Source organism: Urtica dioica, chromosome 8 (assembly GCF_054948205.1).
Source record: "Urtica dioica subsp. dioica isolate 48M chromosome 8, U.dioica_male_clone48M_v1_H2, whole genome shotgun sequence".
NCBI lineage: Eukaryota > Viridiplantae > Streptophyta > Magnoliopsida > Rosales > Urticaceae > Urtica > Urtica dioica.
In genome coordinates this window covers 30093982-30165049 of record NC_142763.1, presented here as the reverse complement: position 1 = coordinate 30165049, position 71068 = coordinate 30093982, and the positions used below count along the sequence as shown (strand labels likewise).

The following is a 71068-nucleotide window of genomic DNA, read 5'->3' as shown; positions in this document are numbered from 1 at the left end:
AGAGAATTAATGAGAGGCTGAGGATTCTGCAGAACATCGTCCCAAATGGAACAAAGGTAATAATTTAGTGAAATATAAGGGAGTTATTTATTTCATACCCAAAAAAAAAAATCCGGAAAATGGTTTAAATAAATCACTAACTTCTAAGGAACATGATTCAGGTTGATATTAGCACAATGCTTGAAGAAGCTGTTCAGTATGTGAAGTTCTTACAGATCCAAATTAAGGTATGATTATTTTGAAAGAGCATTAGTACAACCCATTTCATTTCATACTTAAATTTGATCTTGACCGATAATTTATTCTCATTATCTTTCGTACCATATATACTTCTAAAATTAATCAATAATCTTGTTTGATTTTTTATTGTAGCTCTTGAGCTCCGATGATCTGTGGATGTACGCTCCAATTGCATACAACGGGAAAGATCTTGGACTTGATCATCAGTTGAAGCTTAGCTTGGCAAAACAATCATAAATAATTAAGAACATTGGTGCTTTGATTTCTGTTTTATGTGTTATTTATTTTTCAAACTGAGAAGAGAATAAATTTCACTGTTAAAAGTACCGTCGGAAATCAATTCTTTAAGTATATGATCAGATCGTAGTTTTGAATGGTGAGAGAAATAATGTCTTTTGCAATATCCGGCATTGATGTATCAATTCATGTATTCTCTTTTTCTTTTCTTTTTTTTTACATCACATTAAACCCTGTTATTATCATGTTGCAATAAAATATGATTCTTACGTATATAAATACATGCATACATACACAGAAATATAAATTTATATAAATATTTATCCAGCAATAGTAGCTGATTCTGCTTATTTTATTTATTTTGCTTCGTGTTTTAAATCCGAATTATTATGAATTTAATAACTTCCACGTTTGTACCGACTTCGCTCAACGTGCGTTCATGGCAACTTATAAGGCTCCATTCCCTTTTGACCATGACACCATTCACAGCAATAAATATATATATATATATATATATATGTGTGTGTGTGTGTGTGTGTAATTATATATTTTATATATGTATTCATACATACACACACACGCTGGCGCGTGGACCTGTGTTATAAGAATGTTCTAGATCGTATCATATATTTGTGTTCCATCATGTTTAAATTGTTTCTCTATACTTATCTATTCGATCTCCTATTCTAATATTTATTAGGAAGAAAGGGTGAAGTAGAATCAGCAGGTTAATTAATTCATGTAAAGACTCTTCGTGAGACGCTCTCGACCTAAGAGAAAAGACTCTTCGTGAGACTTCTGCCGTTACCATGAGTGACGAAGACGGTGGTCTTGATGAGATCACTAAACGCACCAGCTTACTTGAGATGGAAGACGATGATGACGATTGGGACAGGGAGGAGATCTCGGCGGCGTCATTCGCGGATGAAGGACTCCTCGGCAGACTAGTAACTAAGAAACCATTACGTAGGCAAGCTCTGGGGGCCCTCCTAGAGGGGCTGTGGAACTTGTCTAAGGGATGGAGACTTAAGTTACTAGAGACCAATGACACAGGGGTATTCTTTCACCTGTGGTGTAAGAATAAAGGAGAGTGTTTGGCAGTGGCTCATAGGGAGCTATGGTTCTACGGCCAAGGCCTTATCATTGTCAGGTGTTGGCCTCATTCAGGGGAATGGAAAGCTGTCAGTATGGATGAGATTAGCCTTTGGGTGAGGGCAGTCGGTTTACCCCCGGAGATGATGACGATGCACAATGCCAAGAAGGTCGCGAGTTCGGCAGGGCTCGTTGTGGAAGTAAAGATGGATAATCCGAAGGAGGCGATGTTCAAGAATTACTTTAGATTCAAGGTCTCTATCCCACTTGATGGTAAGCTATGCCTAGGACGGTTCGTACCATATGGAGGTAAAAAGACGTGGGTCGAATTTCAATATGAAAGACTCCCACCAGTGTGCTTCAGGTGTGGGGAGTTGGCTCACGAGGCGAAGGCTTGCCAGAATCCGGTCCTTATGATCCGAAGAGAGGATGGGGAGGAGGTACAAGCCATTGGAACATGGCTGAAAGCGGATATGAAGAAGGGGGGATGTTTCCTATCCCCGGTGGTGGTGAAGCCGGCCAAGGGCGGAGCAGAGTTGGAAGACAGAGCGACGGCCTCGAGGAGCGCGAGAGGGATTCATGGCGGTTCGGGTCCCAATGCTACTCATCACCCGCACGTAACTCAAGAGTCGGCGCCTTGGAGGGAAAAAGCAATTGGTTCGAAATCCGTGAAGGAGTTTCCAAGTTGCGAGGAGACAAGTAATAATGAGGTATCTGCTAATCATGCTAAGGCTGATGGGCCCAGAGTATCCCAGGCCCAATTTAGTTGTGGGATAGGACCTCAAGCAGAGAAGACCAACCAAGCTAAGTCTACATTCACGTTTGGGCTAAGTCGGTCCAACCCAAATGCGGGCCCAGAAGATAGTGTTGTATCAGACTTAGCACATACTTTGAAGGACGCGTTCAGAAAGCAGGAAAAGAAAAAAGCCAACAGAAGAAAAACCTCTGCGCGCACTTCCCAGGGTAGAAAGGGAACAAAGAAGAATGAGGTTAAAACACTTAGAGAGGCCGGAAGCCTATCAACGAAGAAGAGGGCAAGACTGTCTGCCGAGGAATATAGGGAAGCTGCTAGTAATCCCACCTCCACTCTGGTGGTCGAGCCAAATGTGGAGGCCAGTAATACAGGTAACTCGGCCCCGTCCCCCCACGCCATGGAGTCTTCTGTGCAATCGGATAATGACATGGCCGTCAGTGAAGTCAAATCGGCGAACCTTCAGGAGGAAGGTCGTCGGGAGCAATGATTTGCATAATCTGGAACGTCTAAGGGGCTGGGAATCCTTGGACGTTGGGGGCTCTCCGCACCCATGTGCGTAGGTACTCGGTGGACTTTGTCTTTCTTTCTGAGACTGAGCTCTTAAGGTCTCAGGTAGACAGGATGAAGTTGTCCCTGGGTTTTAGTCATGGTTTCGCGGTGGATAGAGTTGGGTTGAGTGGGGAACTTGCTCTCCTCTGGAAGGATTCTTGCAACATTACAGTGACAGGTTTTTCTCGGGGCCATATAGATGCGAGAATCACAGAAGGGGATGGTCGAAGTTGGCGTTTTGTTGGATTCTACGGGAACCCGGACGCGTTCATGAGATACCACTCGTGGGAGCTGTTAAGGCGGTTAAATCAAGCAAGTTCGGAACCATGGGTCTGCGGAGGAGATTTTAATGAGATCCTCCAGGCCCATGAGAAAGAATGAGGGGAGGAGCGAGCTAGTAGGCAAATGGAAGATTTTCAGAGAGTCGTCGACGACTGCGACTTTCGGGACCTGGGATTTGATGGGTTTCCGTTCACGTGGCAAAGGAAGATAAAGTGTGGTTTGATTCGAGTAAGGCTAGACCGGGTCTTAGCCAATGGGGGTTGGGAGGATCGGTGGCCGGAGGCGAAGGTGAAACAATTGCAACGTTGGGGGTCGGACCATAGACCTTTGATCCTGTATACCGAAGGGAATAAGTCTGATGAGAAGGGGAATAGACGCGGGAACTTTAGATTTGAAGACTCGTGGTGCGAAGAAGTGGTGTGTAGACAGATTATTGAAGAAGCTTGGAACTCGAATGGGCGCGAGCAACAACCTCTGGGTGAAAAACTAAATAAATGCAGGAAAGATCTCAGTAGATGGGGGCGTGGGAAGCTAGTGGAACTAAGGTCAGCAGTGGAAAGGCAACGCTTAGTTCTTTACGGCTTGACGGAGAGTCTGGTTGAAGCTCCGGTCACCATAAAAAGAGAAGAAGATTAACTGAATGCCCTTTTGGAGAAGGAGGAGAGGTACTGGTGCCAGAGAAGTCGTGCTCTTTGGCTACGAGAAGGCGACAGGAATACGAAGTACTTCTATAGGAAAGCAACACAAAGAAGAAAAAAGAACACAATCTGTGGCTTAGAGGCAGAGGATGGGAGTTGGAGGACGGATGTGAAGTGCGTATCCAGGATCGTCACGAGGTATTTTTCTGAGATCTTCTCGTCCGCCGAGCCTTCGCCGGAATCCATTGCTGTGGTTACAAATTGTATCCCGGGGAGAATTACGGCGGATATTAATGAGAGACTTCTGGAGCCTTTTACTGAAGACGAAATTAAAACTGCGGTCTTTACCATGGACCCACTGAAAGCGCCAGGAGAAGAGTTTTCCGGTGAAATTTTACCAGCAATTCTGGGGGATTGTTGGGGAGGAGGTAACACAGTTATGCCTGAAGGTCCTTAACTCGGATCAGGAACCGCGGGACATTAACAGGACGACTATTGTGCTAATTCCGAAGGTTTCTAGACCAAGAAATATTCGTGAATTTAGACCAATAAGCCTATGTAATGTTATGTACAAAATTATTACGCGTTGCCTCTCTGAGCGGTTGAAGATAGCCATGTCGGTCGCCATTTCAGCTAACCAGAATGCGTTTGTAAAGGGCAGGCAGATTGGTGACAACATAGTAGTTGGGTTTAAAGGAATCCATACCATTAAGCGGAATCGGTTTGGGAATGGGGGCTCAGCAACGTTAAAACTTGATATGGCAAAAGCCTATGACTGGGTTGAACGGTGCTACTTGGAGGCGGTGATGCTAAAGCTTGGCTTCGACGTGAGGTGGGTTGGAAAGATTATGCGGTGCGTAAAGACGGTTCGGTTCTCCATTAATCTAAATGGCAATTTGGTGGGACCGGTGTCTCCGCAACAGGGACTCAGGCAAGGAGATCCATTGTCACCTTTTTTGTTCCTCTTTTGCTCGTAAGGCCTTTCCGGTCTGTTGAGTAAGGCAGAGGAATTGGGGGAGATTGAAGGCATAAGATTTGGAAACCCAGGTATCCATGTGTCCCACCTTCTTTTCGCAGATGACAGCATGCTCTTTGTTAAGGCGAATGAGAGCAACATGGAGGCGGTCAGAAGGTGTCTGGGGCTCTATGAGCAGGCGGCCAGACAAAAGGTGAACTTTGATAAATCAGTGATATGTTTCGGTCAACAAATAGAGGAAATGGAACAACAGAGGATAGCTGATGTTTTGGGAGTTAAGGTGACGGATAACCTTGATAAATACCTCGGTCTACCAACTTTCTCAGGAAAGAGTTGTTCTCGTTCGTGCTCGAGAAGGTTTGGAATAAGATCACGGGATGGAAGGGGGGTTTGTTTTCGCAGGTGGGGAAAACAATTCTCCTCAAGGCTATTGTGCAAGCCATTCCGAGTCATGCGATGAGTTGCTTTCGGCTCCCAAAAGGGCTTATTGATCAGCTACATAAGATGATGAACGCTTTCTGGTGGGGAAGTACGAAAGAGAAGAGACGAATACACTGGGGAGCATTGGGGAAAGTTGTGCAAACACAAGGCGAAAGAGGGCTTGGGATTCTGAGACCTGGAGGATTTCAATCAGGCAATATTGGCGAAGAAAGCTTGGAATATTATTCGACAACCAGATAGTTTTGTGAATAAAATTCTAAAGCTAAGCTATTTCCCGGACTCCCACTTCATCGATGTTGAAGAAATCTCTATGAGCTCGCAGATTTGGAGAGGCATTTTATGTGGAAGAGAATTGATACTCAAGGGATCGAGATGGCTGATCGGGGATGGCGAGAGTGTGGACATTATTGGCGACAAGTGGATCCCGAGACCGAGAACCTTCAGCCTCATCAACCCGCCGCCACTCCCAGCCGGCATGAAGGTGGCGGAGATCAAAAGGCCGAATAGAGAGTGGGACTACTCCCTGATCCGTGCAATGTTTGATCCGGGGGACGCAGAACTAATCCTCGCACTACCGACCAGCAGCCTAAACCCAGCAGATAGGCTAATGTGGCAATACACGAAAGACGGAGAGTACAGCGTGAAGAGTGGATACTGGGTAGCTCAAGACTGGAAGGAGGAGGCAAGTTCTTCGGACACAAGCGCTGAGGCTGGCTGGTGGAAGGGTTTATGGAAGCTAAATGTCCCACCTAAGGTAAAACTGTTTGTTTGGAAACTGTGTCATAATTGGATCCCGACGAACAGCAACCTAGAACGTAGAAAGGTTGTATGCAATAATCGCTGCCCAAGATGTGGCCGGGAAGCAGAAACGAGTTTCCATGCATTGTGGGAATGCAAGGATGTCCAAAAAATATGGAAGCTCGCGGGGGTAAAGAGAGGGATGCAGATTTGGGAAGCAAATGACATCACTGGAGGGCTAGCAAGACTCGCTCGAGACATGAAGAAAGAGGAGCTGGAGTGGTTCCTTATGCTATCCTGGCGGGTGTGGAACAATAGGAACGATGTCGTGATGAAGGGTGTGAGGTGGTCGGCAGCAAGGCTAGTGGAGGGATGCGCTAGTTACCTGACGGACTTCGCCAACTGTAATAAATCGAAGCGAGGACAGGGGCTGGAGAAAGCCGGGACAAAGAAGTGGCCTCCTCCGCCTGGGAACGTCGTGGCGGTCTCAGTAGACGCTGCTCTTGACATGGCTACGTTGAGGTGTGGAACGGGTATGGTGCTGAGACGTAGCGATGGCAGCCTGGTGGCTTCAGCGATTAAAGCCATCCCACAGATGGTACGACCCTCGGAAGCAGAGGCGAGCGCAATCCTTCATGGGATCCGGTTGGCGGCTCAACTTGGCTATGGAGATGTTATCATTCAGTCCGACTGTCAACAAGTAATTACGCTTATTAATAGCTAGAAGACACAGGTGAACGAGATTTGGCACCTCAGAGAGTTGTTTAGGAGGTGCAAGTTTGCTCATATCCGGAGGGAATGTAATACCCCAGCCCATTATTTGGCTAAGTTCTCGTCAAAGTTTGACTCGTTTGAAGTATGGGTTTGTAATGGGCCGCCTTGGCTGAATTCTTTGATTGAGGCTGGTTTGCCTAGTTAATGAAGAAGTTCTGGTTTGTTTTAAAAAAAAAAAAAAAAAAAGAATCAGCAGGTTAATTTGTCTACCGTTAATTTATCTCTCATCGATACTTTAATTCAAACATTACCTTCCCTGCATCTTTTTAGTTTATATAGTTTCTATGAAATTATAACTGATCTTCCTTAATTAAATATTTATTTCAATTACTTAGAAAAAAAAAAAAAAAAAGACATGTTAAACAGTTGATCCACCATATCTTCACCCACGGAGCTACGCACACAAGGTCCATACCCAAGGGCGGAGCTAGCTAAGAGATTGGGGGAATAAGGTACATATTTCTCCCCCGACTTTTGAAAATTAATAGTAATACCTCAAATTTTTATATATTTTTTAATCTAAAATTATATGCTTTTCATTAAATATATTTTATTCTTTACCCACATAAAATTTAGAATTTTTTTTTAATCAAATTTTGACAGACTTCAAATTTTGGCTCTACAACTGTCAATACTGAACCTTTCTTCATCACCATATCTTGACTCTGCTCCAAAATTATAGGGACTTATTGGAGTAAAATATGTAGTGTCAAAAAATCACAGCTCAACGAGCAGTACTGCAGTAAAGTGTCAAAAAGTTAGTCGTTGGTCCAAAAGTCTAAGCTGATGTTCATATTTATTATACAATCGGTCATATTTTAATAACAAAACTCTATCTATGGTTCCTAGTTTAGTCTAGTGGCAATTTCACACAAATTTCTTAGTGAGGTCTAAACGCACCAGACCCAAAAATAAAAATAAAAGATAAACGCAAAACAAAACACATACCCAATGGAGGTTATGCAATTTTTCTAGGCCTCCAAACTAATGGTATACATAGTGGACGTAAGAAGAAAAAGAAGGCTTCAAAATAGCTAGAGCTGGGCATCCGAAACTGGTCTACTCTAGACTAGATGTATACAATGGCTCTGTATACTCGCTTGGTTAGTTGATGTTAAATCTGCAATGAACATTACCTTCACATGGCAAAAACCATGAACCTCGAGAAACATTAATAATGAAAGACTTATTCTTTGAACAATGAAATTAAGTTACTTCATATCCTAAAGGGAAGAAAAATGATAACGCTGCACTAGAACTAAGGGGCGGGGCTAAAAGCTACACAATGGAGCTGAAAACTCGTGTTGTATCATATGGCCAATCTAAAACTACCCTTATGTTCCTGAATAAGCAGTGGACATTTCCAAATATGGGCATTAATTTATTATCCAACATATGTTACACAGACATCTATAAGATCACAACTCAAAATTCTGTGACTAGATGGAAGGGGAGGTATTTTTCAAGGTTACACACCGTGGTGTTGATGATCACATGAATGTTTACAATTCCAACCCTGTCTCTCTCCTCTCTCTTTCTCTTCCTCATGTGTGGTTCTCACTGACGTGGTTTGGGACTTCCGACTGGCTGTCCAGAGGCATATACTGTGCCATTATAGCTCTGATTTCCGAGTCCATATACGACTGCAAAACCCAATGTTAACAAAGTCACCATCGATTTTGCTTCTAACACCTCCATTTTGATAACTAATTGCAATCTTAGTAGATTCAGATTGTTGATTAAGCACTCTAATACTGTTTATATCTCCATGCCCTTATTATTGTTTCTTCTCCAGTATCTAAAATAAATAAAATAAAAATTAAAAAACATTACCCTCAGTCTGTATTTGTACACAAGGTATGCTCCCCCAGCAGCCATGCCCAAGCCTATCAAAATGATCCAAATAGCAGTCCACGCAGATCGTGTCTCGCCAGAAGTTTTACCTGATAATCGCAGATATGAGATCAAAATAAATATAATACTGCACAGGTCCTCTCTCTCTCTCTCTCTCTCTCTCTCTCTCTCTCTCTCTCTCTCTCTCTCTCTCTCTATATATATATATATATATATATATATATATTATTTTTACAACCGTGGGTATCCGGGCATCGTCCGACTAATGCCCATGACGACCAGACAATTTAACCAGGAGACCATCCCAGTGGCCCCAAATTTTTTAAGTTTATGGGGGATTGTACCTGTGAGACCATGCAGGTATCCACACACACATACACATACATGTATACACACACACACACACACACACTTATATACGTGTATATGTATATATACGTGTATATATTATCTTACGGAGTCAAGATAGGGAAACTCACTTATACAGGTGTCGTGGTCCCTCATGTAGAGTAGATCCCCACCGCAAGTACACTCGTAGCTTCCCCAAGTATTTTTGCAGTTGCATGACGAGCACTGACACGCCTTTCTCTCTTTGCATTCATCAATATCTGCATCAAATTCGACAGCTCCATGTTACAGGGGGTAATTTCTCTATGACCCTTTTATTACCTTTTTTTTAAGGGTTTGAGATATAGCCCACCTTTAGTTAATTTCTTGTAAATAGCCAAGTAAACTTATTAACAGATTAATAAAAGACTTATTTAACACAGTCAAACATATATTTTAGGTAGTTAATAGGCTACCACATATGCAAGTTGGCTATTTACAAAGTATTTACCAAAGGTTGGCTAATTTACAATTCCTATAGTTTAGGTGGCTTATGTAGCCAATTTTTTGTTTTTTTAATATATCAAATTATGCAGTTATGCACATTCCGGAATATTTGGGCTTACCAGTACAAGTTTTGACACCGTCGCCTTTAAATCCAGGGGGACACGTGCATTTTACCTCCCCGTTGTCCTGTTGTGCAGATGAAGAAGAGAGTGAGGTAAACAGTCCCTTGGATGATATTTTATTTAAATTTTAGAATTAAAAAAAGACGAAAAGATCACATACAGTGCAAGCAGAATAAGCATGCCCATTCCGAGCCTCGTGCCAACACCCACCATTGTTTATCTTGCACCTCCCTGGTCCACTTGCTGAGAAATATAATCGAGCATCAATATATCTATCTTTCCATTACAAGTTCAAAAATGGCTAGTCATTTTTACTTTTACCTTCACATGTGGTATAACCATCGCCTTTAAACTGAACGCCATCCAGTAGGGGACATTCACATACCCTCCCTCGGAATGTATCCTGAATGAAATGATAAATAGTCATATGAAAGAAAAAGATTAACGAAAAGAAAATACCCACATGATATGACCAATATATATATATATATATATATAAAATGTACCTTGCAAGCGGTGATATTTGCTTCTTTATCTTTCCAGCAGCCACCATTGTTCTCCAAGCACTCATTTGTCTCCACATCTGCCAAAATTTATAATACCAAAAATATAAGGATTTTGGTTGATAACAAAAAAAGTCGTCGCGCGCATACAAAAAAATGGGCGAAAATAAATAGAGAAAGTTGGATGATAAATTTTTATCAAACATTTTTAGTTGAGACACCTACCACCACTTAAACAAACAGCTGGTTCAGTTGTTTCCTCAAAACCAGAACAGATGGCCTTCAAAACAGCACCTTTCTCCAACTTTCCTGCAAGAACGTACATACACATGCTCTATGAGACCAGATTCTCAACATAACAGAAACACTAAGACAATATGATCGCCGAATGTGAAGTTGCCAACCTCGGTATTGACGATTATTCACAACAAGAGTAGGCAATATGGTCACATCACCTCTTGTTCCTTTCCCAACCTACACAAAGAGCATATATAATTTTTAAATCTGGAGAGCACAGTATAATGAAAAAAGAAAGGTTCATTCGAAGTCGAAAAACTGAATAATACTTGGGCATCTTGCTCTTCTTTAAGAAGAGGATGTTCAGAGTCTGCATTAGGGTCTCCCATACATTTCTCTATGCTTCTAGCATCAAGCCCTGTGGACATCACAATTAAAAAAAAAATTAATAATCAATCAAGTGACACTTAAAAACTTATAGATAACGCTATGAAGGATCATGTACCAAGAGACTTGATGACACTATTAGCACAGTCCTTGTTGTACTTTTTCTCCTTCATGGGACATCTAATTTGGAAATCAGTGACATAGTCCCACCAGACCCAAGGCTTTTTCGTCTCATTGGCCACTTTGAAAACGCAAAGTTGCCTCAGGTTTTCGACGACCACGTCTTTTCCGTCGTAACCCGAGCTGAAATCCTGTTCGGGATCCGGGGCGCAGTATCTCCCGTGATTTATGCACTGAGACTTACACTGTTTGCTCAGCGTAAAAGCCTCAGGGCAATACCACGTTATGTAATGAGGAGTGAATAGGGTATAACCACCTTTCTCGAGGATCTGAGCCGCGCCCTTGAAATCCTTGACGAATTCCATCAGCATATCGCATTTGACCCCACATTCGTCGTTGCTGTTTGTCCACAGCTCGTACTCAACGCGGTCGTCTGGGTGTGGCACGGCTTCCCTCCAGTCAAGATTCACGTTGACCATATCCCCGGCACTGATTGACCTCTTTAGTATTTCTCCGAAACTCTTCTCAATGAGTGCCGACGGGATGGTTATATTCTCGATGTACTTGGCGCTTGAACCGTCCTCTCCTGGAGAGTCCATTGTTATAAGAGCTTCTTCCATGTCATCGGCGACAAGAACCGCAGATGCTCCGGCCTTCTGGGCGTTCCAAACCTTCAAGGCAAAGAAGCAATCTGGAGAGCAACAGAAAAATCGAAGAAACAGTTTAGTACACGGTCTCAAATTATTGTTATGCAAAGGACAATCTAAATCGACATTAAAGACAACAATAGCATTTTAAATAACTTTTCCAGAAGTAAAACTAAGTTAGATCATTTGGGTTATTCGAATTTAGAGCTAAAGGTATGTGAAGTTTGAAAGCGTCATCTGGGCATCTGAGGGCACATATAGGCATACTAGTTTAATGGATTAAATCATAACTTGGTACAACAGAAAATTTAAAATCTTGTCGGAAGTTTCGAAAGATATAGAATCAATCATAAAAACTCACAAACAGAAACTTCAACCGTAAGTGATATGCCTTTAACAATAAAATATATATATATATATATAACACACACACACACATACAGAAAACAGTGAAAAGGCAAAGGAGCTTAACAAATCCTAGCTGGAAAACATGCAAATTAATCCAGCCAACGCATCTGATATGTATCTACTAGGTGATAAAAATCTCAATGCCTAAAACGATATCAGAAGGTACTAGATTCAAATTTCCTTTTCCGTCTCATAGCTGCCAAATTAAACCATACTTAACTTGGTTAAACCCCACCAAAAAGAGCCCAGGAAATGAGTAGTAGAAAAGGAAATGGGATATGTAAAACGGGCAACTATAGTAACTCAAGAACTTGAAGTATGCTTCAAGTGTAGTTCCAACCTTTAACCGCACAGCAACGACAGAAAAAATGGAGTACCAAACCGTAAAATTAGATCAACACACCATAACTAAATAAATAAATACTAAGTTAACTACGACGAAAAAAAAAAAAAAAAAAAAAACCCCAAATCTCAAAGCACACAATCAGAAGCTATCGACAGCAATAAACACACTCAATGAAACGCTAACCAGACCCCGAAAGCAAACACTGAATCAAAACCAGCAATCCACGCGACGCAAACAAACCGACTCGAATCTCAACGAGAAAGAAAATAGAAATTGACCTCCGCGATCGAGCAAGACGAAAGTGGGAAGAGCTCCGGCGCGAGACTGGAAGGAGATCCCGGAATCGGAGAACTCCTTGCATCCCTTCTGATTGTCTTTAGGGTACACCACGTTCCCCGCCATACTCCCTCCGTACTGCGGGATTCCGAAGTTTCCGATCGCGCTGTCGTGAGGCCCTCTAATCTTGTCCGGTGACGTCACTCTCAGGTTGTTCTTCTCCACCACGAACCTCGCCTCCGTCGACGCCAGAACCGCCGCGACGACCACCAGCACCGCCGCGGAGGAGATCGACCACCCCCGAACTTCCATCGACGGAGCTCTCAGTGTTAGAGAGAGGTTGAGAAATGGTCTTCTCTGCAATTCGACTGAATCGGATTTCAGAGAAGAAGAGGATAAAGAAGAAAGAGGAAATTGATTGTTTCTCAGTGGAAGTAAACAATCTATCTATGAAGAGTTAAGACGAAGACGAAGACGAGAGATAGATTTATTCAATTTTTATTTATTAAATTTAGTCCAAGTACTTGAGAAATAAGTTAAAAGTTAAAACAAACCAGAGAAATGAAAATGGAAAGAAAAACAAAAATCATTTATCAAAAATTAAAAAATTAAAAAAAATCATATCTGAAAAATGGAAAATTATTATGGCAACAATATTGTTTTATATAATATAAAAATAGAAAATCCTTTCAATATCGACGTCGTATAAATTTACATACTTGTCCGGAGAATCGCTCTGTAGTAGTCCCTGTTGTGCAGTGGCAATATGGTAACTTGATGTAATCAACCGATTAGAATTTTAGAATACGGAACTCTTCATCAGGGCATCAACGTGTTTCGCGATTTATTATTTAATTCATCTTAATCTTGTCTTGTAGATTACTTAATTTAAGAGTCTGTTCACCCTCACTGTTATCTTATTTCTTGTTGGATGATATTTTATATTTAATCTCATTTTATATTTTTTTTTTCTTTCAGGTTAAGTCTATATGGCTCATTTATTGTCTCTATCGTTTTTCTTATGCCTTAATTAATACTTTCTTTTAAGACAGGCACATACTAAACTTATATATAATGCAATTTTCTTGACCGGACTAAGCATATCGAGATCGATCGTAACTTTATCAGTGAAAAAGATAGAACCAAAGACTATTGAAATGAAATATATTTCGACCCGACATCAAGTGGTAGATATTCTTACCAAGTCTCTCTTTAGAGCTAGTTTCTCCGAGTTGTGTAACAAGTTTGATTTCCTCATTATTTACAATCAAACTTGAGGGGGATTGTTGAAGTTCAACTCGTCTTCCCAGCTCAACTCCTCTCCACATTGTCGTTCCAGCCAATTAGTCCAAGATGTCGCGACCTCGGAATCACCGTTGTCGTTGTGACTATAATATCGAAAGTTGTGTATATTTATTATTATGTTTTTCCGATGTAGTTAGTTGAGAATGTTCTCATTTAATTACTCTCTTTTTTCTGTAACTCTATAAATACTTGTAGAATCATGTTGGAAAATCCATGGGAAACCATCAAACTTGAAGTCAGCTCGGGATACCAAAGATTCGAACTCAAACGGAAATTTGGTATCCACCTTATCCGCTGCATTGACTTCCACCTTAGGTGTCTCCCTATTCAACAATGACCAACTCGCAATACTCCAAAAACTCATCCAACAAGCTCAGCTTGGAGGAGAAAGCTCGGGAACACTTTTCCATCTAGGTAACTCTCCTCGATCTCTCCATGTAAGTTCAAAAAATTCATCAGCATGGATTGTCGACTCAGGGGCCTTGGACCACATGACTGGTAATCGAAATTTGTTCACCGAATATTCTATGTGTGATGGAAACATATCAGTCATCATTGCCAATGGATCCAAATCCAAAGTCGTTGGCATCGGATCTGTGCTCAATTTAGATTTTTTAAAGCTGGACTAGTTGTTTCCTCAATTACGCTGCAATTTACTGTATGTGCACAAACTTAACAAGGATTCTTGGTGTCGAGTTGTTTTTTATGAAAGTTCATATGTATTTCATGACCATGATTTGAGGAGATAGATTGGTAATGCCGAGCTGAGTGTCGAACTCTACATCCTCAAGCCCAATGCATCCAATGTGACCCACCTATGTCAAATAGCCCAATCTTCATCTCCACACAAAGAAATCATGCTGAACCACCTTAGATTAATGCATCCAAGTTTTATGCATCTCAAAAGAATGTTCCATTCTCTATTTCGCTAAACATACTTGTAGCTCGTATTACTCTAATTCATACAAACCATCTCGTCTGTTTGCTACAATATACAGTGATATATGGGGAACCTCAAAAATTCCGAACATTGTTGGAGCTTGGTGGTTTGTGCTCTTTGTTGACGACCGTATGAGACTAAGTTGGATATATATGATGAACCACAAGTCAAAATCAGCCGAGCTATTCAAATCCTTCAACAAAACCATTCAAACTCAGTTTGACACCTCCATTCAGATCGTTCATAATGAAAATGCCCGAGATTATTTCAACTCAGAGCTCGGTTCCTTTTTCAAACCCAAGGCGTAGTTCATTCAATCTCATGTGCTCATACTCCTAAAAAATGGGGCAGCTGAGTGAAAAAACCGACATCTTCGCGAGATTGTTCGAGCTATCATGTTCTCCTTAAATATTTCATCCCATTTCTAAGGAGAAGCAGTTCTCACATCCACCTACCTCATAATTTGAATGCCATATCGGGTCCTTAACTTTAGAATTTCAGCTAGTGTCCCCCTTGAAAAATAAATTCAAACATGACTCATTTCCAAACTCCTTCCAAAAGTGTTCGGTTGCTCCGCATTTATCCACACATACAATCAAGGAAAACTCGAGCGCCAATCAATGAAGTGTATCTTCCTTGATTACTCGGCAGCTTAAAAAAGATATAAGTGTTATGAACCCGTAACCAAAAAATTCATAGTATCTATGGATGTTACTTTCCACGAGCTAAGTCCTTATTTTCCCAGTTACGGTCATCAGGGGGAGAGCTATATGACTTGCCGAATTGGCTGATCATTAATCCGAACTTTAGTTCGATCTCAGCTCTGAGCTCCGACCTAGTTATCCAAACACTGATCCCGTTCCCAGCCTTCCAAAACCCTTCTAATCTCCTTATGAGCTCGGAACACTCAGACTCTAACTAAGATGTCCCTTATAGTTCAAACCTCACCCAGAGTCAAGCTTCAGCTTGCATCCATGAAGGCTCTCTATCTTGGACACCAAAAACAGCGAACGAGGTAATAGTGCTTCTCCTTCTGACTTACCTATTGCCTTAAGGAAACCTACTCGGTCATGTGGTCCATATAGGATCGAAGATTATGTGTACTACAGAAATCTCTCAGCGAGCTATCAAGCCTATGTGACGAGAACAAAGGAAGTCGTGCCCAACTTCATCAAAGAAGCTCTCCATATTCCAGCTTGATAAGTTGTAACTCATGCAAAAATCCAAACTCTCGAATAGAACGATATCTGGAGATCATTGAGCTGCCACCGGGAAAGCAAACTGTCGGATGCAAATGGTTGTTCACCATCAAACATAATCTGGATGGCATAGTGGAGAGGTTCAAAGCTCGTCTTGTCGCTAAAAGGCACACTCAGGCTTATGGCATTGATTATCAAGAAACATTCGCACCGATCCCAAAAATAAGCACCATCAGAGTCTTTATCTCTCTAGCTGCCAACTTAGATTGGCCTATGCTCCTGCTTGATGTGAAGAATGCTTTCTTGAATGGAGCACTAGAAGAAGAAGAAGTCTACATGCAAATTTCACCGGGCTTCGAAAAGCGATCAGAATGTCACTAAAGTCTGCAAACTCAAGAAGTCCTTATACGGATTGAAACAATCACCACTTGCTTGGTTTGGTAAGTTTACTCACGTCTCAAGCAATACAACTACTCGAAAATTAAAGCAGATCATACAATATTCTCAAAAGTCTCAGCCTAAGACAACCATTCCATCCTAAGAGTATATGTTGATGACATAGTCGTAACTGGAGACGATCTCAAGGAAAAAGCGAGATTAAAGCAGATCCTGTCATCTGGATTTGAAGTCAAGGATTTTGGAAACATGCAATATTTTCTCGGCATTGAGGTCACCTGGTCTGAGAAAGCCATCTTTATATCTCAGCAGAAATACACTATGGACCTTCTCAAAGAAACGAGCAGGCTCGATTGCAAGCCAGCCGACACTTTTATGAATCCAAACGTAAAGCTCGCAACTCGCTAAAATAAAGTCGCCACCGACAAAGAAAGATTCAAGCAACTCATGGGACAGCTCATCTATCTCACCCATACCAAACCTGACATCGAATTCTCAATGAGCATGGTCAGCAGAAGTCCACATGGAAGCCGTCATGAGAATTCTCAAATATCTCAAATTTGCCCAAAGAACAGTTCTATGATTCAAGAAAAGAAGTAGCCGAGGAATTAAAGTCTTCACAGACGTAGTCTGGGTAGGGTCTGTATCAGATCAAAAATCTACATCCGGCATGTGTACCTATATGTGGGATAATCTCGTCACCTGACAAAGCAAGAAACAAACCGTGGTTGCTTGAAATAGTGGAGAAGCCGAACTCAAGTCATTAGCAAATAGAGTGTGCGAAGGATTGTGGTTGAAGCAGATGTTGGACGACCTCAAGATCAAGCTCGAATGTCCTATTAAGTTTCCATGTGACAACCAAGCTACTCTAAGCATTGTAAAGAATCCAAAGCATCATGACCAGACTAAGCATATCGAGATCGATCGTCACTTTATCAGTGAAAAGGTAGAGCCAAAGACTATTGAAATGGAGTACATTCCGACCCGACATCAAGTGACATATATTCTTACCAAGTCTCTCCATCGAGCTAGTTTGTCCGAGCTGTGTAACAATCTTGATCTTCTACCATCAACCTTGAGGGGAAATGTTGAAGTTTAGCTCGTCTTCCCAGCTAAACTCATCTTCAACTCGTTTTCCCAGCCAATTAGTCCAGGCTAGCGTGACCTCAGAATTACCACTGTCATTGGGACTATAATATCGAAAGTTGTGTATATTTATTACTTTATTTTTTCCGATATAATTAGTTGTGAATGTTATCATTTAAGTCCTCTCATTCATAATAATAAGCTGAATAAATTTTCAGAATCTCTGTGATTCTACAATATTAATATTTTGATGATAGGTACTTGTCATTTTGGTGATGATAGTTCAGTTAAACACTTAACTCATTACGTATAAAACTCTAAATTGTCAATACTAGCTTCTTTTTTTTTTTTTTAATCAAGCCATTACTAGTTCTTTTTTTCTTAATCAAGCCATTACTAGTTAAATATAGCGTATTAATATGAGCTTATAACATATATATATGTATACATATTAACTTCAATATATAATTTACAAACGAAATCCATTTAATATTTAAATAAATTTCAAAGTGTGACAATAATGATTAATCGGTTAAACCTTTGATTATTGTAGACAATTAATGATTAACTGTTCAAAATTGTTAAAGATTTAACTGGTTAATCGTAGTTGTTTTAGAATAACTTAACTACTGAATTATTGGTTAACCACAATTAACCATAAAAATCAATTAAAATTAATTAGTTGGTTCATTTAACCAAAAAAAAAGTTAAATTATAAAGAATTAATGACATTTTTGGCCCCTCGTCTTTGACCTCTTTAACACCTTGGTCCCTGATTAAAAAAACTTACAGTCTTGGCCCATTATGATCAGCCAATTTTCATATTTGGTACTTCTGTTAATTTTTCTGTCAAAATTGACGGATACTCATCACGTGCAAGTCACGTGTGCGAATTATGGAGGGTAAGACATTTCAATATTGACTTTTTTTTATTTTTTTTTCAAGTTTGATTGAATTAATTTGGGAAATTATTAATTTGGAATTTTGAATATCCAATAAATTAATCCAATATTTTCATTTATGTTCATACTCTCTCTCTCTCTCTCTCTCTCTCTCTCTCTCTCTCTCTCTCTCTCTCTCTCTCTCTTCGGGCGTCCTTGGCGAGGGATTCCTGTAGATCGATGCCCAGAGCAGATCTCGCCGGCGACATTAGATTTGGAAGGAGATCACGAGCTCTGTGGCGCGCGACGCCTCCAGATGAGGGCTCTGCCAGACCCGCCGTCCTCCTGTCCCCATCACGCGGCTCCAAGAAGCGAGGAGGCCTCAACCGACCTCCTCTACGCGAGCTGAGGAAAGACGATCTCGGGCTGGGAGAGAGCAAGTCTTCGCCGTACAAGTCTTCGTCGTCTCTCCTCAGTTGGTACGCGCGACGATGGCGGGTTGAGATCGAAGGCCGAGACCAGGTCGATCTCGAGGTGAGGGAGGTCTGTGTCGAGGCCTCCACGACGCCCTCTGCGTGGTGCGATGCCTGGTCAGCAAGCGGTTCCTATTCGCCGGAGGCGAGGCCCCCGAGAACGTTGGCCGAGAACGCTGGGCTCAACCCCATTGCCATTGTCACGGAGCTCAGGAACAGGTAGATCGATAACGAGAGAGAGTGGTTTGGAAGAGCATCTAAGCAATCTTCTGAAATCTCATATGGGTTTGTCTTGAATTGTGATTTTGTGTTAATTAGCCCTAGATCGCCACAATTGATGGTCAAGGTTGAGAGCGAAGCCCTAGAAATCCCCAAAAGCTGGTCCTTCTTCTTCTTCTCACTGGTGGCGTAGAGCTCCAACCAGCTCGGCGGTGGTGAAAGAGTTGAGAGTGTGCTCGTCGACGATGAACACGAACTTGTCGTTCCACTTCGGGTTGGTGGATTTGGAGACGCAAGACCTGAACTTCTGGTTAGTGTTTATCGAAACGACGGTGTAGATGTTGACATCCCCGGCGGCGATTCCCTTTGGTGGGTTGAGATCGAAGGCCGAGATCAGGTCGATCTCGAGGCGAGGGAGGTCTGTGTCGAGACATGGGTCCGAAGCTGGCGGCGAGAACTGCTCTGATCGGAAGGCAGTGCTCTGTTTTCCAATTCACGATTGTGTACATTCTCTATTTGCAGAAGCTGAGAAAAGCAGTATAGATGGAGTACTCGACAGGAAGAGATTTTCTATTCTGTAATTTGTGTGTCCCTTGATGCTCTCTCTCTCTCTCTTTCCCGGTGTCTTTTTCTCGGCGGTGGTCCTTGGTGGCTCGCGGCGGCCGTTTTCCCTCAGCCACGGCGTGCGCTCGAGATGGGTTTCGGGTCTCGGTGACGCGCGTTCTGATACCGATGACGCTGAGGATCGACGACCCTGCCGAGGCGGCGAAGAGCTCGATTTGGGCCACGCTCGGGATTAGGAACGCAAATCCCGCGGCCATGTCGACGGAGAAGCAACGCGAGAGAGAGAAGAAGAAAGAAGAAGATATTTTTCTTTTTCTTAACTATTATTTTGTATTTATTTTTTTTAATTGTAATATGATTTATTTTTTTAATTTATTATTAAATTACGATTTTGTCCTCATTTAAAAAGCACGTGATAAGCACATGATCCATTTTTCATCTGTTTTGACGGTTTTTTTAACAGAAGGACTGAAAGTGAAAAAGTGACTATCATAATGGGCCAAGACTGTAAGTTTTTTTAATCAGGGACCAAGGTGTTAAAGAGGTCAAAGACGAGGGGCCAAAAATGTCATTAATTCAAATATAAATTAATTAATCGGATAATCTATGATATCCACTTTTATGTACGACTTGTGGATTGAATGATCAATCGCCATGTAGAAATGGTCACAAATCATAATCGTTTACTAACATTTATTCATCAAAATGTCATGTATCAGCATCTCAATCAATGATTTCCGAGTCTAACCCTCAGACCAAGCTTTCTTACCGTCGACTTTAATATAATTATATATATATATATATATATATATATATATATATATATCCTCTCTTTGAATATTTATGCATTGACTTTTTAATCATTTTTTCTCCAAGCATGAGTTGCTATTCTTCTCACACACAAAATGTTCGAAATTCTAAGAAATAGGATTTTATGCCTAACCAAAGACCAAAACATCGACCCTCAAAACCGATGACAAGTTGGTCTAGGGTTGAAAGCATGTTGTGATAAACAGAATATATATCATGCTAAAAATCGAACAATTTATTGACTCTTTAACAAAAAATCTTCAAAATTAAGTGAATGAACTAAATTGACCGAAGACCACCGATTGTGAAAAAAATGCTCGAGTTTGAAAAATGAATTTGTCTATTGAAAAAAAAGGGTTATTTTTATTGGCTAGCCGATCTTCAATAAATAATATAGATTTTCTTTATTTATTATTTTTTTCATTCATACATTTTATATACTTAATTGCATGAAACATATAAATTCATATTACAAAGAAATTTGTCAAGATCAAATAATGGAAATAAATCGTTATTTCGAAGGGATTGAATTCATGTCCTCACGTAAGAATAGACTTCACAGACAAGAAGTAGTGCCACGTAAGTTAAATGTTAGGGGGGTGATTTTCCTTATTTATTAATATTGAAGAAGCTTCGTTAGAAACTTATTGCACTACCTCTAAAATATATATATCTAAAATAGTACCGCAAGTTTTAGGTGAAAAAAAAAAAAAAAAATTGTTACTAGCATGGCATTACGAAAACGCCAAGATTAAAATGTGATTTTCCCTTTAGGAAATAACTTATTATCATAGGAAACTTTTTGTGCTCCTTTTTGAAATTTTTCTAGCTAATAATAACTAGTAGCGTATATAGTCTGGTAGCCAATAAAGTTCAAAGATGACGTGGTTTGTCCAATGATAGCTGGGCAGCTGGATTCTGTAACCTTTCTTAAATGTCACCTGCCTCACATTTATTATATATTTTTTAATTCAAACCTCACATTTATTATATATATAAATTAGATTTTAATCTTCTATCCAGTGATTTTTTGTTGGGATGAAAGTTTATGCAATAACTACCTTGATTAAAGAGAAACTCTACTATTTGCTTTGATTCGTACCAAACTCTACTACACGTGCATCTAATGAGAGAACACTCCAAAAAAGTTGGTAGGAAAAGAAAAGTATATTAATTCTAATTTTAATTTTAGTTACTATCAAAGTTTCATCCATGACTTTAGCAAAGAAAAAATATATATTTTTGTTTTTATCCTTGGGCATTAGAATTATATTGTACCGTTAATACATACTGGAAAAAAATTGTTTATGATAAGTTTTTTTTCTTTGCAAACTGGATGCAATGCAAGTATAAGAAAAATGTTAAAGCTCAAATTTGGTCAATCTTTTACCTTTATTATTATGTTGGGAAAACGAAAATGAATAAATATGCTGTGTTCAGAAAAAAAAAATATATAACAAGTAAATTTCGTATTGTCTCAGCTTTCTCTCTAGAGAGCTTGTCTGAGTGTGTGGCCGGTTGTCTTCCTCTACCCTGAGTATGGATGACTTGTGCGACAAATGGTCGGAGATGGGCATCGAAGAGGATGAGGACGGAGAGGTTTTGGTTTTTGAAGATGAAGATCTTGAGAGCGCGGTGGTGGACCTGTCCAACTGCCTCTTGGGGAGGCTGCTCCGAAGTAAAGGCTACAACTGCGGAGCACTCAAGACCGTCATGGCCAAAATCTGGAGAACGAACGGGACACTCGAGATCAGCGATCACGGGAAATGTGTTCTATGTTTCAGGTTTGAGAAGCCGGCTGACAAGAATCGGGTGTGGGACTTGGGGCCGTGGACGTTCGACAAGGCCCTTCTGGTCTTGAGTGATCCCGAGACCGAGAAGAACGACGGGGATGAATTCCGGTTCGTTGAGTTCTGGGTCCAACTCCATGGAATCCCCGCCAAGTACAGGTCGGCGAGAATGGGTGAGCTTATCGGAGGGAAAATTGGCAGGGTCTCAAAAGTCGATAAAACCAGGGAAGGTCGGGTATGCGGCGATTTTATCCGCGCCCGGGTCGCCATCGACATTGGGAAGCCGTTGATGAGGGGAGTGTTTATCAAATTGGGAGCCGATGAAGGGAAGACTTGGACTGCTTTCCGATATGAGAAGCTCGGCGACTTCTGCTTCGGTTGTGGCCGACTCGGTCACGGTGAACCGGAATGCCAAGATAGAATCAAGAACAACAACAAGGGAGATAAGGCCCTGTACGGGAGCTGGCTGCGAGGAGATCAACCTAACAAAACCAACCTGGACACCTGGACCTTCAAAGGCGTCACATCTCGGCGTGCGAAGGGTTGGGCCGGCCCGGACTCGGACTCCGGAGAGGCGCGTCGGAGAACCCACCGGCCACCAGGACTGCTTCAAAGGGAGCCAGCCGGGATCTGGGTGCGACTGAGCCGGCTAGGGTGGAGAGCGTCTCGGCGATGGAGATGGATGCGACTGAGCCGGCTAGGGCTTCGAGCAAGGCGACCGGATCTGGGCCTGCTACCCCGACGAACTGTGGCGCTGCGACCGGATCTGGGCCTGCTACCCCGACGAACTGTGGCGCTTCGAAGGAGGGTGGGGCGACGACGGCCGAGGCTGCTGAGGGTACTCCTGGGCCCGGGTCGACCCCGACTAGATCTAAGAAGAGGGGATCTGGTTCCCCGTCTGCCAGAGCCGGTCCGTCGCCTGGTGGTTCTCCACCGCCGGGCCCGACGAAGAAGAAGGTCGAGGCGCGTCGTCTCCACGCCCGGAACAAGGGCATCTCTTTGGGTTCCGGGATTCTTTGCCCGAAAGAGGCAAACAATACCTGCCCTAAACAAAAAGAGGAGGGTTTTGAGGAGGGTTTGGGGAAATCTGAAGCCAACGTCTCTTTGGAGGCTTTGGAGCAGGTGAGGCACTCTAGAAAAAAAGGAAAAGCTGATAACTCTGAAGACAATACGTTCTTTGGAGAAGGAGCCGGTGAGATGGAGGTTATTCAAGTGGACTCTGCAGGCACTGCGCCAAAACTGGGGCCCACGCACCCCTATGAGGTTGTTGACTCTGGGGGGGCTTCGAAAATCCTTATGGGCCGAGAGAAGATAAGCCCAATTTGAATAGGATTGCTGACTTGGGAAATGGCTTCACTTTTGGGCCAGCCCTTGTGATCCCGTGTGCTCTCCCTGGGCCCCAAATCATCCCGGATTTTGGCTCTGGTGGGCCCACTCCTCATTCGGTCCAGGGTCCATTGGGGCGGGCTACCACTAAGGCTGCTAGTGGGTCCTCGAAGACACGTCCCCCTGGATCCAAACCAGGCAAGATGAGCGGTACTATAGTGGCCGGAAAATTGGCGGTGACGAGCCTTGCGGTGACGGGAGAGAGCGAAGGCGGACCTGGTAAAAGGAAATCGAACGAGGGGATGAGGATTGGCAACGTCAAGAAAATGGCGCGCATGTTCGAAGCAGGTGGCGGAGAGATCAGCAAGGGGATTCTCCTCTCAGGGACCAGGTCGGGGCTCTCCTCCACTACCCAGATGAGCCAGGTTAGCTCCTCTTGCCCTAACACTCATGATCTAGGAGATAGAGACTTACTTTCTGCTACACATGACCTAGGATCGACAGACTTATTTTCTATTACTCGCACTTTGGAAGTTTCTAGTTCACTAGATTTGACCTTAGTTGGTTCTAATGAGAGAGCGGCGCCCCTCGAGAGTGAGGGCTGCCGAACGCGATGATAGGCGTTATTTGGAACGTCCAGGGGTTAGGTAACCCCGGGACGAGGTCAGCCCTCCTTGCTCACGTTCGTGATCATAGTCCTGATTTTATCTTTCTATCGGAGACTAGACTACGGCGAGAGGGGGCTGAAAGAGTGAGAGTGTTGCTGGGTTTTGATGGTTGTATTACGGTAGACTGTCTTGGTAGGAGTGGAGGCTTGATGTTACTTTGGAAAGAGCCTGTAAGATTCCTACTCGGGACGTTTTCGAGATATCACATTGAGGGAGATTTGGTTAACGAGTTTGGCGAGAGTTGGAGATTTGCGGGGATCTACGGAGATCCGGTGAGTGCCCAGAGGAGACATACTTGGGAGCTTCTTCGTCGCCTCCGGAGCTCTTTCTCGGGCCCTTGGTTAGTTGGGGGCGATATGAACGAAGTTGCCTCCAACTCGGAGATTAGAGGAGGCAGAAACAGAGGCCCCGGCCAGTTATCTGCTTTCAGAGAGATGATTTCGGACTGCGACATCCATGACTTGGGTTTTGAGGGAGACCCCTTCACCTGGCGCAGAGGAAATTTAGAGGAGCGCCTGGATAGATGCCTTGCGAGTCACGAGTGGAGCGATCTTTTCCCTGCGGCCACTGTGCGACACCTGAGGTTCTGGAGTTCGGACCATAGACCTCTCCTTCTGCTCACAGCGGGTTTCAGAGATCGCCGGCGGAACAGGAGACCGAGGCGTTTCTTCTTTGAGGAATCTTGGATTGGTGAGCCTGAGTGTGACGAGCGGATCCGTAGAGCTTGAGGGTCAAGCCAGAGCGGCGATCAGAGTCCGAGCTTAGCTGATGCGATCTGTCAGTGCAGACAGAGCCTCTCCCGCTGGGGCGGTGAAAGGAACAGAGAGAGCAGAGACAGGATTGAGAAGCATAAGAAGATCGTTGAGCTTGCGGGACGATCGGGCCCGGACTTCTGTATGGAGTCCTTCAGACGGGAAGAGAGACAGCTTGACGCCTTAGTTCAGAAGGAGGAGCTGTACTGGAGACAGAGGAGCAGAATGTCCTGGATGCGGTGCGGGGATAAGAACACGAAGCTTTTTCACCGCAAGGCTTCGGCTAGGAAGAAGAAGAATGCTATCAGAGGTCTGGAGGACGATCTCGGGGATTGGCACAGTGGAGACATTGAGATAGAGAGGATCGTCTCTGGTTACTTTGGTGACATTTTCTCCTCAGCGAGGCCTTCCTCGCAGAGAATCGAGTTAGTTTCAGCTGGCGTACAGCCTAGGATCTCGGAGGCTTTGAACGCCGAGTTGGAGCGCCCTTTTGAGCCAGGGGAGGTGAAAAAGGCGTTTTTTTCGATGGATGCTATTAAGGCCCCGGGTAGTGACGGTTTTCCCGTGATTTTCTACCAGAGATACTGGGACGTAGTAGGCGAGTCGGTCCTGAAGACCTGCCTTGGGATTATTAACGACGGGGACGAGGTGGCCACTATTAATGATACGGTGGTCACCCTTATTCCCAAAGTAGAGGACCCGAGACGGGTCAGTGATTTCAGACCGATTAGCCTGTGTAATGTGATCTATAAGATAGTGGCCGAGTGCTTGGTCAACCGTCTTAGGACTACTATGCACGATGCTATTTCTGAGTCCCAGAGCACTTTTGTTGGTGGTAGACTGATCTTCGATAATGTCATGGTTGGTTTCGAGGCTCTTCACACGATGAAGCGGAAACGCTTCGGAAATGGAAAGTGTGCGTCTCTCAAGCTCGATATGGCGAAGGCTTTCGACAGGGTAGAGTGGGCCTACCTGGAGTAGATGATGCTGAGACTGGGATACAGCACGCGGTGGGTGCACCTTATCATGAGATGCGTTACATCGGTCAGATTTGCTTTCAACATCAACGGCTCCATCCGTGGCAGTGTGACTCCCTTCAGAGGCCTCCGTCAGGGGGACCCTCTCTCTCCTTTCCTTTTCCTCTTCTGCTCTGAGGGTCTCTCGAGCCTCTTTCGAGCGAGTGAGGATTCTAGAGCGATTTCTGGAGTCCGGTTCCGAGATCTTCATGTGTCTCACCTTCTCTTCGCGGATGATAGCTTGGTTTTTTGCCGAGCGACTCCTGACGAGTGTGAGAGGGTTACTGACATTTTACGGACTTATTCTGAGGCCTCGGGCCAGATGGTGAACTTTCAAAAGTCCGATGTTTGTTTCGGTACGGAGGTCAGCGATGAGGAGGGTGAGGTTCTGGCTCAGATCCTAGGTGTCAGGAAGACGGACTGCCATAAGCGATACCTGGGTCTCCCCGCGTTCACTGGTCGGAGGAAGGCGGAGCTTTTTGGATTTGTGAGAGACCGCGGTTGGGCTAAGATTAAGGGTTGGAACGGCCTCTCTCTCTCGCAGGCTGGCAGAGAGGTCCTCATTAAATCCGTCCTTCAATCGATCCCCAGTTACGTGGCCTCGTGCCACAAGATCCCGCTGCGTTTGATTAGAGACATCCACTCGGCGATAGCCAGATTCTGGTGGGGGGGGGGGTGGAACGGCGACGAAGAAGATCCACTGGTGCAAGTGGGAGGACCTCACGCGACACAAGTCAGAGGGCGGGATGGGCTTCAGAGATCTGGAGAAGTCAAACCAGGCCATTTTGGCTAAGAGCGTCTGGAGGCTTCTAAGGAGACCGGATAGTCTGGTTGGACGAGTCTATAGACAGAGCTCTTCCCCGATGGTGATATTATGACGGCTCTCCCTGGCTCGTGTAGCTCCTCCATATGGCGCAGTCTTCTTTGGGGTCGTGAGATCATTCAGTCCGGTTCGAGATGGCGGATCGGGGACGGGGAGTCAGTGTTGGTCATGGGCGACAGTTGGGTTCCAAGGGACAGACCGGCCACCTGGATTGACCCCCCTTGGATTCCCCCCGATATGCGGGTAGCTGAGCTTATGAGAACCGACGGTAGCTGGGACGTTGATCTTATCACAGCGATGTTCGGTGATGATGACGCTGCGGCGATCCTGAGCATTCCGTGTGGGGGTGAGGGCTCTCCTGACGTGCGACGTTGGCATTACACTGAGAACGGAGAGTACTCCGTCAAGAGTGGCTTCCGTGTGGCGATGGAGAGAGCCAGTACTCCGGCCGCCAGCTCTTCAGACCTGACGGTGATGGAGAAGTGGTGGACGAAGTTCTGGCAGCTTAGAGTCCCTCCTAAGGTGAAACTCTTCTGTTGGCGAGTCTGTTTAGGCCAGATCCCGGCCAGAGCAGTCTTAGCTAAGAAGAGAATCACCTCTGACGACAGCTGCCCTGTCTGTCAGGAGGCGAGAGAGACTATTTTCCACACTTTTTGGGGTTGCAGGTGGAGCAGGAGAGTCTGGAAAGAGGTGGGCTTCGGCCACATTCTTCCGCCTTTCAGAGACGGCGATGCTTTCGACGCTATCCTCAGAGCGACGGAGACCCTTGAGGTTCGTTTCCATGAGCTTTTCATTACCATTATTTGGGAACTTTGGAACCACAGGAACAATGTCTTGGCCGGGAGATCAGCTTGGAGCCAGCCTCAGCTAGTCCAGTGGACGGTGAGCTTCCTCGAGGAGTACAGAGCGGCTACGGTTGGGGAGACTCCGACTCCGACGAGCACGAGGGTGACTATGACCCCCAGATGGACCCCCCTAGTGACGGGACCCTCTCGATTAACGTCGACGCGGCACTCGCTCGCGACCGTGGAGGCTTCGGTGTCGGTTGTATTGCCCGAAACCACACCGGAGAGGTGATCGCCTCGCAGACGCTTTTCCTGGCTAGGGGGTTCTCCCCCCAGCTTGCGGAAGCGTATGCAGTCCTCCAGGGCATAGAACTAGTTCGCAGCGTCGGTGGCAGGAGAGCGGAGATCCAGTCTGACTGCTTGGGGGTGGTGAGAATGATCGATGAGGGCGTGACGCCTGCGACAGAGCTTGGGACGATCCTGCACCGCATCTTCAGAGAGGTGATGGAGCTGGAGGTTTTTCGCATTTTGCATATCTCTCGTCTTTGCAACGTTGCTGCGCATAATCTAGCGCGCTACGCGGTTAACCATCACTCGTCCTCGACCTGGCTGGGTTTAGTCCCGCCTTGTTCGGAAGAGGCCATTAGGGCCGATGATCGCGAGTTGAGGTCCCGCGCGGCCTCCTAGGGCCCTGTTTTGTTTGAGTTTATTTCTGTTTTCTTTACCGCTTGGTTCTGTTTCACTCTTATCTTTGTAACCACGGTATTCCTCCGCCATACGTGAGGGCTTTTATGATATTCCGTGGCTCCGACCACGTTTCCTCAAAAAAAAAAGAAAAAAAAAATATATATATATATATATATATAGTGATTATTTTTGATATTTTTTGTCCGAATAAAATATAGCAAAAATTAAGAAATTTCACATGGGACGAGTAACGAGGTAGTCAGTTTATGTATATAGAAAGGCTTTGAAATTCAGAAACTCCAGTCATGCTAAAAAATTAAAATAGTAGAAGAAATCATCAGTATCGTAGATTCATCCAAAAAAAAAAAAAAAATTTAAAAGATTATTATGTAGTGACGTTGCTAATCTTTTGAGGCGGAATCAAAATATTCTTGTCAGATCATATCTTTATTTAAGAATTTAATCACTAAATATTTAAGTCAGATGAAACACGAGCAAGTAGGACTAGTTGAAGTAAATTCATAAAATAATTGTGTTCATGTGTCCCAAATCCAAAGAGAAACCCAATACACCTTGATCCTCATAAGCCTCAAAACGTTTCAGAAATCAGAACCACTAATCACTAAATCAGAACCACTAACCACCTATCTTAAATAATGGTCACCTTCTACGGGAAAATTGTAGAAATTGCGTTTCAAGAAAGCAATTGCAGAGTAAAAGTGTTCGGGGATATACAAAAGCAAAGAGAAACATCTAATTTATAAGAAATTCACAAGACACAATCTATTTATTCGAAGACACAATCTCAAACACCATAAGAATCTGAGTTTGACCAACACATGAACAACAAAAACTCATAATTATACAAGGTAAAGAGCCAAAAAAATGATATCCCCGCGCTTAAAAAAATGATTAAAGTAGTTCTCATTCATCATCATCAGCCATTCTTGCTATAGTTACACACAAAATTTAATGCAAATAAGTAAAATATTTATGCTGGTGAAAATGAAATCTCCATTTGTTATAACTACTTTTTTTTATACATCCACATATATATATTGCCAACATACACTTTAATTTTCGTTCTAAAAAAATGCTTCAGCTCTAGAGAAACAAGGAAAACACTTCACCTTATAAAACCTAACGACAGCATAATCAAGGAGAATGGACCATATTTCTTCAGAAAAAAAGTTTTCTCTATCTAATATTTTTAATTTTCATATAGTTTCCGTTTTTGTGTATTTGTTGGCAAACAAGAGCTTTCTTGTACTTTAAGTTACCTGGTCAAAGCTCCACATTTTCAATTCTTTTCCTAATTAATTTTTTTTTACACATGTACATGTAAACATGACCAAAAGAACATAGGACTAATCACTAAGGTAAGCACAATTTATTAAAAAAAAAAAAGTCTCTATACCTTTCCCAATTGACATGAGAGCTCATAATTGTTTAGTTGACTTCTTGGTCAACCATAGTCTTGGTCTCATCGAAACCGCCATGTCATCGCCCGAATCCAACCAATTGCTGAACTCCGAGATCCGACACATCATCTCTTCAACCGCGGGATCCGAACACTGCATCGACACTGATTCGGTTGATCTGTCCGACAATAGCTCGTCCAAGCAGGGGTGGACCCAGGTGGTGGGGTCAAGTGGCCTGGGCCCCCCCGGAAAAAAAAAATTCAAGCTTAAATTTTTTTTTTTTTTTTTTTTTTCCAGCCTAAACTGAATTTTGGCCTCCCCTCTTTCCAAGTTCTGGATCCGCCACTGCATCCAAGTACGTAGCCCAAGAACCATAGGTTTGACTCACGGGTGGTCAACGAAACAGTCAGCTCTAGAGAAGAAGTCTCGTTCTCCACTTCAGATTTCTGCTCTTCGAGTTCGTCACTTCCGTGGGACAACTCGTCACGGAAAGTGGACCGAGGCTAATGTGGCGCGTTGATCCACAATCTCGCAGCTCCATTTCTGAGCTTCAAAGAAGCTGTTATCCTCGTGCTTCTATGGCTGTTCCGATCAGCGGACCAAGAATCAGGCCGGTTTGTACCAAAGCTTGTTGGAGTTTGAAAATATATATATCAGCAGTCCATTCATGCGTGTTTTTCCGTTTCCTTTGTCAACTTGAGCTTGAAGAATTCGCAGAGAGTAATTCTTACGATTTTTCCGCAAGGTATTTTAGCAATGTTTGGGACACTGAAGCCTCTTTTGTAATGCCTCGACCGTTGTAAGCAAGGCTAAATATCTACTATTTTCCACTTCCTTCTTAGGAAAAAAAAAAGGCTAATATATTAGGGAAGGCACACAAATAAAAATAAGGGTATTTAAAACGTGGGGTTAAATTTTAAAAGAATGAATATAAGAGTATAAAAAAAAAAAAATGAAAAATATCAACAGCATCCCCTGTGTTTAATCGAAATGCGAGATTTATTCCTTCGATTTTTAAAAATATGAGACATTTCCCTTCAGTTTAATATAAATGATATATACCTCCCCTAAAAAAATGTTATATTACAAATTTCACCCTTTTCGTTTATTTTTTACAAAAAAATAATTTGAACTGCCCAAATTATCCTTAATAAAATAAATATTTATTTACTATTTTATTAAAAAAAAAAATCAAAATCTCTCTTTATAAAAAAAATCCTTAACTTTTTATAAAGAAATTTTTTAATTTAATTTTTTTATATATAGAATAGAAAATAAAAAAATATTTCATTAAGGGTATTTTGGGGAGTTCAAATTATTTTTTTGTAAAAAATAAAAAAAAATAGTGATATTTGTAATATAACATTTTTTAGAGGAGGTATATGTCATTTATATTAAACTGAAGAGATATGTTTGATATTTCTAGAAATCGAAGGGAAAATCTCGCATTTCGATTAAACACAGGGGATACTGTTGATATTTTTCCAAAAAAAATACCGCGTATTTATTTCCTAGTTACTCTAATAATATAATAATAACAACAATAAATGAATATTTTAAATATTCAGTTTGATATTAAGCCCTTTTCTAAAAAAAAAAAAATTACTTTAGTTTATTTGTATAATTAAACTTTCTTACCACTGATCACCCAGATTACAGTTCGAAAACATGTCTTAAAATAAATGACATAATTTTTTGCTCAAAATTTATAATAATGAGATGCTTTGATTCTGTTAAGAGGCTAAAGTAGTGTAATTTTGGATATTATTGTTAGCTCTAACAAGTTTTGATATATTCTTTGAATTTCGAAATTATTACCATTGAATTATTGTGCATCAGAACTATTGATTTCAATCACATACCGTTCATGTTTAGATTTTTGTTGCATTCAACACACCAACAAATACATGAAAAATTCCACAAAATTAATAATTTTTAATCAAATAATCATTTGTAGTTGTATAACCAAATAAGAAAAAAAAAAGTCCCACATGAATTGTTTATACTGAATTTACAACATAAGAAAACTATATAAATAAATGAATTTGATTTACTATCTCAATTGTGTTGGCCTATTTCTTAAGAATGGGCCACGCACAAATCAATTTTATGATATAATGACATGGTATATAGTCACTATTATAACTCTTGGCTCTACGGAAGATCTCCAATGGAGTCCTTGATCGAATGAATTTAATCCATCGGTAATCATTTTTTTTACCATCCAATATCTGCGACATAAAACCAGATTTCGTAAAAAAAAAAAAACTTGTTGTGAAGCTCTAAACTTTCGTTACGAAAATAAATTTAATAAACAACAAAAAGCAAGTCAAAATCACAAAATCCGACGATGAATTTATTTCTTAATTATTTAAGATCATTTTCAACATTATTCGTGTCTCAATCACTCGTAATTCAAGTTTTCACTTGTAATGATATTTTCTTGATTTAATGGTTTTTATGCACTTGAGAGTACATAATCAAAATAAATTAGAGAAATTGACGGATCTACTATTATTTTATAACACTTTTCCCATTTTCAAACAAAATACTAATTTGGACAAATCTATTAGCGGGCCCAATGTGCAATTATATATTTACCCTTAACTTAAATAATTCTAAACATTTTACTGTGCTCTCCACTTTACCTTCAAGTATTCGCTTAAAAACAAAAAATGAGCTTGAGTAGAATAGCCAATTAGAAACATAAAATTGTCAAAATAGCCAATGTCTGGTTTATTTTGCGAAATAGCCAATAAACCATATTAACCCACTTGATAAGACAAAAATACCCTTCGTTAAAATGAAGAGTTACCAAATATAAATTAATTAACAAAAATAAATAAATAAATGTAAAACATTACAATAAATTACTCTTCCATTAATAAATTGAAAAATTCTCTAAAAGTATTATGAGATCTTCACTGTCGATCTTTACCACCAATCTTCAACGCCGAGTCAACTTGCCATCTGTTTTGAGCCGCCAATTCTTTGAACGATGCCACTAATTCTCTCACAAATAAACCAAAATTAATACGAAGAGACCGAAATAAATTGACATAAAACGAATTACATATATATATATATATATATATATATATATATTAACACAAATAAACCAAATTTACCAAAAATAAAAAATAAATAAACACAAATGAACACAAATATACCGATCCGGCTGTGGAAGAACCTCCAAGACGGCCATGGCAGACTGGCTCGCTGAAACCAATGCCTTGATGGATGGATCCAGAACCTCCTCGACCGATCCTCGGCCTGGATTGTTCAATCTCCATGGTCTGCGAACATCGATTAGCTGTTATTAACATTTATTAGCCTAATTAACATTCATAAACGAAAATTAAACAAAGTTAAATGATTTTCCCCTTTTTTTTTACATGCCAACATCCGAGAAACACAATTTAATTAGGCTACATATGTAGCATCATTTTATCAAACAGTTAGAGAGCATGAACTATATATATATATATATATATATATATATATATATATATATATATATATATATATTTTAAATTGCAATCGATTTGAGAGATAAGACGACGACAATGTTTTACCTTTTAGAAAATGGAAGAGGATATTGCAGGAGATAGAACATTACAAAATGTTGGAATATTAGAGAGAAAAATGGACAATATTGAGTATTTATTGTCTATTAAGCTGCTGACTTTAGGCAAAGGTTTGGGTGGGTTTCACTCGACAGAATTTGATAATTCTTTCTTATTATTCTTCCTTGCGGAATGGGGTATAATATCGATTATAATTTTTCCAAAATCGGAGCTAGAATGAATGAGAAATTGATGTTTAAAGTATGCTCAAAGAACACATTTGATATGTGTAATTGAAGTGGAAATCAAGAGTCCCACATTGGTTGGGAATGAGTGTTGTGGTAGTGTTTATATACTCTCCTCTTTGTTTAGTGGTCATCCAAGTGCAAGAGAGGAGAGTGTGTGTGGGTTATCTCTTAACCCCTCGCGCACACACGCGCGCCGCCGCCGAGCCGAGCCGAGCCGATTCTATCTTTTTATTGAAATTTCCACTTCATAAATTTGTTAATTCCACAAATAACTTGTGTCGTTTTGAGCGGTTTTGAACAGAGCAACCATCGTGTCATTAGTGGCTGTTAATGGTGGTTAATTGTCATAATGGCCGGACGGTTTGTGTGAGGCTAAAGGATGTAACCTCTGAGATATTAGCCTATAAATAGAGGCTTGCTCATTTCATTCGAAGATAGTTTTTCCACTGCTTCTCTCAGCTCCTTCTCTCTCCCAGAAATTGTTCTTTCTTTTGTAGTCGGTGCTCAGCTCTGTTACAGGTTTTGTTCGCCGGAGAAGTCCGTTTGGTGCAAACCTCTTCTCGCTTCCGCCGTTGTATCCTGAGAGGTAAATTGCTCGTCGATTCCGGCACCCACGGGGAGGGCAATATTACTTTAAGGAGACCGTCGAACGGTCCTCGGCCTTTGCTTTCCCATCTTGTTTTAATATTCCCCGCTCATAATATTGTTGTATTGTAATTTTATTTTTCCTTATATTTAAGCTGTCGTTTTATTTTCCAGAAAATAAATATTATTGAAGTAATATTTCTAACACAAAAAACTAAAAACAATATATAAGGCAACCATATAATATTTTTCAACATATATATTAGCAGAAAAAAAAAAACGTTTGAGTAAAACCTTGAATATTCTTCTCTTTAGATTTTCAAAACCCACACACTAATTTGGATCCAACGAGCTTCCTTCGACGAGGTTGAGAGCAGTCCTGCGACCGTTGGAGACCGGGCTTGTTGTTTCTCAGCCAAAGGTCAGCCAAGAGAGGGAAGAAACAGTGGTCCTAAATCGTGATGATGGAGAGAGAGAGAGAGAGATTTATGAATATGCATTCAATATATTCCAATTGAGAAAGTGCCTGGTTTTATCTCTTCATTTTTGCTTATTGTTTTAAAGTTAGTATTTAATGTGTAATCGAATCTTGAAATTTTGGAAGTTTGAATGCCAATTAGAATTTTATTTAATTTTGAAAATCATAAAAGTGAAAATAACTCATCCTATTGGATAATGAGAAAATTACTCACAATCAGTAATCAAGTAGTCATAGTTTTGAAATAAAAAAAAAAAAAAAAAAAAACCAATTTAAGAACGACTCAAGCTCTAAGTTTAATTATCGGAATAAACAATACTGAGTCTGAGAGAAATTACTATATATGAGCTTTTTCTGTAAAATAAAACAATTGTCATAGCTCATTTATCTTTGGCAAAAGGCAACAGCTAGTAATTAGAGATGTGCTTGGTACAAAGCTTTATATAACTTAATCATAGCAAACACTAGTAATTTTCTTTTCGTATGTATGGCCTATAAGTTTCTTGAGCACCACATTTTTCTTGGCTTGACAGCCAAAGCCGTGAAACAAAAATTCATCATCCATGTCCGGCAACTCCTGCGCCGCCTTTACCGCGCTCTCGATCCACACGAATGAACCTTTGCTGTTTCTCTTCATCTTCTTCCTCGGCCTAAAAGGACCCTTTGCTCCTTCATTCTCAGAGATATATTGTTTTGTTTGGTATGTAATAAATCAATAATTATATTTTTACTCAAGTAAATACGCAATTACGACCTTCATTTTCTAACACATATTAATATATATACCACGAACATATCCAATGCTGTTGTTTATATGTCGGTTTCCATTTAAAAATAAAAAATAAAATAAAATAAAAGATATAGATAACTCTTTGGACGGCTGTCGATTGACATAAAAAGCCGTCCATCAGTGGTGGTGTATACAGTTGTCGTGAAACCAACAAGATTTCTTACTTATTTTCATTTATATAACCATCCTCAAACACAAATTTTGATTTTCTAGATTGAATATATACATGGTGATGGTGCTATATACTTCTTTACAATCATATTGGATATAATATTCTTCCATCATCTGGTTCTAATTCTCTTTTTCTAATTTTCTTTTTCTTGGGGTATATATATCGGTCTTTATTTCTGTACATTAGTCAATGTCGCTAATTTATATTCAGATACTAATCTTTCACGGACCAGTTCTTGAACACGAACATTCAATAACACCTGATCTAACATTTCTAATTAATTAGTCACAGCCTGTACTTAATTATCTGTATAAATTACTTCACAACATGACCTTTTATAGACACGATGAACAGGTGTCAATCACACGTGATGGATTATAATAATATTTGACTTTGAACCAATTTGGATCTTAATTTTCCGCATCACAATTTAATCATATTTATTTGTGTTATAATTCTTTTCTGGAGAATTTTTCTTCTCACATATAGATATATACGCGTGAAAATACTATTTTTATTGATTATTATAGACATAAAAAAGATTCAGGATATTGCATCAATGTATAATTTAGTGTTTGACATTTGATATGCAAAAAAAGTCAGCCTCAACTTGACACATAAATTTATATTATATCTACATATTGGAAAGTTGAAAACAAGCACGTACGCTATGTCTGATGATTAGTCCACGAGATGAAAGAATATATATGGATGCACGTATAGTTGCCACGTGTTCAACCACGGCATTGCTAAGTCCATATTATTGTAACCTATAAATATTGGCAATGGTGCAATGTGATAGTACTCAAAATATAATTCTCTTCTTTATTGTCTATTCTATATTCTTCTTTACGCGCTTCCGATTTCGATGGCTCGCTCAAGCATTTTGCTTATTGCCTTTATTTTTTGGTTGTCTTGTCTAACTATTGCCTCTGCTTCTCGCTTTGGTTTTATTACAAACCTTCTTGTGGACAATAACTCAAATTACGAGCGAAAGTCTGATCATGGAAAGCAAAAGCTCAATAATATTATTGTTCCCGCAAAAGTAGTAGACTATGACAAGACACAGCCAGATCATGAAAAAGAAATAAATAATATTACCACGCTTCCAAAGGATTCACGAGATAAAAACGAGCTCATTATTCCGATCGGAAAAATCTATAATGAACCTCTAAAGCCTAACCTTAAGGTAGAGATAGAGAAGTACGAGGTTCCAAGAACCATTGGTGTTCAAGGCCTTGTTTACTGTAAATCAGGCATCAAATACTCCCCTATTCCAGGTACTATAAATTATATAATTATCAGCAAACTATAAAATTATACACTTCTTTTATTTATCTGAAAAATAATACCCTTGTTTCTTCATTATATATGTATAATAACACTGTAACATTTTGAATTCATGTACATGCCATATGATGCTAGTTTTAATTTAGTACCATTGGAGAGAATCTCTAGATTAGGAATTTAATATAAGTATTATTCAGTCATATATATATATATATATATATATATTATAAACTTACATAAATTTGAAAACTGAAGGTAATAATTTGGTTTGATGAATTTAAAATGTTAGGGTTTTATTTTGCACAGGCTGTCATTTGCTAGAAAAGGAAAAAGTGGGTACATATTATTTATACAGTCTGTCCTATATCATCTATTTGAAAACAATATATATAGCTCGTATATTTTCATTACACATATAATAAATAAATACCATGTTATAATACAGGAGCTGTGGTGAGAATAAGATGCGTGGGCATGGACGAGCAAAGTCAGAAGACGAGTGAGTATTCCTTTCTGAGCGAGCCGTGTGATTCGAAGGGATATTTCTACGCGAAGGTATCGCCGGAGACTGTGATGGGTCGTCAATGGAAGATCAAGCAGTGTAAGGCTTACCTCGATCACTCTCCAATGGACTCATGCAAAGTCCCCACCAACGTCAACAATGGCATCAGCGGAGATTCGTTCGCAGCTTCTTCTAATTTCGACATTCTCCAACAACACACCACCATCAAGCTCTCATCCGTCGGACCTTTCTTCTACACCTCGCTCGATCAAATTTATGACAATCCCGTCCCTAAATTTAGTCGTGAATATTTGAGTAACCTTTTTTGGAGTTGGATAGATATTTGAGGGTTTTAGGCATTTTTGGTCTATTTATTTTAGGTTTTATTTATTTATTATTTTGTATTATATGCCTAACATTTATCTATATTTTAGAAAAATACTCAACCTCGGCGTTTTAAATGTTAAGAACTACTAAATCCATTAATAGGTTTTCTTGGTATGATCATGACACAGTAAAAAAGAATACGACTATTGAAAAGAAAATAAAGTTAAATGAACAAGGTTTGAGTGTAATCTGAATATATTTAGATAAAAGATTGGGTATATGCTTTCTTACTATTTCAGTTGATGTTACATGCATGTTACTGTGCTTTTTGGTCGTTTTATTTTGTATTTTTCGTTGGAAATTGTTGTATATTTGGTTTCATTGTCCTTTTGTTATAAAAATTTATTCTCTTCCTTTCGGTATTAACTTATGCTCGTCTTTGGAGAACAGTTTCAAGAAGCCTCGCATATGCTTGCTTATGATAGTCCACACTTCTTCAATGTCCATATTTTTGGAGTACGCAATTGCACGTATCACAAAAACAGTTAACATAAATATCCTACGAAAACTAATGATACTAACGAATTACTCTAATTAATATTGTCAATTTCTTCCAAAGTAGTAAAAACATGGTTATGAAAGAGCTATTAAACAAAAATAAAAACGTTAACTTCACGTGAATTTAAATTTGAAGAAGGATAGGGATACGATTTCACCATAACTAACTAGATTGGAATTTTTGGGTTCGAATAAAAACGAGTCTATTTCTAAGCTAATCTCATTTACTTAAATATATTTAGTTGCCCTCTCACGAGTGTACTTCTAGAAAATTTATGCAATTGACGTACTATTAATATCCTCTTGTGTCTACCAAACTCCAAAACTATATGTTTAATTGAGAACGATTCAGAGAGAGAGAGAGAGAGAGAGAGAGAGAGAGAGAGAGAACTATTTGATGTATTGATTGAACGATCGTAAACCGTTACAAAAATACTTATACATAAGTATGAGTTAATCTCAGACTAACTAATTTTCAACTACCTCACACGTAACAATACCTTAATACACCCACGCCAGTTATTACTACGACCCTTGTCGACGCAAAATAATATGTTTTGTAATAAATCTGTTACAACACCATGTGTCATTGGTTTAGGAATTCAAAATACGCGCACTTTGTTACAACTAAAATGCCGTTGTAATAAATCTATAAGTAAGTTGTGTCGTGATATTGGAGAAGGGCCAAGCGTATGAAAAATGCCTTTGTAACAGAACATGCTCTAAAGCACGAAGACATTTTTTAATAACGTTGACTTTCTGGACTTGACTGCGGTGTGGCAAGGTTGAGCGATGCGTGTCTGTCTCGATTCTTAATTTTCTCACCCGGAAAGCTTCCGTTTAACTCAATTTGACCTCAATATGCTTTAAATAACACCAAGCAACTCGATTGATGTCCCAATGCTAGATTTGAGACCAAAACCTACATTTGCATAGAAATATACATCGTCTAATTGTAGTATATTAGAGAATTACCTGAATATATTATTAATGCGTTTCTTTATTAACATTAAAGGACACATGGCGTAGGTGGACATGGTCACGTGTCTTGTCTCGGATGGCATATAGTTACTTTTCAAAGTTTCAAGAGGCTCAAGGAAGATTAAAGTAAGAGCCCGAATAACCAAGAGTTTCGGGAAACCATCAAAGCATGACGAAAAATGAGAAACCCGCTCTTTTAAAGTCAAGAGAAAGAGAGAAAACTTTGCAGGCGTTGGCCCTAAAGGTCCTTTGATCTTTGATTCTTAAGGGTGATTTGATTGTGATGCGTCTTGAGAGGGCCTTAATTCAATCTTCTAAGGCTCGGGAAGTACAATGGAGATAAAGGCAAGATTCTGAATAACCATGAGTTTCGCAGGACCGTCGATTTATGACTAAGGGTGATGAATCAGCTCCTTTTGAAGCCAAGAAATAGAGAGAACTTTGGGTTCAAAACTTGAAATGTCCCACAATATGTGGTTCTAAGGAGAGATTATGAGTGTAGTGGTGGCTTCTCGCTCCACTTCACGCTTGAAGTGTGTGAATGTGGCTTCTCGCTCCACTTCACGCCGAAAGTGAGTTCGTTCTTCGCTTTACTTCACGCTGGAAGTGAGTTCGCCCTTCGCTTTACTTCATGCGGAATGTGAGTTTGTTCTTCGCTCGATTTCACGCGTAAGTGATTTCGTCCTTCTCTCTACTTCACGCTAAAAGTGAGTCCGTCGTTGCAGTTTCCTAAGGAAAGAGAAAATGTAAAGTATATGGAGGAATATTTCTCTTATTAAGTGAAAAAGATGAGAATTGATTTCTCAAGCTCTTTGATATACTTTTAGAGAGAGAATATAATTTGACTTGGTTAGCCTTTTGTCTGAGAGAGAAAGTGTTTAGAGAGAATGAATATTTCATCTCTCATTCTACAGATAATGGAAGTAAATTATTCCTCTTTTTTTTTTTGGGTGAGAGATATGAGAAAAAATTACTTCTCTTTTTCTTGTGTTGTTCTTTTCTCTTTATTTTAATATCTCAAATGTTCTTGTGGGAGAAGAATTAAGAGAGAGAATTTGGCATGGATTTTCCATGAGTGAGAATTTATTAGAGAGAAATGAAGAGAGGTGGGAAGTTTTATAGTGGATTGAGGAGTTAGGTCTTTTTTTGAATATACGGGACCCACTTGGGTGATTAGGGGTTATGGAAAAAAAAAGGTTTTGGCCATAAGGGGTTTTGGCCGCAAAGGGTTTTGGCCATAAGAGTTATTGGCTTCTGGCCAGAAGGGGTTCCGGGCGAAAAGAATTTTTGCTTTTGGGCGAGAAGGGATTCTGGCCAGTAGGGCTTCTGGCCAAAAGAGATTTTTGTCTCCAGGCGAGAAAGAGTTCTGGCAAAAAAAAAAGGGTTTTGGCTAAAAGGGTGTCTAGCCAAAAAGGTTTTTAGTCAGAAGTGGTTCTAGCCATAAGGGTTTTTTGGCTTTTTAGCATAAGAGTCTTTGACTTATGGTGAGAAGGGGTTTTGGTCAGGATGGCTTCTGGCCAAAAGAGATTTTTGGCTTTTGGACGAGAAAGAGTTCTAACCAAAAATCGGTTTTGGCTAGGAGGGGTTCTAGGCAAAAGAAGTTATGGCCATAATTGGTTTTGGCCATAAGTGTTCCAGCCAGAAGAGTTTTTGTCTTCAAGTTAGGAGGGGATCTGGTCAAAAGATACTTTTGGATTCTGGACGAGAAAAGATTTTCTTACCATAATGGCATAAGGGTTTTGGCTTCTGGATGAGAGGTGGTTCAAGCCAAAAATATTCTTTTGCTTCTGGCCAGAACTAGTAGAGTTTGGCTTTTGGACGAGAAATGAGTTTTGGCCAAAAGATTATTTGGCTTCTGGCCAGAATTAGTAGAGTTTTTGGCTTTTGGACGAGAATGGGGTTCAAGCCAAAAGATTTTTTTCGCTTTTGGACGAGAATGAGTTCTGGTCAAGAAAGGAATTTGGCGTTAAAAAATGGTTCTTACAGAAAGGCATAAGGGTTTTGGCTCATGGCCGAAAGGGGTTCTGGCCAAAAGAGTCTTTGGCTCCTGGCCAGAACTAGTAGAGTTTTTGATTTCTGAGCGAGAAAAGGGTTCAGGCCAAAAGTGGTTCTGGCCAAAAGAGCGATAATGAGTTCCAACCATAAAGATTTTTCGCTTCTGATCGATATAAGAATATGGCCAGAAGGATGCTTCTGGTGAGAAGCCTTTCTTGGGCTAGAAACCTTTTCATAGGCAAGAAACCTCCTCATTGATGAGAAGCCTTCTCCTTAGGCAAGAAGCTGGTTCCTTATAGCGGAAAATAAATTTCATTAGGCGAGAAGCCATATCCTTGGGCGGGAAGCCCTCTCTTTGGCAGAATCCCCCCTTCAAGGGCGAGAAGAATTTATCAATGGGCAAGGAGGATGCCGACGGACGGGAAGCTTGGTCATCGATGGAAAGTTTGGCCTCGGGCGGGGAAGCTTGGTCATCGATGGAAAGTTTGGCCACGGGCGGGGAAGCTTGGTCATGGGTGGGAACGTTGGCCACGTCTGGAAGAGCGGAAAGTTTAGCCTTACGCGGGAAGTTTGGCCGTGGACGGAATCGTAGGCCACGGACATGAAGCTTGGTCGTGAGCTAGAATTTTGGCCATGGGTGGAAAGTTTGAAAACTGCGTGAGGGTATTCATTCTAGATTTTGTGATCAATTGGGCCTTTTATTCAACTATTCCTTTTGCTTGTCGTTTTTCCGTGAGGATGTCATTTTTCCTTTAACGGAAAATAACGGCCTAACATATATGATTGCGTGCGAGCCGGGGTGTAAAGGCATAAAGTGCGAGGACGAGAGCTTGATCGGTGTGAAAACCGAAGCCACGATAACATGTGATATGGCTCGGGATTTAGATCTCATAATGGGAGCAATTGATAATTAGATTTTTGGTAATAAGAAGAATGAAGAATGCAAAGCTCTACCGGAACCTAATCTCTTCTTGTTCTTGAGATAGATTAAGTTATTTGGTTGGAGACTACTTTCATTGATAAAAGAGAGACCCATTATAAGTAGGTCTAGGGAAAATTATGGAATAATATAATTAAACTCGGATTGCCTAATTAAAACCCTAAATTCGTAATAAAAAATAGTGATTGCAAGATTTAAATAGCCTAATTTCGTAATCAAATAGTTAATTTCCATAAACAAAATCCCTAATGGCTGAGAATATATCATTGCTCACGTGCTTGCCTTTGAGCTTGTCCACAAGATCAAACTTAGAAATCTCAATGAGAGCAGTTACCGTCTCTCCTATCACGGTAGTCCTCCTTATCATAGGTGTTTCTTGTGTAGCTGTGGTAGGTGTTGGACCAAACACCTCTGGTGAACCCGTTCCACCCTCTACGGTCATCTTCCCACATGTTGCGGCCAAACACTACGCCATAATTTGCGTTTGTGCCCCATCCGCCATAGTTGCCTCCACCACAACCACTTCAGCCATAACTTAATTGACTTGCCATAACCACCTCCACCATGGTGTCTCGACTAGGAAGGGAACTATCTTGAAGGCCAAATTTGGCCATCCAAGATCAAATTCATGCCTCCTTCATTCATAGACCCATTCCACACTCCAATCTCGCTGTCCACGGACCACATCTCCATTCCGGGGTTCTCAAGATAGCCCAACCGCTCTCGCGCCTCAACACCTTCGATGTTGCTATTCCCTCACGCCTCGGCTTGACCACTCATGTTGTTGCCCGTTGTACCAATCCTTGTGTCTTCTCTTCTCACTAGCTCAATCTCTTGAGATCCAAGAGAGTCTGGACCCCCGCCGCCTAAGCATACACCTATATCATTTACTCACCCTCCCTCGATAAACCTTTTCGATCGTGGATTGCCACTGTCCAACTGTACGCTGCTGTCGCTGAGATTCCCGCCATCAGAGTAGCCACTGCCGCCACCAGCCCTCACTCGCCCTCGACTCTGTTCTGTAACCTCGTCTGGTCTACAACGCCCTTCATGACTAAGAAACCCCATGTTTGAGTTTTTAGTTCGTGTGTCAAGCGAAACCCTAGGCCTCTGCCTCTTCCAACACCATCAACAGCCCCCAATCTCGGTGAGTTGTTACTCCCTATCATGTCCGACCAACCACCTTCGCCGTCGGGAACGTGTTCTCTCAGATTTTGGAGTTTTTGTCCTTCGCCTCCATCTTTCGGATCTGAATCTGGAATTTTCAGCGACACTTTTATTGTAGCCGTCGCCCCTTCACTGCACGCCTCATCCTTGATGGTCAGGCTGTTGTTCTGTCCTAATGAAAGTGCATCCACGCGTGTCTCCACAGCTGTTAGCTTCTTTTGAAGAGTGACGATCAGATCATGTTGTTGCTTCAATTGTGATGTTGTCATCGCCGTAAACGCTTCCAATGTTGCCTGAAATTTCTTTGAGATGGCCTCCATGACGAGCGGCTTGGATAGCAAAATTGATACGGCCTGGGATTTAGATCTCATAACAAGAGCAATTGATTATTAGACTTTTTTTGTTATAAGTAGAATGAAGAACACAAAGCTCCATCGAAACTTACTCTCTTCTCGTTCTTGAGAGAGATTAAGTTATTTGGTTGGAAGCTACTTCCATTGGTAAAAAAGAGACTCATTTATAAGTAGGTCTATGGACAATATTCTGAAATAATATAATTAAATCATAATAGCCTAATTAAAACCCTAAATTCGTAATAAAATAAATGCATAACTAAAAAAGGTGATTGCAAGATTTAAATAGCCTAATTTCGCAATCAAATAGTCTCATTTCCATAAATAAATCCCCTAATGGCTGAGTAGGTATCAGCGTGTGAGGTGCCGGTCGTGGTGGTGGGGCTTGACCAATCAATAGAAGTGGAGGACGCTCGTGGATCACGCATAAAGGGCCGGCGGTCCCCCCTTTTTTTTTTCTCTTCTAAGTTTTTTTTTAATGTTCATTCTATATATTTTTAACCTGTGGTCATTTATTAAACAAAAAATTCAGTTGAAAATTTGCTTCAAAAGTAAACAAATTTAAATTATTTTGAAAAAATGACATTCAAGCTTTTTTATTTTTTATTATTGTAGATTTTTTTTTCCATGTTTCATCCTTAATAATTAATTTGAAAACAAACCTTGACATGAGACATATACTAATCGCTCAAAAAAATTGTTTTTAAATTTTTATGTATTTAATATATATATATATATATATATATATATATATATATATTTCGTAATTTCACACATTTAATATATAAAATTAAGAGAAAACTATATCAACTAGCCAAATAGCTACCCTCCATTAAAATTATAGCCAAACTAAAATTAACTATGTGTTTTAATTTTTTTTTTTAATTTCTTATTTGAATGGGTTGTGTATGCATGATTATTATATATTCTATTACAAGGTGGTAGTAATCCGTTCACATGGTACCCAGAAGAGTACCTGAAAATTTCAGGATAATCTGTTCAAATTAGCAAATTAGCCCTTCTTGAAATTTATTTTCAAATTAACTCCCTCTGATGAACTTCTCTGGCTCCATCCCTGGGAGAGGTTATCAATGACGGATATGAATATGGGACCCAATGCCACCACCCTGGCCGAACCTACTCCGGCCCCACTTCGCCCACGGAGCCCTGGCAGTAGAGCTTGTGGAATTCTAGAGGGTCCACGTAGACTGTGGGTGAGAGAGCCACGTACAATATAATATGTGTATTCATCTTCTTTCTAATCCCATATAATATGTTTGTTATGTTTCTTTTCTTTCGTTTTAGTCACATACATTAATACACATTGATTCAAATAAGTTATTATTATTCTTAAAACAAATAAAAATTATTGTTAAACACGTTGGAAAAAAATTATCAAGTCGGAATTGTTTTTAGATGTTAGAAATTTACACAAATTTTAGACGGTTAAAGCACGTATAGCTACGATGTGTTAGAGAGGGGTGAACGTTAACCAATTTCTACAATTTGCGTCTTTCTCTCATTTTGTGTTATATGTTTCATATGTGATTTTGGCATTGATGTAAAAAAAAAAAAACGATACTCATAATTTAGATATTCTTGCATGATTTTAGAGGTTGTACCCTATAATTAGAAACACAAAATGTTCCAAATTAGTGAAACTTAAAGAGATCTTCATGGAATGCCATATTGAAAATAAAAGAGAATGAACTCTCAACGCTCGTACAATTGAACTTCCTACCAACTAGTCATGCATTATATAGACTCGGGTAACTCAAGACTATAAATCAACAGATATTGTATTCAAGATATAGACAATCATTTTAGCACGTGCAACCATCAAACCAGAGACCAAAGCAAGACTCGAAAAAATAGAAATTATCATGGGTAAAAAAAAAGGGAATAAAACAAATAATTCGGTCATTTAACGAAGCATTGTTCTACTTAACCTACTCTATAAGAAAAGCAAGGAAGAAACATATGTGTTTGTCTTCTAAATAAACCTATTCAAATATATTCACACAACTAATTTTGAAAGAAACGAACAGCTGTAATAAAATGTCCAAAATAGCCACTTTGGTTAGGGCGAAGAATTTTATACGTGGTAATTAACTGAACTGAGACCACCACCAACTAAGGATATCATGTTTGTAGTGTGTTTATACATATATATATATATATATATATATATATATATATATATATATCCATGGAGTGAATGAAAATAGGAAAAGCTGGTTAATTTGACCGAGATTCTTTTGGTGAGGTAAACACTATTTGCAGTAACTTTTAGTTAGGATTGCACGTGAAGAGCATCTTGAGTCTTGACTATGTCAATGCCTCACCCAAATTAGGTTCTCAACTTTCAACAACCTTCAAAGCTCCACGACCCACTCCCAAAATACCAAATTTGACTCACTCGTTCAAAATAACAATTAACCACTAACATATATATAACAATTAACCACTAACATATATATATATATATATATATATATATATATATATATATGTGAGAAAATATAAAGTTCACAATATAGTGATAAAGAGTGTGTGGTTTTTCCATCGCAAGTCTAAACAAGGAGGAAGAAATCAAGTGGATTCTCAGTTTTGAGTTACATATATTATATACACACTTCAAAATTCAAATCTTGTTTTGACCTAATCCTAGCTTTACACATATTATATATACATAAAAATAAAATAAAAATGCACCAAGAATCAACATTCAAGAAACTCATATTATTCGGACTACTAATTGCCAGCATGCTCGTCCACTCTTTCGCGATTTGTCCGGAAATACCGAATTCTCCGTCGCCTTCTCCGGTGAGCGAGTGACCTCATTCTTTCCTTCATTATTATTATTATTATTAGTGTTTTGTTTAAAGTAATATAAATATATCTAGGTCATTAATGGCATTGATGAGAAAGAAATCAGTCGTTTGGGATCGTCTCCGAAGCGATGCCACCGGAAATGCAATGGGTGTAAGCCGTGCGTGGCGGTGCAAGTTTCAATAGGACCCATAGAGTCCGATAGAGGAGATGATGACGTGTACTATCCACTCGTCTGGAAGTGTATGTGTCGCCACATTTTATACTCACCCTAATTTATTACCTCTCTATCTATATACTACTCGATTTATCAATCCAAATCTTTGTGTCAAATATTACATGCTGGTTTACAGGAGTGTGGATGAGAGAGAGAGAGAGAGAGAGAGAGAGAGAGAGAGAGAGAGAGAGAGAGAGAGAGAGGGACAAAAAGGTTTTTTTTTATTTATTTAATATTTTTGTTGTTCTTGTATCTAAAATAATAAATACAAATTGTTTGTCCCATTTTTGTGTGCCTCATTTTGTGTTTCTCCGATCAAAACTCATGTCATCATTATTTTTCTATTATTATATTTTTTCTGTTTAAAAATTAGCTGAATATATACGATAATCTCGTTTATTTTTATGGGAATGACATGAAAACGACCCATACAACAAGAAAAGAAAAAAAAAATGACAGACGATCCGATTAAAATAAATTATCAAAGGACTAATCGATTGTTACACTGCAAATTGTCGGCAATTAAGCAGTTCAAAGCTTGATTATAAACTTGATTTCCACTCAACAAACAAGAAGTATATCTGTTTAGGATAGTTAATTTGAGAGCCTAACCTGTGTGTTACTTTGTGATTAAAGCAATGTGAAATATCGTACTTAATAGAGTCAGGGCCGGCCCAGCCCTTAGGCCAGTTAGGCAACTGCCTAAAGCCCAAATATTTTTTGAAAAAAAAACCCATATTTTTGTAATCAGCTATAGGCTTCGAAATAATAATAATAAAAAGGGAACAAGCTTGTGTACTTGTCAATTGTTTGTTAATGCTTACTGACGACTTCAAATACAATTTCGTTTGTATTAATAATATAAAAAACACGCATGATAAATCAAAATAAAGCCTTTTAAAGACAATGTAAGTATGCTAACATTGTAAAAGAAAAAAGAATTATTTTTGTATGAAAAAATAATGGAATTTGGTAATGCTCTAAAGACAAATATTTAGATAATCCCTATGGTTTTTATGAACTGTAAATTATCAAAGTCTTCCAAAAGGGAGATGGATTCAAATATTTGATTAAAAACTAAACGGAATATTTTATGATATTTTTTTAATTTATTAAGGACAATGTAATATTTTTATATTTATTGAAAATGATGATTAAGGAATTTTTTTACTTTGAAATATTATGTTTTACTTTCAGAGAAAAAAAAAAAAAAAAAAAAAAAAGCTTAATTTAAATCTCGCCTAGGGCCTCGAAATGCATTGGGCCGGCCCTGAATAGAGTAAAAAACACTTGTAACTCGCATGAGCATTAGAGTTTAATACGACCATTTCAAGGTTTTGAAGAATTATAATTTTGTGTATTAAATAATTTTTCATTATAACATTGTGTATTAGGTTCTTGTTTTGATTAAAAAGGTACACTTCGCTGCATTAGTAGTAACTAAATCTATTTTTGGCATATTTGCACTCATGGTCTCAGCCTTAATTCTTAAGCAACCTGCATCAACTAAATTGTTCAATACCAACATAAATAGGATTGCTGATTTACTTTAAGCTGCATCTTTGAAAATTTCTTATTTACAAGAATCAAACTCACACAAGTCAAATTATTATAATATATATTCTGTCGGTCCAAACTCTGTCAGTCTTAAACTCTGCACTTACGGAAGTCGTCCCTTCCATCCTTGATGGCCGACGGAAGGAACGACTTCCGTATGTGCAGTGGAAGGCGGCGGAATGACGCGGACTCCTTCCTTCCGGTTCCTTCCACTTGTCCTACAACCTTTTTTTTTAACTGTTGGATTTGTGGCTGTTGCAAATCCAATGGCCACAAATGAGTCAAATTGTGTAAGTGAACGTTGGGTTGATTTCAACGGCCAGAAATTGTCCCGTTGCCTCATTATATTTTTTTTATTTAATCTTTAACTCATCTTTTTCATTATTCTAAAAATATCACCATCATTCATAACATTTCTTCACACCTCACAATCAGTGGCGGAGCGAGGATTTCAATTAAGGGGGGGCAAATTTGAGAAATATTTTTGAGGAGGGGCATTATTGAAAAAAAACTTACAAATTTGGGTCAAAAACATAATTATTAGTAAAATTTAGGAGTAAAATTATAAAAAAAAATATAAAAATTTGAGTCTAAAAAATAATTTTCAAAAATTGAGGGGGGGCTTTGGCTCACCCTAGCCCCCACCTGGCTCCGCCTTTGCTCACAATACAACCTTCTCATACTCTCTTCTACTACTCAAAATCTCATGAAATCTTCGTATGTATTTTTCATAAATATTTTTCATATGTACTTTTCCTATATAATTTTCAAATATATTTTAGTATATAATTTTAATTTCAAAAAAATGTCTGAATCTCATTATCGAAGCTCTTCTCGTCGAAGTTCCTCACGAGCAAGTTCTTCAAACACACCACCGCCCGAAGATCCTCAACCAACTCACGAGTCTCCCGTGAATCAATGCCCTCAAAATTGGCTCGGTTTATCGCAATTTCCGAATTACGAAAACACCAAGTACAACCCAACCCAAGTACCATCAACTTCTTACGTACTTCCAAGTTACATCAAACCGAAAGCCAATTCGACCCAATATCTCCATATGTTCCGAATAATCCACCACCATATTATCCATATACCTATTATACACAACCTCAACATCCACCACAACCTTACTATCCACAACCACCTTATTATTCGCAACCTCAACCACAATATCAAGATCCATACTAAGTGTACCAAGAGCAATTACAAAATTATGAAAATCAAATCGAGGAAGAGGAGGAGGAACACTCACCGCCACCACCTCCACCATCACAGCCACCACCACCACAATTTATATTTGTGGAAGAGCAAGATGAAGCGTCTACATTTGTTTTTTAAGGGTAAAACTTCAGCAATATATTATTCAAAGAGAGGTATGGATTAAAGAGAGTAATGAATAAAATTAGGGTTTCCTTAGAATAAAAAAAAATCAAAGAATGATTAATAAAAATATTGTTGGCAATAAATAAAAATTGACTATTCTTGCTGACTTGTTAGTAGTCAAAACCGAAGGTCAGTTTCCTCTCCTGCACAAGCACATCCAAACGAATAAATAAATAAACAAAAACCAAATGAGTAACTTCAGGTATAGATTAGAAACTAACCGTTGCCAATTCCCGTTTTTTGCTTCTTAACTTGGTTTGCGCCTTGTCTACGACGGAGCTTCTCTGCATAACACGCAAGGCATAGAAGGTTCATATTTAAAATCTTTTAGTATTCATGATGGAAATAAAAAATTTGTACCATGTGTCTGTCTTTCTTTTTATCTTTATTTAGCAGCGCCGAAAAATCTCTATCTTTAGGTAAATAGCAGTTGACTGTGACCTGCAAGAGGTTTTATCTCTATTAGAGAGCAAGTTTTCAATAAATACGACAAACTACAATGGCTAACAAAATCGAAAAAATGCATTAATTATCCTGCTTCTAGAATGATATAACGCAAAATTAGGCAACCGTGTCCAAATCCCTAAGAAAACCCCAGAGACTAGTATTTCTACGGTAAGAGACAGTCTACAAGGTGAGAATGAGAAACTAACAAACCTCCTCGACGGTGGGCTCGTATAATATTAATTCCTTGGGGGGAACCTTGTTCTCTGAAAACCCAAAAATAGCTTGGAGCTTTTGGTTTTCCTGATTCAGCAAAGAAAAAGAAAAATATATATGTATATATATGAGATAGTTCAGATGTTATCTATGCTAGAAAGAAAGAAACTAACCAGCATGTGTGCTTTAAGCCCGCGATTTCCTAGAAAGCTCTTCAGATAGTTCAGCTGTTGAAACAAGTTAAATTGATTATCGGATTCAAGACCAATGGAGCGAAATTAAACGAAGATTATGAAACCGCTCTGCTCACCTGAATGATCTTAGACCAAGATGATAACATTATTGTCCCTTTTCCAATGGATGTAGAAACTTTCGTGAAACAACCGCTCTGTAAACAAGCACATTATGATTCGATACCATAACAATTCACAGAAAGTATATCGGGTAGATAAAAATAATACCTTAAAATAGTCCAAAACACGCAACTGTTCCTTGCATAAGTTGTTGGCGGATTTTTGTTCCTCTAATTTCCTTAATATATTATCTTTCACTCCTTCTTTTACACTCAAGTAAGTATTCGAAGAGGAGCTACCTTCAGAACTCTTTTCTTCTCTAGAGACAAACTTGTCGACGCATTCCATTTCAAAGATCAAAGCCAGCGCGGAACCAGCTTCGACACCGACAGATTGATCGCCGTTTCCTAACAGACTCAAGAAGTAAGGAATAGTCCTAAAAAGGTAAGATTGTTAGACCATTGTTTTTATCAAGTTTTATGTGAAAATTGATTTTGAGCCCTGTTTACCCTTGCCAATATTTGGAGCTGATACCCCATCTTTCGAGGCTCGAAAGAAGAAAAAGCCAAGCTGAGATCGCAGCAACCAGAACATCTGGAGAATGCTTCCCGGTGCCAACCTGTTAAATGAAATCAAACAGTTCTTAAGACATGTGAAAGAAAAAAAGAACTAACTTTTCCAAGGCCTAAAATAGAGGAACATAATGCATACTTCAGACTCAGATTCAGGACAAATAAACGGCTGTATCATTTGCATAGCAGCTTGAGTCTCCTCTGAATTGGACGCACCAAAGAAAGTCGACATGGCTAAACAATCAAACACCTTCACAAATATCAAATCAATCAATCTGATTTGACCAGGTGTTTGTCATTGTGATAGCTATATGTCACAAATGTTGCGATAATACCTTCAACGTCTTAGGCTGGGACTTGAGAGCTTTGGAAGTGACAGAAACAACCTCTCGAAAGATCTCATTTGAATCGTCTTCATCGTCGATTATCATAGCCAATACGCCTGGAGATATTTTTGCATATATAAGAAATTAAATATCTAAGCGTCACCGAGTGCCCAGAGAAAATAAAAAAGTAGATAAATAGAAAGTACCTATGGATTGAGATGAAGATCGTAATTCTTTCACCGAACCCTTCTTGAATAAATTCAGACTCCGATATAGGAATGTAGCGAAACTGTATACGAAGCAGGTGATAAGTAAAGATACCTAATTAAAAGAAATAAAATGTCTACCATAGTAGAAGTGGTAAACAATTTTATTGATCATCAAAAGGAATACATGTACGGTAATAAATGCTACTCTAATAGGCAGACAAAATCTCGGCCATCGGGATTTCATGCCCTGTTGGCATAAAAAAAACCATGAAGAAACACTGAGAAAAGACGCCGATAGCCGAATTACAAGCTCTTCGGTGTCATTTTCAATGCCGGGGAAATAATTTCATAAGTCCCCAACGATGCTCAGATAAACTAAGATAACTTGTTAAATATATTAACGATAATATCTGGTTTGGCCATTCAGGGATATGTGGCATTAACCAATGGAGCACCATAGTCGATAAATTTTTCCAGAAACTCGTCAAAACGTGATCGAAGGGTCTCGCTTAGAATATGGCGCGTTGAGTATAACCATAATACCAGATCATCAGTTTGTCATAGTCAACCATGGAACCAATGTTTGCTTTGATATCCTGCTTGTACTCGGCTATGGTTCACACCCATTGCTTGGGACTGAAGTTCATGCACATAGTTCTTCTGACATATGTTCTAGAGATCACAATGAAGTGAACTATGGAAGGTCTCAAGTTAAGGATTCAGTAAAATTTAATCTCATAAAATATAGATTGAGAAAGCAATACAAAATAGATATAGTAATCACTAATAAAAAAAAAATCAGTAAAATTACCCTTAATACAACTCGAACATATTTATAGTTTGTTATATATTTCGTAGGATTTCAGAGTAAAAAAATTACTTGTTTTCCAAGAAATTAACCCCTGACTTAAAGGTCGAATTACTCAAGGCCTCGGCTATTGATTCCATTGCTTTCTCCCTCTTCGGACCCCTTCAAAAATAGAAAAGGAAAAAGCAAAACAAAAACAGCCTATTAATAGTTAGAAAACCTTAGAAAATTACACACAAAAAAAAAAATAAAAAAAAATCAATGAAGTTAAAAATAAAATAAAAAATAAAAAGAGTTTGAACCTACTTTTTGATTAGTAGTTCGTCTAGATAAGACTCAATGTCCACACAAGGTATTGAAGGCCTGTCATCATTGCCACCCTGTATGAAAATCCCATGTGTTTTGTCACAGTTATATAGCTATACATCATAAGTATTTTGAGAAATGATAATATTATCAATAAATTTGAAGAGCATAGGTCCAGAAATGACAGCTCTAGAAACAAGAGGAACAACCTCTTTGGAGATCTCATTTTCACCATCTTCGCCAACACCTTCTCTTGATTTGCTTGCTATTCAGAAGAAAAAAAAACTGTGTGAATATGCGATTATGTAAATATCATGGAAAACAAATACACACGTCTATGCAAATATACAAAACAATACTTACACTTCGACCTTCCCATACTGTATATGCTTGTGAGTAATACACCTACGCAATTCTGTGAATGATTGAGAGACACTATTACTTTAAAAGTTCAAACTTCAAACACACCAGTACTGAGAAAAAAAAAATAATAATAAAAAAAAAAAAAAAAACTCTAAATGTTCTCTTAGCACGATTAAGCCAGATGTTTTTATTTTTTTCTGTAATTTAAGAATTGAAAAAAATAGAAAAAAAAAATTAAATTACTGTTATATTTGAAGAAAATAAATTATTACATGATCCCTGAACAATTAAACCTTTAGCATAACTTCATTGCCGTTTGAGCATTTAAGCGAACTCAGAGGGAGAAAAACGTAGATTGATTATGATGATAGTTATAATTAGTCAAGGAAATCGTAAACAAAAAGAAAAAAGATGCGTGGAAGAGGATGGCTTACATAGAGTGGATTGTGGAGGGATTGACTAGCTTCGTTGATTCCGACTGCCGGAGATATCGCCGGCGCGGCGGATGAGCGAACCAGCGGCGGATTTTCAGAATAGGATTTTCATTGTTTTGTTGCTGCCAAATGACAGCCTGGCACTCAGAAAAGGGGTTCATAGTAATACGACATTTCGTTCTAGACCAAAAAAAATGGAACAAAACTAAAATTATCATCTTAAAAGTTAAAATAAAACTAAAAAATATTAGGAAAATAAAGTTTGGTTGAGATGTAACTTTTGTACATCCTAGTTACATAAATATTTCATTTCATATAATAATGCTAGTGTTAAAACTTTGATCAATCTTTTACAAATGCGAAGATCTTAACAATCATTTTTAAGACGTGTGTTCAAGGTTAATTTGAGGCTTTCCTTAATGCTTATATTTCTCTTACATGAATGAATGCTAGAATACAATGGCAACAAGAAAAATCGTGCACTCTGTTGAACTAGAACTTCTGCGAGAGAGGTTCACCGACTGAAGAAGATCTAGCTCATCCTCGATGCAAGCTCCGGGTCGAACGGTCCAACACTATGCCTAAACAAGGTCAATGAGACTACGATGGCAAGTCGCTGGACGAAGCTCTCCCGTCTCCATGTCCTCGTACACAAAGTTGAACTCTGCGTAAATACCAGACAAAATCGTCGCTTGTTGTTGCGGCGTAACATCATTCCACGATGGTGTCTCCGGGGGAATGTGCTCTCGTACCATGCCCTTCAAACTGTTGGCGAACGTGTCAATCCTCTCGCCTTTCTTGATCTTCTCGCCCTACGCCCTCGTCTTAGGCTGATAAAACTGCCATAGAACCAGATCGAAGATCATGATCACCTGCTTTCCCTTTCTCACCCTTTAAGAATCAGCGTCCGTTGTAACACCCTATACTGCAGACGAAAGTGTCTTCGGCAGATCACCGCCTCCATCACCTAGGTTCATGGACATACTGCAATATTTAAAATAATTTAGAAAGTGTGACTTCATGCCAGACTGATACTGAAGACTCATTCGGTCAATTCTCAGTAATTCAATCTCTACTTGGATTTGACATGACGCTGAATGTTAGAAAATAAAAAATTAGAAAGAGTTCTCATGAATGAAGAACTTGGAAGATATATATAGCCATTTGGTTATAGAGGTTTTGTTTTTAGCCAACATTTTGTTAATTTTCGGTAAATAGCCACGCCCACCAATTAACAACTAATTAAAAGACCAAACAGACCTCAATAACTATCCCGCTCATTTTAAACTGAACTCTAGTGGACCTCTCAGTAGGATTCGAACCCAGATGAAGCTCTGACCATCTGTCAGAGAAAAAAGAACGAATGGATCTTGTAGGATTCCCAATAAATTCTTCGATTTCTTCCGGAAGCAGATGATTATTCATCTTCTTCTCACGTTCCATGAATAGCCAGGACATTGAGGAATATCCAGAAAGGATAATAAAACATAATTACAAAGATTTGGTCATCATAACTGTCGCGCTATTCCTGGAAGCCAATTTAAATTCATTAATTTGTTAGCTCCTTAACCTAACCATAATCCCCAAACAAAAAACCAAAACCTAACCATAATCCCCAAACAAAAAACCAAAACCTAACCATAATCCCCAAACAAAAAACCAAAAAAAAAAAAAAAAAAAAAACCCAAAATTTCTCTTATTGAGGATCCTCCGATGAAGACAGACGTCGCCGCCACCAGGGGCTGGTCTCGTCCGAGCGCGAGATATGGAGAAATGAGCCCCTTATCACGCGATTCCGTGAAAGAGAAGAATGGGCGCGGCTTGAACCTTTGCGCGGGCCCGTCCGTCGTCCACGCTGAGAGGCAAATCCCAGCCCGAGGAGGAGGCGCCGCCACCGCATGGGTCGGAGAGGACGGACGTCGCCACCACCTGGGACTGATCTCGATCGAGTCAAATTTTATGAGAAGAGAAGAATGGGCGCCGGCTTGGACCTTCGCGCGGGCCCGCCCGTCGTCCACGTTGAGAGGCTGATCCCAGCCCGAGGAGGAGGCGCCGCCACCGCACGGGTCGGAGAGGACGGACGTCGCCGCCACCTGGGACTAATCTCGATCGGGTCAAATTTCTTCAGATCGAGCTTCATTGTTGTTCTTTACACATGATTTTTTTTTGTTTTATTTTCCTCTTTCTTCTTCGTCTTCTAGATGTAAATTGGATTTGTAAATAAGAGTCATGTAAATTGTAAATTGATTCATTTATATGTAAATTGATGTCATATTAATAAGAGAGTTATTTACACGTTAAGAAAAAAAAGATCCAGCCAAGATAAATAACAGATTTCCAGATTTACAGATTTTATTCCATAATTAATAGCCACAAAAATAGAAACAACTTAGCTAAAGTCAACGCAAATCCTCACATCCAGAAACCCTAAAATACATGTTAATAAATCTTTCCAAATTGGTAAAATTCAAAATTAAAAAAAAAACTCTCTAATTATAATTAGTCAGCGTAATAAATAAGGGCAAACGTGTAAAATTATTTCAATTAATAAGCTGCCACGTAAGCAAGATGGTTATTTACAGAAAATTAACGAAATGTTGGATAAAACCAAATTGATAGTCTTAAAGATGGTTATGTAGCTAATTTTTTTTGTATATATATATATAAAATAACGGGACCGCGTGGACATGATTTTTGAAGTTTGATGTCAGATAATTGCGATGAGTGAGAAAATGAGATATTAAGACTACTTAATTACAAATTTTGGCAGAGTTTCTCATATAATATCGACAAACAAAAAACATGCAATTTCATATAAAAAAAAATATCTACACTAACCAGAACTATCTTATTGAGCAACTAAACCCTAAACCGAGTTTCCGTGGCTCGGTTACAACAATTTAGCAATTCAAATAAATAAATTTAAACAAGTTAATTTTACAATTATAATTACAATATTAACTTAATTAATTTTAAACTACCTAATTTATTATAATTTCAGTTTAAGTTAAATTAAATTAATAAGTTAACCTAACATATTACATATTTAACTAAATAATTATATACCTATAACTAATTAACATACTAATTAACTAATTAAATGCAGGAAAAAAAAATTACACTAACAAGAGCTAATTATTAATATGGTCATTAAACAAGATCTAGATTACTTAATTAATTAAACATAAGAAACTTCATCAAGCAACTATATCAGATAAAAGACGAGTTTAAGAAAACTTACAGTTTTTGGCTCACGAACCAAAAGCTTTCGCAATCCGTCTTCGTCTTGAACGAACAAGCCTCCACACGATCAGATCTGGAACTCCTCCTTCAAGGACTCGATGTGATGACACCAAAGTCTTCTGAAACGTAATCTTCAAGGAAGATAAGACAAAAGAGTGGGCTTCGTTATATCTCACTAGATCTGGAAACGGGGTGTTTCCGATCTTTCTCTCTTATTTCTAAGAATGGAATTGAAACAATTCCAAGGGGAATGAGTAAAGGAATTAGGTCGGCACACTCAAGGGAGAGAGGCCACGAAATTCCTTGGCAATTAAGGTTAAATTTTGCTTCTCATTAGCCCTCTATTTATAACAGTTTAAAATGTATCTTTATAGAATATTCTAAAAGATATTATTTCATTTTATTGTGTTCACGCTAATGGATGAAATCTCAACCCTTGGATCTCAACAAGTGAATCCTATTTTTTCTTTCATCAGTCAAATCAATATCTAGGATTTTATTTCATACACCAGTATAAAATATTTGCTGTTGAGAAAATTTAGGAAAATATATTCTCCTAAATATTCTCCTTATATTTATCCTAAATATTAGGAGAGAATATAGGACAATCATATCTCCTATTTATTCTCTTATATATTAGAAACAGAAAAACAGAAAAAAAAAAAAAAAAAAAAAAAAAAATTGGTTGTTAGCCGGCTACAAAAATCGCTCACTACAGTAGAGAGGCCCAAATTTTTACTTGTCCAAAATTAAATATAAAGTTTATTTACTTGATCTAGCAACAAATAAACAACATCGCCATAAATATTTATTTAATTCCCAAAATACCTTTTTTGGAATTTAATGTTGTCAATCACTATTACAGCAAGTGAGATTATAATAATAAAATATACTATTATATTAACGTTCTTATCCGCCTTTATCGAAGCCGAATCGGGGACGATGGATCTAGTAATAGAAGCTTAACAATCTCGATAAAAAGACAAAATATTCCTTTTTATTTTCTAATCGAATTGTCTAGTCCCTTACAATACTCCACCGTGTAATCCAGGACTAAGCCCAACTTTGATACTAGAATTATATTTACTCATCGTAACGACTGTCCACTGCTTTAGTCAGTATGTGATCATGACCCTCCAAGTTGTGCCCGTATCGAGATAGGTCAATTTGTTTCGTTATACATTTCTCGTTACATATAAGCCATAAGTATCGTTGTTTCCCCAGCGAAAAATTCAACCGAACGTAAGCCAATTTCGGAAGTGTGCACAATCAATCGGTTCTGGAATCAACCCTTAGGTGAGAGAATATTAGTCTTCTTTCAGGAAGGTTGGATTCTGTATCTGTAAAATACTTTCGTCTACAATCATGTCCCGACTTTCCAAGACACGTATATGATCAGCGTCTAACTAGTCTTTAACGTGGTGAGTCAAAGAAGTCGGTAACATGATCTAGAAGTCCATGATTACTTCAGGATATTAGATCAAGCGTCACTGTGACCATCATAAACGGCCTCGGCTAGTGCATCGTAACGGTCCTTAAACGACGCATCTATTCAAAACAAAGCATGTCTAGGTCGTACACCTTCTACAAGTGTATAATGCTCCCACTGAGTGATCAACCCTCACTCATGTTCCACATATATGAATTTAGATAACGTTTTCCAGGCGCATATCAGTCATCAACCAAGTTTTGGTTCACCGCCCAATCTCGGATGCCCAGCATGGGATTCAGTTTGATACAGAGACTATGGATGATTGTTATTGATTCTAAATGTTATCATACCTCAACCCACTAATCATATGATGCTAATAAAGTAACTTCTTATCTTATTTAGTAATCATCATCTTCTAGTGGGCAATATTCCTAACACACGGAGCTACGACGCAGAGTGAATGCAGAGCTACGACGCAGACCGAGGCACGGGACTGTCAAGACTGTGAGGCGGGGGTGAAGCGGAGGTCAAAGTTGGTGGTGTGGTGTGGTGGAAAAAATATTGAGAGATGGTGGTGGTGATCGAGGAACTCACCGGGCAGAGGAGAACGACGACGCATGAGAGTTCGCGGCGCAGGAGGTGGGCCTAAGGCTTGGTCCGTGGTGGTGGCAATGGTCAAGCAGAAGATGAGGTGGTGATGGTGTGGAGCAGATCTGATGAACGAGAGAGAGAGAGAGAGAGAGATAGAGAGAGAGAGAGATAGAGAGAGAGAGATAGATAGATAGATAGATAGATATAGATAAATCAGAGGTGGCGGCGGTGGTGAGGGCACCGGAGGTGGTGGTGGTGTGGTCTAAGAGAAGAGAGAGAGTAAAAACGAGAGAGACAGAGTGAGAGAGAGTAAAAAGGAGAGAGGGAGAGAGAGATAGAGAGAGAGAGAGAGAAAGAAGAAGAAGAAGAAGAAGAAGAAGAAGAAGAAGAAGAAGGGAAGAAATCGTCGATAAAAAGAAAAAAGAAAGTCACGTTTTTAGGTCAAACAAAATGGCGTCGTTTTGAAAAAAAAAATGAAAATTTTGGCGAAAAAAAAAGAGTGAAATTTTTTCAGTAGTTTAGAAACGACATGTCGCTTCTAATTTGCGAAAAAAAATTAATATCCAAAATTTGACTTTTTCGATACAGAATACGCGTCTCTTTAGATAAACTCTACTTATGGTTTTCTCGAAGAGATAACAACACTGGGAATTCTTGAATGTTGAATACGTTAGAAGCGACTTGTCGCTTCCAATATTAAAAAGTCGCTTCTAATTCCAGACGTCGCTTCTAAAACCTTTTTTTGTAGTAGTGATGAGAGGACGACGAGGAGACCAGAATTTTCGACATAATTGGGCTTTAGAGAAATTTGTTAGAGGAGGAAGAGAGAAAATAAAAAGAGAAAATATCATATGTATCCTCCGTGTTTTATCGAAATGATACGTTTATTCCCACCATTGTTATCAATATAAAAAATATTCCTTAACATTCCTATTAATATCAATTATTAACCTTAAAGTAGATTTACCTATCAAAATCTTCCCGTTTTTAATATTTTATTTTTTGAAAAGGCCAAAATTTTCTAACTTTAAATGTTAATAATAATATTAATTAAAAATAAAAATAGGATATCAAATAAATAAACCAAACCGTGCAACTCATTTTCTTTCAAACTATGCATGGTTTGGTTTTTTATTTTATATCTTATTTTTATTTTTTTATTAATATTAATATTAGCATTTAAAGTGAGGGCATTTTGGCCTTTTTTTTAAATTAAACTGAAAAAAGAAATAAAATATTACAAAAAGGGAAGATTTTGATATGTAAATTCGTTTTAAGGTATATAATTGATATTAATAGAAATGTTAAGAGATATTTTTGATATTTCTAAAAATTGTGAGAATAAACACGTCATTTCGATAAAGCACAAGAGATACATATGATTTTTCCAAAAAAAAAAAGGACTTCTTTTCATTCAAGTATAAATGTTGAGAGACTAATGTTACATCATAATTCTCAAATAATATTATACAAAAGTGCGTATTGTGATCTATGTATATTTAGAAGGTTGCACGACAACTAAGTACTTGGTATTAGGTCTTATTTGACTTATATGATGTCGTACTTTATTATTTATATGATGTTCTAAATGTGCCCAAACATTGTATAAGATGTACTAAATATTATCTTTATTGGGTGTCTTACTCAATTTGAATAAGAAGTCAGCAATTTTGCATAAAATAGAATACAAAAAGTTTGACATTTATCCTCTCTCACTGAATCTTTTTATTTTATAAACGGAGATGACTTTTTATTATTATTATTATTATTAGGGTAATTTAGCAAAATAGCCAACTTAAACGTTGAGAATTGCTAAATAACCAAGGTTTGGTAAATAGTAGGTAAATAGCCATTTTTATATATTTACAAACGTAAATATCAAGTAAATAGCCACTGCCATATTAAGCCACGTCATCATTTATGACTATTTACTTAATATTTACCAAACCTTGACTATTTAGCAATATCAAACGTTTAAGTTGGCTATTTTTCTAATTTTTTGTTATTATTATTATTGGAACGGAGATGACTTCGATCTTACAGAGCTTCTAGATTCTCTCCTCACTTTTGGATAAAATCATAGACCATGATGAATTTGATTAATTCCGATTTCCTTGCTATCCACATTGTCATATATATATATATATATATATATATATATATATATATATATATATTATGGAAGTATAATAGTCAAAACAACGATAAAAAAAAAAACCATAGACGCCAAGAATTTAGCTAGTGGATTTGGAATCCACTTTTACTAGTTTAATGCTAATTACCGGGCTTTTTCGTGTTATTACGCGCAAGCTCCCAAATATTTCAAAAAAAGACTAGTCTAGAGACAACGAGTTAATTTACCCGCGCGTTGCCGCGGGTTAATTGTGAGCTCCCACTATCTTAGTAAAAATATAATTATAGTTTTACACGTAATCATCTCGTCAAATTTTATGCCAATTAAAGATAACATATGCTTTTAATTACGTTTAGTACTTACATATATTCATACATGTGTGTATCAATATGGTATATATATACATATATTCATACATATGTTATTATTTATATATATACATATATTCATACATGTGTTTATAGATTCATATGTATATATGTATTACTACTTATTCAAAACCGTGTTGACGATGCATTTGCAAAATTGCTACCCAATCTAATACATAATGTCATGAGGTCTTTTGTAGTCCTGCAAATAAATATTGATAAATCGAATCATATTTAAGAAGTAACATGAGTTAATAATAAACTAAAGAATATTAAATAGAATCATAAAAACAAATTAAGTAATTAAACTTATATTTGAATATTAAATCAAACATTTAAATGAACTAAAAATACCTTATCGTAGAGATATATTTAAGCAGAGATTGTAGTTTTTGCAAAAAATTGCAAAATGATGGATCTTGTAAAGTTTTCACCATCTGCAAAAAGAATTTCAAAGAGTATTTAGGAAATATTATAATCAAAGTTAATAACTTATATTTTTTCAAGAACTCAAGACCTTATGAATAGTATAAACAATAGTATTAAATCTAATAATATCATAACAATTAAAAAAGTTGTATGTCTTAAAAAGGAGGTCTATGTCATGCAATGGAAATTCGTATTAGTTCAATTCCAAGCTTTGTTGAACGGGAAAAAAGGTGAAAAATAAAACAAATAAACCACAAATACTAAGAATTGATTCCATGTTATCATTATCAGATAAATATTTTCATGGGCAGCATATAATGCCTAATTATTCTTCAAAAACTAAAGAAAAGCTGTAACTATTTTTTAAATAAATTAAATATATATTTAAATAACCCCATATTTATAATTCAAAGGATATGAGATGTATTAAAGAAATTTTTTAAATTGGCAGACCTGATGATAATGCAAAGTTAATTTACACTTATATTGCCGGGAAAAATAGTATTTATATGGAGGCAGCAAAACAGAATGAAGGTAAATAGTATGTATTTGGAGTCAGCAAAAAAGAATGAAGTATTTGATACCTATATAATTCATGTATATATAAATGTTAGAAGTATATGAGAATAATTATGCTAGTAATATAACTTTACAATATTTAAATAAATTATATGTGTTTACCTATTCATGAAGCTGAACATAGTTATTTGGCCGGTGCCCGATGGTAACATCTTTGTTGAGATTTTTTCCCGCAAACCCACTGCGGAGTCGCTAAAACTCCTATGAATTTAAATTTGTATTTCCATAATTTGTCAACTCCTATAATAATGCATGTGTCCATGAATATATCATTTCATAGGAAATAGACGGTAGTATGTGCTTTATTTTGTACCACAAAGAATTTCTTTGTAAACAATGTTTTTTATATGATTTGGATATTTATTCAAGGATTCATGAATCAATATAAATAATCCATGTGGTGATTTGACTCTAGACAGCGCTACATATAATTGACCATGAGTAAAAATTTCATTTTCTATGTACAAACCAATCTTATCAAGAGATTGTCCTTGACTTTTATTTATTGTCATAGCATATGAAATTCTAACAGGAAATTGCCTTCTTTTTAAAATGAAAGGCCATTTGGATTCATGTACAGTCATCTCTATTCTAGGAATATAGACTTTTTCATTTGTATTGTCAGAAGTAATTATTTGTCCTTCGATTATTCTATTTGTTAGTTGTGTGATAAGTAATCTTGTACCATTGCATAATCCTAAAGATGGATTCAAATTCCGTAATAACATAATAGGCGTTCCTATTTTTAGAGTTAATTCGTGTGGTGGTAATCCATTAAAATTCAATGTATTTAAAAATTCTTCGGGGTATAAAAGATTTAGTTCATCCACGTTTCCATGGGATGGTGAAATTGTGTCACAACTATAGTACGTCTTTGAATCAGTTGGTAGTATTGCTAAAATATACTGATTTATTTGATCAACGGTTTTATTTCTTGGGGCTACAATTGTTCGTTGTTTCAAATATTCAATATTATTAAAATTAGTAAGAAAATCAGTATATATTGAATGAAAGATTATTTCAATTGGGTTTAAATCATAATGTAGTAAATATTTGTCAGGTATATTTATCCATGTCGCATCTTCGTTTTCTAAATCTTTTATTCCATCTACAATACCATCACCAATGTTTAAAATCCATGTGGAAAATTCAACAATTTCTTCTTTCTCTTGTGATGATATATTATGTCGGTTAAGTCTCATATTTTTCGTTAAAGTTAAAATATCAAAATATTTCCACAAATAAGAATTGGTTAATGTTGCATCAATTATTTGCTCTTTAGATCCTGTTGTTATAATAGGTAATATTTGGCGGAAATCACCGCCTAATACTATAGTCATTCCTCCAAATGGTGTATCGTAATTATTTCTTAAATCTTGTAATGACTTATCAAGGGCTTCAAAACAATATCTGTTATTCATTGGTGCTTCATCCCATAAAATAAGGGATGTTTTTTCAATTAATTTTGCTAATTGAGTTTGTTTTTTAATGTAACATGTGGAGAATTTATCAACAGATAAAGGTATTTTGAATCTAGAATGTGCTGTCCTTCCATTTGGTAATAATAAAGATGCTATTCCAGATGATGCAACTGCTAATACAACTTCATTATTTGATCTTAGTTTACTAATTATAGTGTTCCATAGATACGTTTTTCCAGTTCCTCCATGGCCACTAATAAAAAATAATTTGTGACTATGGTTTGTAACCGCATTTACGATTTTGTCATATATGTCTCTTTGTTCTTCATTCAAACAATCGATTAATTTTGAATGTTCTTCTTTTAATTTATTTGTATCGTAATTTAGCTCGTCTCTTAAAAGTTTATTATTCAAGTCATCTAGTAATGATTGTTTTGGTAGAGGTAAATTATAACTTGACAAACTTGATGAATTCATATTCAATATTTTTTCTAATTCATACAATACATAATCATGTAATTCATGATCAGGTATTTGAAAATAATTATTGTTGAATAATTTACGAATTCTAAATATTATGTCATCAGTCATAAATTTCCAATGCTTTTCAAACAATTTGATTGGATCATTTACATTACAAAATAATAAAATTAAAACAAATAATTGTCTTAATTGTGTTGATGTTGATATAAATGCAGCTTCAAAAATTGAATCGTCCCATTCTTTATCATCACCTAATAATCCTAAAGCGTTGCATGCTGATTGAAATGTTGGATATTTAATTTCGTCAATAATTTGTAATGATTCAAAGCTAGTAGCACCTTTTTTATGATTTAGCAACAATCTTAAATAGTACAATTCTCCTGAATTCGGGTGAACATAATATGTTCGCCCAATTGTATGACCGGATTGTCTCTGAGTCCATATTTTATCTTTGTGGTTCCAAACCCATTTCTTTGGAAATTCAGTATAGGTAAGCTCTCTAGCCTTGTCGTTATATTTATTTATTTCCATCCATTCTGTTAAAGTTGTTTTTTGAATCCCGGGTTGTTTTAAAATATTTTCAAGTTTTTGGTTCGAATGGTATGTAATATTTTGTGTACGTGGTAAATGAATTGATAATCTTTGAATAGCAGGTATTCTATGGTGTATAGGATATTCATATAGCCTCCATATAGCTTCATAAGGGGTAATGTACCGGCAGTTAATATAATTTTTTATTTCATCTACTTCTATAATATTTGTTTGAGTTGAATTTTCTGAGCATATATTACTTTCAAAAACTGCTCGTATACGATCAGGTCCCTTTGTTAAATATTTGAATAGATATTTGATTAACATTGATTGTGAACAAATTTCGGTATTTATATGAGCACAAAATTTGAGGCAAAGTTCTCTATTGTATGGCACAACAAATCTATTATCTAGTTTGATATTTTGTTTTTCTGAATATAAATTGGTGTCTCTGCGCTTGTAATTAATGATGCCATTTTCGTCAATTGTTGTTTCATTTCGAATCTGTTTAGGAAATCTTTTAGAACATGCTGAATTCTTCATACATGGAGCATTTGTTTTGGCAAGACCACATGGTCCATGTATCATAAATTCAGTGACGATATTGTATCCTAATGAGTCAGTCATCGGATTTGGTATCTCAGCTGAAATTATTTTATCTATTTGCAATGGATCATGTATTTTATTTTCAGGGTGTAACCAAAATAAGAAATGACAATGTGGTAATCCTCTTTTTTGGAATTCAACAACGTATAAATCAGCAATAACTGGTCCGAATATATTTCCCAATTTTATAGTTTGAAGTATTAGATTTAATTTCATTTTGAAAACTCTTGTTGTAATATCAGGTCTATCTTCTGGTTTCTGACCAGGAATTTTAGATAATGCTCTTGTGATTTCTGGCCATTTTGGATTACATGTAAATGTTACAAATAAATCAGGATTTCCATACTCTCTACAAATTGCCATCGCATCTTGATAATTTTGTATCATATATCTAGGACTTCCAGTGTGACTTGATGGAAGAATAATTCTTTTTCCTATTGTATTTGCATCAGAATCTCCTCTATTAATAGCATCTTGTATACCTTGATATATTTCAGACCTTAAAGTTTTTTGGTTTCTTCTAATGAAATCTAATCGATCTTCTTCTACAGAAGCATATGCATCGACTAAATATTGTTGAAATAATCTTCCGCTTCTCAGTAAAGTATTTTTTAAGTTAGAGCGTTCTTGTAATTGGTAGCAATAAACCGCTCTCATAGGAACTCTTTTTCTTATAGGTTGTTTTTTCAAATGAGCAGTATTCCATTTTAAGTCTGGTGCGTAGCCGGCTTCCCCGTAGGGAAATAGTAATGGATATTGCATCGCCATATATGAAGGGTGTAATTTTGTAATTCTTTGTAAAGTATTTGATTTTGTTTCTACTATTATATCTTTTCCTTTTTCATATTCTCCAATGTCGCCAACTATTAATCCACCAATGTCACTTGATGTTGGTAAATCATATTGATTTGAATCACAATTTCTTCGGCCTAAAAGTCTAAGTCTTATACATGGAAGATTCGTTTCTTTATATCTATCTCTTATTGTTCTAAATATTTGTACTAATATATTTGTTTCATCCAACATATTGACTAACTTTGTAATGATTGATTCAGTAATAAATCTTGAAGAATCGTCAAATTTAAATGTTGACATTCTGTTTTGGATTTCATTTTCTGTGTCATGTATATACAGTTGTGCAAATCTTGGACGGTTGTCCTCAGTAGGCAGTAAGGATCCCAATAGATGATGTACTTGGCCCGAGATTTTAAAAATATATGGACCTTCGGCATTGTTTATATTGAAATCAATGTTTGCTCCAAACGATGTAAAAGATAGCATTGAGTTCAATGTACGAATATTTTTTTTATAGTATTTACTCTCTGGTCCACCATAGTAATTTAACAAAGTATCTAATATAGGAGGACTGTCTTTCAGTAGCGGTAATTTAACTTTCCCGTTTTGGCAACATAAACTATATTTGGGTATACGATTGTCGTTTACACTCTCATTTAACCAAAAATAGGCACCACAATACTGACAACAATATTTACAATCACCCAAGTCTAAGTATGAGTCCTCATGTGATGGTACTTGTTGTGTTGTTTGCATATTAGAAATCAATGATAATCTTGTTCGACTACGGTTAGATAGAGTTGACGTTTCGGAAGTACAATCTGAATTTTCAGTGTGTAGGTATTTAGTATTCTTCGGTTTAGGTTTTTTGTTTTGTAGGTTATTGGGTTGATCGAGGAAAGGATGTGTACGTTTCCTACCCATGACTTAGAAATACAAAGAAAACAAAAAAAGATAATAATTAATTTCAAAAAATTATATAGAATCATAATACGAAACGAAAGACATTTACACCGTTATAAAATATATGAGTATCTACTATATATTTGTGTCGTTATTTATTAATTGTTTTTAGCTAAATATATTTGTAATTATCTATATATTTTTTTAGGTAAAGGTTTCAGATAATTTATATGTATATATATCCTAAACTGTATTATGTAATAAGTGATCTTAGTTGAATATACAGCAAGACTTTTTTATATATAGTAATTCATGTAACAAATGAACTGAACATGAGATAATGATCATTTTAAGAACTTAAAATAAATAGAACCATCAAACGAACTGAAGTACATTTACACTCTTATTAGAATTATAAGGAGCCGTTACATATTTAAGCATCATTATCTATGAATTCTTTCCTAAAATTTTCTGGACATAATATATATGCATATATAACCTAAACAATATTAAATATTGCACACAATAAAGAACTATAGTTGAATATAGCAACAATTTTTTTTATAGTATATTAATACTAACAAATTAACCTAAAATCTGAGTATATAGAATGAGCCTATTCATGATTGTAATAATTTTGAACTATTAAACACATGAATATAGATACATGACTTACGTGAATGACGCGGGGTTTGTTGAAGTAATGTTCAGCACTTTAAAACCAACGATCACACTAAAGATCAATGTCTGAAAAGAAAATAGTAACACAAAGAAGCATCGAAGATATAAATATAAAGCATGCTGAAAACTAATATTATGATCAACACATATTACTCAGTACTAATAATATAGTGGCTTTGTTAAATTAACAAAAGAATACAAAAAATATTTACTCCAATAAATAGGCCAAAGTGAATTAAGTAATTGAGAAGACGTACATGAATAACACGTTTGTTGAAGAGATCAGCACAATAAGACCAATGATCAGGCTAAAGATGTGTCTATCTGAAAAGAAAATAGCAGCACAAATAAGAACTCATGATTTATTTAATTGATGTTGAGAAGTAATCACATCATTAGCAAATATTACTCAATACAAAATAATAACTTGTTAAATCAACGATAGACGGAAAAACCAAATGTGATTGGTAGTTGTAAACGTCAATAATCTGTACGTGTATATACGTACATGCTTGATACTTTTCAGTCATTTTGGTGACACCATTATATCATTTAGACTTGATACTTATGAAATTATCATCATAACACAGCCAAGCTCAAATCTCATCTTTACAAACATATATACTAACTCCCGAAGATATAAACCTCACATCTTGCAAAAAATAAAAAATCACAAATTATAGCATCATATTAACCTCAAACAAATTATAAATCACTCGCTATAAAAAAAATATAGCGTCAAATTTAATTAACAGGTTGAAAAAAATTAAAATTGATTGTTATATATATATATATATATATATATATATATAGAACAATGAAAAATAGTATATATGTATATACCTTAATCAAGACGATTGACTTAGTTCCGCTGTAGATATTTGAAAAAAGGAACAACTTCTTCTTCTTTTTTTGTCTCCCTGTAGATATTTGCAGAAGAGAGAGGGTTTTTTTTTTTTTTTTTTTTTTTTTACTTGTCTCCGCTATAGATATTTGCAAAAAGGGAAGAGTTTTTTTTTTTTTTTTTCTTTTAGGAAGTTGGATACTTCTGTAGGTATTTGCAAAAAAGGGAACAACTTTTTATTTGACTTGTCTATGCTGTAGAAATTTACAGAAGAGAGAATGGTTTTTTTTTTCTTTTTTACTTGTTGACGCTGTAGATATTTGCAAAGGAGGGAAGGTATTTTTTTGGTGCTTTTTTTACGAAGTTGGATACTCAGAAGGTCTTTTCTCTTGTTCAGAAGGTTTTTTTTTTCTTTTGGTGTGTATGGTTGTATAACTCTAAACCAAAAGAATTGAATGACGATTTATAAGAGAGAAAGATAGATAAGGATTGAAGCGGCTGATATGATCTTTCTTTTTAATTTAAACAATAGAAAGAGTAATAGTAATAAAAAGACACGTGTTCAATAACCACCTCAACACCAAATCCTCAATTCATCTAAGTTATAACTTATAGCTACTATACTTAAAGCTATATATATATATATTATGAAAGGAAAAAAAAAATGCATCAATATTATCCATTGTGAATGTTTTCTTCATTTGCTTCGATCCTATCTTAATTTTATATATTTATAATCAATTTGGCTTTGGCTCACTCGGTCCAATAAGAATGAACTTTGAAATTGAAACTATCCTCTTACGTGAATCATAAAAACAATACACGTTCTCATTCTCACTCATAGCAATAGATAAGAGTAAATACTTTATTTATTTTTATTCAATTTTTTTTATTGGTTAATAGGCTTGCTACAGTGATAGTGTACCTCTTTTTAGTAGTATATAGAATGAGATAGAAACAAAAGCATAATGATAGAAGGAAGGAAAAAAAAATTAGGTCAAGAAAACCCAAATCACACATATGCACAATTGTATTACAATACTAGTCAAACTTGGATTCCTTTAATTTCATTTCCTACATCATTCTAAACCAAAAATGTTACATCCAAATACCCTTCCCCAACTCTCAATCCCTTCTACTCCGAGGGACAAAAACGTCATTAATTAAAAAGAAATCAACCAACCAGTCCCCACTGAAACGAAGTTTCTTCAATTATAAATACCAAACCCTTCTTCACGTTAGAGCACATTAAATACGATCTTTATCTTCAACCAAAAAAAAAGAGAGAGAGCCATTTCTGTATTCTTCTTCTTCTTGTTCTTATAGTCATCATCATCATCATGGAGGGTTTGATTCCGTACCTCGTTCACGCACTGAAGAAAGAGAAGCCGAAGAATAAGTACCGGAGCTTGTCGGAGAACTCGAGCGTCGGTCGGAGCTACCACCGCCTTATGGGCGATTCCGGCCACAATTTCGCCGCCTCCGCCGCCGATAGTTCGTCTCACCGCCGCACGCGCTCAGAATTCCAACCACCGCCGATCTCCGGCGCCGGGATCGTCGACGCTAAGTCCGTCGATCGGTCGCGAAGTTACAAGGCCGATCGCGGTGGTTCTTCCGACGCAAGAAGCAAGTATGGTTCCAGATGAATATAAAGAAACTGATTTTTTTGGGATCCTTTATTAAGTGTGAATAGTTTCTTGGTTTGTCGATCGTGTAATTAGTGGTATATTTTTTTTTTTTTTCATTTCGTTGTCGTTCCTAAATTAGGGGTGTAATGTAATGTCGCGTTGAATTGATGCTTTTTTTTTTTCTTTTCTTTTCCTTTCAGTTTTATTATCTCGATTCCCAATCGTGAATAAACTCAGCTCATAATTGATGCGTTATGAATTATGAATGATTAGTTATCTGATTACGAAATTTGAAGTTTGACTTGGCAAGTCGCCGAGTAGGAATAAGTTTTATGAAAATGGCCATATCAATGTTGCTTTCATTTTTTAACGCGTTTGCCTTTGAGTTGATATATTTCGTAATCAACTATCGCTCCATTGACTTTTCGCTTTTCCGTTCTCACTAGGACAATTCGGGCTTAACAGTTTTCACTGAATTTCAATCTACTCCACAAATTAGGATTACACGATACAATTACTCATAAGCACTACTACTATAAAGACGTGTATGGATATGCAAAAAAATAGAAATTACATAAGGAACTTCAACAATGTTTAAAATCCATGTGAAGATGAACCCAATATAAATTTAATATATTCATTAGTTTAAAAGTAGTATGTACTTTTTTACTGTTTAAAGATGACGAATTCTTAACTAATGTATAACTCGGTTTAACCGCTCAACGTACTAATTTTTTTTTTATGAAAGAAAGCGATCAGGTTTTTATTTTATTTTATGAAAGCACCGAGCAATTAAGAAGAATTATTCCTAAAATATTGGCATTATTCAAATTCAAATAAATGCTTCTAATCAAATATAATTAACTTTGTTTGTTGTTTACAATTTCATTTA

The 71068-nt window shown here is 37.8% G+C and overlaps 7 protein-coding genes and 1 long non-coding RNA gene across 11 annotated transcripts in view; 4 read left to right on the top strand and 4 right to left on the bottom strand.

The window, feature by feature from the left end:
• The window catches only part of LOC149389092 (transcription factor bHLH84-like), a 2304-nt gene extending 1598 nt beyond the window's left edge, over positions 1-706 (top strand). The window contains exons 3-5 of the mRNA XM_089622558.1: positions 1-56; positions 162-227; positions 373-706. The exon at positions 1-56 is cut by the window's left edge and continues 10 nt beyond it. Coding sequence (XP_089478684.1) covers positions 1-56; positions 162-227; positions 373-477 — 227 coding nt within the window. The 3' untranslated portion in view covers positions 478-706. The remainder of the gene's footprint in view (positions 57-161; positions 228-372) is intronic.
• Positions 707-3277: 2571 nt separating this feature from the next.
• On the top strand, positions 3278-4249 carry LOC149389091 (uncharacterized). The gene is made up of 2 exons (XM_089622557.1): positions 3278-3763; positions 3812-4249. Exons 1-2 carry the CDS (start codon positions 3278-3280, stop codon positions 4247-4249), a joined length of 924 nt encoding a protein of 307 aa, XP_089478683.1.
• Positions 4250-4406: 157 nt separating this feature from the next.
• LOC149389090 (uncharacterized) lies at positions 4407-5449 on the top strand. Its single transcript, XM_089622556.1, has 3 exons — positions 4407-4683; positions 4771-5048; positions 5171-5449. The coding sequence occupies exons 1-3, from the start codon at positions 4407-4409 to the stop codon at positions 5447-5449; spliced, it is 834 nt and encodes a 277-aa protein (XP_089478682.1).
• Positions 5450-7825: 2376 nt separating this feature from the next.
• On the bottom strand, positions 7826-12956 carry LOC149389089 (vacuolar-sorting receptor 1-like). Its single transcript, XM_089621963.1, has 12 exons — positions 12458-12956; positions 10777-11469; positions 10601-10689; positions 10439-10508; positions 10260-10343; positions 10038-10114; positions 9853-9934; positions 9692-9774; positions 9529-9595; positions 9055-9183; positions 8555-8664; positions 7826-8364 (listed from the first exon to the last, which is right to left on the bottom strand). The coding sequence occupies exons 1-12, from the start codon at positions 12765-12767 to the stop codon at positions 8266-8268; spliced, it is 1893 nt and encodes a 630-aa protein (XP_089478089.1). The 5' UTR covers positions 12768-12956; the 3' UTR covers positions 7826-8265.
• Positions 12957-49511: 36555 nt separating this feature from the next.
• On the bottom strand, positions 49512-53684 carry LOC149389088 (uncharacterized). Of its 2 annotated transcripts, XM_089621704.1 has the most exons (16): positions 53509-53684; positions 53075-53126; positions 52921-52976; positions 52712-52785; positions 52478-52567; positions 51595-51677; positions 51398-51504; positions 51202-51312; positions 51000-51109; positions 50659-50926; positions 50508-50585; positions 50371-50424; positions 50195-50284; positions 49898-49978; positions 49759-49821; positions 49512-49680 (listed from the first exon to the last, which is right to left on the bottom strand). In XM_089621704.1, exons 2-16 carry the CDS (start codon positions 53088-53090, stop codon positions 49648-49650), a joined length of 1314 nt encoding a protein of 437 aa, XP_089477830.1. In that variant the 5' UTR covers positions 53091-53126; positions 53509-53684; the 3' UTR covers positions 49512-49647. The 2 variants fall into 2 exon arrangements, with proteins under 2 accessions (XP_089477830.1, XP_089477831.1); XM_089621705.1 differs by lacking the exons at positions 52478-52567; positions 52712-52785; positions 52921-52976; positions 53075-53126; positions 53509-53684 and adding an exon at positions 52141-52365.
• Positions 53685-61164: 7480 nt separating this feature from the next.
• LOC149389086 (uncharacterized) lies at positions 61165-69007 on the bottom strand. 3 transcript variants are annotated; one of them, XR_016300513.1, is made up of 6 exons: positions 68548-69007; positions 67962-68028; positions 67700-67770; positions 62387-62524; positions 61631-61713; positions 61165-61478 (listed from the first exon to the last, which is right to left on the bottom strand). It is a non-coding gene; the product is annotated as an uncharacterized LOC149389086 (long non-coding RNA). The 3 variants fall into 3 exon arrangements; XR_016300514.1 differs by having other exon boundaries at positions 62387-62485; positions 67962-68024; XR_016300512.1 differs by having other exon boundaries at positions 62387-62485; positions 68548-69006.
• On the bottom strand, positions 64265-67474 carry LOC149389087 (uncharacterized). The gene is made up of 2 exons (XM_089624667.1): positions 64363-67474; positions 64265-64273 (listed from the first exon to the last, which is right to left on the bottom strand). Exons 1-2 carry the CDS (start codon positions 67042-67044, stop codon positions 64265-64267), a joined length of 2691 nt encoding a protein of 896 aa, XP_089480793.1. The 5' UTR covers positions 67045-67474.
• Positions 69008-69770: 763 nt separating the features above from the next.
• Positions 69771-70431, top strand: LOC149389085 (beta-1,4-xylosidase). The gene has a single exon (XM_089623870.1). The coding sequence runs from the start codon at positions 69889-69891 to the stop codon at positions 70192-70194; it is 306 nt and encodes a 101-aa protein (XP_089479996.1). The 5' UTR covers positions 69771-69888; the 3' UTR covers positions 70195-70431.
• The last annotated feature ends 637 nt before the right edge of the window (positions 70432-71068 follow it).

Coding starts and splice junctions, on each gene's coding strand:
- LOC149389090 (XM_089622556.1), top strand. CDS start 4,407: ATGTCGGTCGCCATTTCAGCTAACCAGAATGCGTTTGTAAAGGGCAGG. Junction 4,684..4,770: donor GTTCTCCATTAATCTAAATG/GCAATTTGGTGG, acceptor TTTGCTCGTAAG/GCCTTTCCGGTCTGTTGAGT. Junction 5,049..5,170: donor CTGATGTTTTGGGAGTTAAG/GTGACGGATAAC, acceptor TTGTTTTCGCAG/GTGGGGAAAACAATTCTCCT.
- LOC149389085 (XM_089623870.1), top strand. CDS start 69,889: ATGGAGGGTTTGATTCCGTACCTCGTTCACGCACTGAAGAAAGAGAAG.
- LOC149389089 (XM_089621963.1), bottom strand. CDS start 12,767: ATGGAAGTTCGGGGGTGGTCGATCTCCTCCGCGGCGGTGCTGGTGGTC. Junction 10,690..10,776: donor TAGTGTCATCAAGTCTCTTG/GTACATGATCCT, acceptor TGATGTCCACAG/GGCTTGATGCTAGAAGCATA. Junction 9,935..10,037: donor CAAATATCACCGCTTGCAAG/GTACATTTTATA, acceptor CATTTCATTCAG/GATACATTCCGAGGGAGGGT.
- LOC149389088 (XM_089621704.1), bottom strand. Junction 51,313..51,397: donor CCCAGCCTAAGACGTTGAAG/GTATTATCGCAA, acceptor ATATTTGTGAAG/GTGTTTGATTGTTTAGCCAT. Junction 50,927..50,999: donor AGCTCCAAATATTGGCAAGG/GTAAACAGGGCT, acceptor TTACCTTTTTAG/GACTATTCCTTACTTCTTGA.
- LOC149389087 (XM_089624667.1), bottom strand. CDS start 67,044: ATGGGTAGGAAACGTACACATCCTTTCCTCGATCAACCCAATAACCTA.
- LOC149389091 (XM_089622557.1), top strand. CDS start 3,278: ATGGAAGATTTTCAGAGAGTCGTCGACGACTGCGACTTTCGGGACCTG. Junction 3,764..3,811: donor AGAGTCTGGTTGAAGCTCCG/GTCACCATAAAA, acceptor CTTTTGGAGAAG/GAGGAGAGGTACTGGTGCCA.